Raw genomic sequence first — 72,089 nt, 5'->3', positions numbered from 1 at the left:
ACTGGGACTGGGACTGGGACTGGGACTGGGACTGGGACTGGGACTGGGACTGGGACTGGTACGGGACTGGGACTGAGATAGCGAGAGGATCTGGAACGGCGAGCTGATCGGGGACAGTAAAAGGGTCTGGTGCAGCGAGAGGATATTTTTTGTATGTTTGAATGCAGGTTTGAGAAAATCTTCTAAAGACAACACCTCCACGGTGTTGCGCAGGATTCGCAAGGTTCCAATTTGTGCCTACTAAAGCTTACCTGCTCCCATTTTCCTGAACTCCTTTCGGAACTACCGTTAGATTTTACTTCAGGAGGGAGGACGTTGATGTTGTTGGTTTAGGTTAACAGAACACCCCCTGTCATACCATACTGCCGCACTCGTCAGCTAGAACCTGCTCATTTAGCCCTTTATCTGAACTTAGCTAAGCTATGTCAGGCCCTGTCGTTGCAACCGTTCTGGTCGTCGCAATTGTCGACGCAGCGAGGGGATCTAGGATAGCAGGAGGATCTGGAACAGCTAGTTGATCTGGGACAACGAAAGGAACTGGGACAGCGAGAGAATCTGAGACAACGAAAGGAACTAGGACAGTGAGAAGATCTTGGATAGAGAGACAAATTTGGGACTGCGAAAGGTTCTGGAAAGCGAAAGGATTTGGAACAGCGAGAGGATCTGGGACAGTGGAAGGATCTGGGACAGCGAGAAGAACTGGGACTGCGAGAAAATTTATTTATTTATTTTATTTATTTATTACAATTTATTACTATTTATCTGAACAATGTTCTTAATAAATGGTGATAATCAGCTCATAACAGGTCAGTAGAGCGAAGGGCACGCTGTGAAGTACGGAAATTTATGTGAGACAAAAGCGTCGGCGAGTCAATGTCACCATTCATCAGTTTCGCAACAAAAATAGCCTGATGCAGTTTACGACGGCGCTCGAGCGTATCGATACCCAGTAGACGGAAATTCACGTAACTCGGCAACTCGAGAAGCTCACGTAGCGCAATTCGGACTCATCTTTTCTAGATACGTTCAATCCACAATACAGCAACAGGAACTGGGACAGTCAGAGGTCCTGGGATAGCGAGAGAATTTGGGACGGCGAAAAATTCTGGACCAGCAAGAGGATCTGAGATACCAGTAGGATCTGAGACAGCAAGAGGATTTGGGTTAGCAAAAGGACCTGGGTCAGCGAGAGGGTTTGGAACAGCAAGAATCTGAGATAGTGAAAGGTTCTGGAACAGCGAGAGAATCTGAGACAGTGGAAAGATCTGGAACAGCGAGTGGATCTGGGACAACGAGAAGATCTGCGACAGCAAGAGGATCTGGAACAATGGAAGAATCTGGGTTTGCGAGAAGATCTGAGACAACGAACGGATGTGGAAGAGCGAGTGAGTCTGGGACAGCGAGAAGATGTGGAACTGTGAGAGGGTCTGGGACAGCGAGAAGAACTAGTACAGCGGGAGAACTGGAACTGCGAGAGAATTTGATACAACAACAGAAACTGGGACAGTCAAATGTTTTCGGATAGCGTAAGAATTCGGGACAGCGAAAGAATCTAGAACAGCAAGAGGATCTGGGAGAGCAATAGAATCTGAGACAGCGAGAGGATCTGGGACAACGAGAGGATCTGGAACAGCGAAAATCTGAGACAGGGAAAGGTTCTGGGACAGCGATATGAGCTGGGACAGCAGGAGGATTTGGGACAGTGAGAGGATCAGGGCAGGCAGAGGGTCTGGAACAGCTAGAATTGGGGACAGCGGAAGGTTTTGGGACAGCATGAGGAGCTAGGACAGCAGGAGGATTTGAGACAGTGAGAGGATCAGGGCAGTGAGGCGGTCTGGGATATCGAGTGGATCTGGCACAGCGAGAGAAACTGGGACAACGAGAAGAGTAGGGATAGCGAGAGAATTTGGTCCAGCAAGAGGTACTGGGACAGCGAGGAAATTTAATATAACAAGAGGAACTGGGACAGTGTGAGGATGTGGGACAGCGTAAAAATCTGGGGCAGCAAGAGGATGTGGGATAGCAAGGGGTGTGGGACAACAAGATAATGTGGGATAACGAGAAGTACTGGGACAGCGTGAGGAACCGGGTCAGTGAACAGAAATACGGACGGTGACTGAAATTGGGACAGTGACATCAGCTTTAATTGCCAAAACTGATGTATTTTTTATAACGGTAGCTTTTTAAAATCAACGATGGGGATTGTAGAAGAAAGTAATGAAACACCTGTGAAGGGGAATGAGCGAAAAACTAGGTAAGGGAGGGTCATTATAGCAACGCCTAAGAAGTTGTGTATCACTCCTTATTATCTAGCCCAAAAGATTTGCAAATCGAACCAAGCTATAATTGGAGCCAATTATAACCGGATTCGGTTGGTTTCGTAGTTCGTAAGTTTTGACCAAGGGGGGAGATCCACGGGTAAAATTGAAGGCAATTATAATCTTATTCGAGCTCACAGAAGCAAAATGCTTTTTTTTATGAAAATAAAACATTCTTGGGTTAGAACCGACCTTGAACCGTCATTAATAATTATTCTTTCAGCCTTATCTCAAGAACTAATGATAATGTTATCATGAAATTTTTACCAATTAAAGAGGTGTAAAGGAAAAGTTCCACATTTTCATAAAAAAAATTCCTATCGACAAATTTCCCTTGGAGTTTTCTAGAAAATCAGAAAATCTTATATTCTTTTCAATTTTTTCGTTTCCGTTCATAAGTTTCCTAGCTTTGCCCATGCATAAAATTTCAAAGATTTAGGCCCCTTGGGCCTCTTTGGCTCTAATCTGTATGATAATTTTGAATAATACCCAAATTCTGCGCATGATAAGTTATTGCAGATATTTTTGATATTATTGGGGTGAGAACAAACGACAGAGGAGAAATGAAAATCTGGTCAAGATAACAAAATACTAATCTGTAAAAGGATCAATCAGTGCCAGAACAAACTAAATGGTAACATGAAACAATTTATTCGGAGAGCTGCTACTTCGTAGCTTAAATTATTTTCCCCAGATCGGCTAGCTCTGATATTCCGATACCAGCTGCATACAGTCATGCAGAAAACAATGGTAAAACAGATGGGTAGGCGGCCAACCTTAAGTTTCAGAGCAACGCGCAAAATATTCGATCATAAAACCACCACCCAGGAAAAATCCACTCCAAGAACACTGCAAGCATAATAGAAAAGGGCACCCGGCATTGCTGCTGTCGACACAAGAATCACATTCACTTCGTCGTTGTCGTCGTCGTCGTCGGTTTCCTGCACATAATGGTGGCCCTCTGGTGGCATTCCGGCACACATCAAGATTATACTGATTTGTTTCACCGGCCATAAAATAAAATCACTCGACTTCTGAAGCATTCTCGGAAAAACAGGAATGAGTTATGAAGCAAAACGGAAGCGGCTGTTGAGTGTTTTTCAGAGTCGAGCCACTCGGAAGATTCAGCAAACAATGGCGTCATAAAAATCCTACCGGTAACTCTTATGCTCTCGGTGGTGGTAGCTCGGTTGGTTTGGGTGGATGTTGTGAAAGTTGTGTTTGTACGTGTGTGCATGTATGTGACCATGGATGCTGTCGTTGCCAGTCAAAAGGTGACGAAAGACATTGATTGGCATACTTTCAGAATCACTAGACAATTTCCGTGTTTCATGTTTGCTTCCTTTACTGACATCCGGTTCTCACGAACGAGGGATCAGCCTATTCGGCCGTGCTTGTTTGCAACATGAAAGGCATGTGACATTTGGCAAAATGCTATTCTCGATGGCAGCAGCGTTCTTCTGTTTGCAACATTTGCGATAGATATGAACAGTTTGATAGAATTAGTGACAGAGCAAATCGTTGTCAGCATTTGCCATCGAATTTCAATTTAACTAAATATAAGTTGTATGACTATCATTTTCAATATGTTGTCAATTACTGTCACATCAATGAAGGATCCTTTTTCGTGGTAATGATGTCATTTATCTTATCTATTCCTATCTGCTGGGCTTAGATAATTAGCTCATCTTCTCCAATGGGTAAAATATTCACATATATTATAATCTAGTTTCTACTGCCATCGTCTTGTTCGACGATGGCTGGGTTAGCAATGGCAGGAATAAAATTTAGCTTCACATTACACACATACCTCTTCCGACCTCTCAATCCGTCCGTCCGTCCGTTGGTAAACAACCGCCATCCTGGCACAACTGTGAAGCACATGAGGAACCTAGTCAGCTACTTATTGAATCCACCGGCTGTGCCTGTCGCAAGGCTACGGCTGAGAGTCAAGTTCTAAAGTTTAATCAAAAACTTGTTGATATGCAATTAGTTTCCATACGGGATGCAGTCGTAAAATCATTGCAGAACGCTGTCTCTTCTGAATAGCGGTATGTATGAACTGCATCACGCCACTTGCGCTTAGCACTCCGCTGAACATCCCGGTGAACGGCGAAGCAATCAAGGTCGGTGTAAACTGGAGAAGCAACGATATTCAAATGAAGCAATTCTGTAAGCCTATAGGTACTGAGATATTTCCGCGTGAAGGTGATGAAGTTTATTCTATACTCAACCGGTGGTTGGCAGAATCCTTTCAGTATTAAATGACATTTTGCAGATGTATAAGTTATCTAACTAAGCAATTAAAGAAAAAAAATTAAAGGAATATTACAAAAAGTGTTGCAACCGGCAAAATCAAACATCTCAATTCAATCAAGCGAACCTTAGCTACCGGAAGAAACACCTCAGGTAAGTATACTGTTTATGTTCCCGTACGACAGTATTGTACAGAAAATACGACCGTTTTGGTAGAGCGGCTTGCACAAATAAGTGCTCCCCATAAATCCAAAATATTATTACAATGGATGAAATTTGACAATGGTTACTAATATTGCTATGTACGTACATGTACGTACGATGCGGGCTAACCCATCCTTGCAAATTCCATCCCTTTCCGGTGCTCACCAGACAGCGTCAGGCGGCGCACGGGGCGTCGGTACGTCAAAGTCGCAAAATTATGTTCGGCAGCAGCACCTGTGCCAAAGAAGACAGCACCATAGTGTTGGTGCTGGTGTCATGTTCCACATGGACAATTTTGCTGAAGAAAAAAAAACACACTCAACTTCATGGAGCTTAAACATGCTTGGTATGTTGCTGCAGGATGGCATAGCGATGCTGGCACACTTGAAATAAAGTAGGGTAGTTCAAGTGAAACATACGTTGGCGTAAATTCCGACTCCGTTCCAGCGAATAGGTTTTACTGCGACATTCGCCGAAAATATTGCATGTAAAGCTTCGAGCTTAACGATTAGTAACGTTAAGAATTGCCAGCAGAGAATTGTTCCGTTGGATGATCAGCAATCATATGGTAGTTTAAGCCTGTGAGTTAGAAAAATTTCTCTAATTTAGAAGACGTTTTTCTGAGGGAAATTTTTAAGGAATTTCTTTTCAACGAATACCACTAGCATAACATCTAGCAAGCAGGCAAGCAGAATTCCGTTGTCTGACAAATTCCGACCCACTACTTGTCCCATTTTCAGTACACACTTCAAAAAAAGCACATCCTTACGTTGTTGGTGCGTGGGCAGGCAGGCATCCGGCAACGTTCAGTTGCGTACATACGGCGGAAAATTTATTGCAATTGTCCCGCGAACAAGGCACCGACCGACACCTGCCGACACCAGACCAGAACGCTGCGCTGCCTCGGATTTCGCAAACGACGCCCAAGTCAGCACACAGCGCGTATTCGCATTCGTTCGGAGTAATTTATCGCGCATTCTCCCACGCTCTAAGACCAGCCGGTCCCGGACCGTGCGGAATTTCGTTAGCTTCGCGAAGATAGGTCCTCAAATTGTTCCGTCAGACTATTTAAAGTCGGAACAATTCGGCTGGTTTTATTAGGGCTAGCGTCTGCTTGGGCTAGGCACTAGGCAGTCGCTAGGCAGCTAAAGTGACATATAGCAGCAACCACCGTAGAGACTCGCGATGGCGGAACATTTGTTTTGAGCATTAGTTATGAGTTATTACGCAGGGATATGATAGGCCGGCAGATTTATCACTAGTAGTTTCTTGTGATCCGAACAGAGCAAGAAGGGCAGACTAAAAGACTAACTATCGCAACTGAATTTCTGTAACTGACATTGCCAGTGTAATACATTTTGTATTTAGTGCTACTTTACTGCTCAAATTTAAAAAAACAGAGTAGATTTACAGTATTTTTATTAACTGAACCATTTCGCCAAATTAAAAACATTTTTTAAACTTTTAAAAACGATATGATTTATTTAAATCTTTCAAACAGTACAAATTAGTTTGAAGAAATTAAATAGTTACGAACAACAGACGGTGCAGAAACTATTTTGCATACCTAGAGGTTCTGTATAAATGGTAGGACGCCTGGTACTGAGAGCTTAGAACAACCATTCGACCCCTCTTTGTTAAAATCAATGGAGCCGCCTCGTTCGTTACGTTCACTGCCCCGTCACAACGTCCGTTTATAGCAGTGCTGGCCAAACTGCGGCCCACTAGTCACATGATGTCTATTGAGATAGTCCGTATGTTTCATGGGCTGATGGGAGAAGCTGTGGGGGAAATTTCTGGATAAATTTTTTAATGACCTAAGGAACGTCCATGTTAGTCGAGATGCCTCGTGCATATTGTGCAGCCGAACATTTTTTGGTATGAATATTATGATGAGTTTGAGGAAATGATAGTTGAGATCGTTTAAGGACATTCTGTTACGAGCAGTAATGGTCAGAAGTTAATACGACCCGTAGCTTTCATTTTCGCCACGGCTGCAGTGATAAAGTAAGCGACCCCTTGAGTCCACAAATTAGGAGCTGATCAAATCGTGGATTGTTTTTAAAGCGGACACGCACAAACAAGACACATCACTTATGGTTCTTACAAAACATTAAAAGTACCTTTTACGCTAACCGCAAAGAAGTCAATTTATAAGTTTTTGAAGATACAAAATAGATAGTAGGTACAGTTTCATATTCTCATGATGTTTTTTCTAATTCGGCGATTAGCAAAATATCATATTCTATAAAAAACCCGATTTAATCCACCTATTGGTGAAAGGAACCTTTTTTATACCATCTCATTTGTCATTTGAGTGAGAATTCGACACGCCTTCGGAACATAACTCAACTTTTTGATAACACTACGGTAGTTATCATCAGTACATATGCATGTCTATGCAATATACTGATAAATTTGTATAACATTTCAACGCAATCAAAAAATGTCTTTCTTTTATTTGTAATTTGTTATTTTGAGTTAATAACGGGGACACATTCTGGGGTTTCGTTTAAGCTAGAAACTGGCCGTTTTCAGATAAATAAAGTTGACCATGAGAAAAACATGGTATTCTCAGATCAAATCCACACTGTTTGAATGATTGCCCCTGAAACTCAATTAGAGTCGGCCAATAACACTTAGCACTAATGATCGAACACTTTTTATACGTGCCACTTTGATTTGGTGCATAATTACACTTGACAAATCTACAACTGCGAGTATTGCAGTTTAGTGATTCGTATTTTGATTTTTTCTGTTGTACGTATAAATTATTACAGTCATGTGGGCGTTACACCCCCTTCCTGTCAGCAATCTCTGGTCATCAGCTCCCCCTTTTGTCCCACCGTCACTTATGGGAGACCTCACCCTGTTATGAACCCCTCCCCCCCCTTTGTGAACTTCTTTAGTTCTGATTACCTTATGTCAAGGAGCATGTGTGCAAAGTTTTGTTAACTCCCTCTTTTTTGTTAACTCCCCAGTGTTGATTTGCTTATGTCAAGGAACATTTGTGCCAAGTTTGATGAAGAACCATTCAGGCATTTCGAAGTTATGGCCTCCCTCCTTGTTATGAATCCCCACCCCCCTCTTCTTGTTAACCCTTCAGTGCTGATTCTCTTATGTCAAGGAACATGTATGCCAAGTTTGGTGAAGAACCGTTCCGGCATTTAGGAGTTATGGCCTCCCCCCCTGTTACGAACTGCCCCCTTCCTCTTAACAACCCACCAGTTCTGATTCCCTTATATCAAGGAATATGTGTGCCAAGCTTGGTGAAGATCGGTTAAGACGTTCTGGAGTTATGGTGGAACAAACAAGCTCACGTTCACTTTTATATATATAGATTTAGAAAATTTGTGCCACTGTTTAAATTCCAATTCCTGTCACTGTCCCATTTCCAAATCCTGTAATTATCCTAGTTCCAGTACCTGTCGCTGGCCCAATTCCTGTTCCAGTCCCATTTCCTATTACTGTCTCAGTTCCTGTTATTGTTTCAGTTCCTGTCACTGTTTCAGTTCCAGTTCCATGCATTGTCCCAATTCCAAATCCTGTAATCGTCCTAGTTCGAGTTCCTGTCACTAACCCAGTTTCTGTTACTTTCACTAGTTCCTATCACTATCTCAGTTCCTGTTACTGTCTCAGTTCTTGTCAATGTCCCAGTACCAATTTTTGCCACTGTCTCCATTTCAAGTTCTTGTAATTGTTCCCGTTCTAAATTCTGTAATTGTCTTCCAATCACTATCTCCCAGTCCCAGTCCCAGTCCCAGTCCCAGTCCCAGTCCCAGTCCCAGTCCCAGTCCCAGTCCCAGTCCCAGTCCCAGTCCCAGTCCCAGTCCCAGTCCCAGTCCCAGTCCCAGTCCCAGTCCCAGTCCCAGTCCCAGTCCCAGTCCCAGTCCCAGTCCCAGTCCCAGTCCCAGTCCCAGTCCCAGTCCCAGTCCCAGTCCCAGTCCCAGTCCCAGTCCCAGTACTGTAAAACTGCCTGATGTAATATCGGAGAATCTGTCACTTGTCTGTTACTTTTATTTTAGTTCCGTTTTGTTTTCGGTTTTTGTTGTTTAAGGTTTATTTCTGAAATTGTTGTAGCGATATCTCTACATTTTCCAGATTCTTACTTTTCTACTGTAAATACAGTTCTGGATATAGTATAGTTCCTAGTGGGCTGTATTTGATTTTTCAAAGTATTTTTAAATTTAATTCAAGGTTTTATTGAATTTTCTCGGTGATGGAATAAACTCGGTTGTACTTTTGTGCGTTACGCATTTCAGCCTACTATGTTCATTTCAGCCATCTTCGGATACCTATCGGAAGCAGAATTACAAATTTTATAAAAATTGTCACTACGTGCAAAATATTTTAAATTCAGGTAGGTTGCTTTACCGCTTAGTTGGTTTCGAGGTACGATGCTGATTTAGCAAGTCAATCGACGGGGTCTGTACACGGTGTAGTGGTTAGCGCCTCTCACACCAAGGTCTCGGGTTCAAATCCCAGCCCCGCAGAAGTCACAAATGAACCAAGCTGTCGAAATTAGTCGACGTATGTTTGAATTTCGGCTTGGCGGTGCTGCTAGATAGAGTCAGTAGGATTGTTGCACTAGCCCCGTAACTGTAATCTAATAGCCGGCTGTGAAGTCTGTCGATAAAGAAGGGTCAAGTCTTTGAAAGGACGTTTAAGCTCAAGGCCTTGCTTTGCTTGCCTTACTAGGACCACACAACTGAGTCTCGTAACGTGACTGTCATCTTAGCTTTAGGGCCGAGACAACAAATGTCTTAATTCAGACGCCCGCTACGTATCAGACGTTGTCGTGAGCCGCTTCTAACCTGGAGTATAACCGTGCACTTGGTTGAGGAATCGTCAAGCCTCCATTCCGGATGCTATTACGTGGGGGTAGGGATAGGAGTTACTGGATAAGAGGCCAAGCATCGCTATGGGGTCTGTGTTACCAATCAGATCAATTGCTTTAATTACCCCTGCATTACGTTAATCAACACCGCCTTTCTTCCAGATTGTGTAACGTCGTCTGTCTTCAATAACTAAAGAACTCATGCTTTATGGGGACCCGAGCTACTACGCATTAAATTTTCATTCTTCGATGAATCCTACAGAAACGTACAGTGTCCACGCATCATATTTTCCTGGATCTCAAGGCAGCATACGATATAGTCAAGCGCGTATGTGTTGAGAACATTTTCCACTGCGACCAGCTATTTGATAAATTGTGGTAGGTCCCTACTTATTGTATGCTTCATCTGGGTCTCGTATCACTAAAGTATGAGTTTTTTCGATTTGCTGATTAATGGGATTGTCTCAATAAGGTATCATGTAATGAAGAAAGTTACCTTCTTGGGAGAATTCATCCACACATCAATGGGTTGTATTTGGCTCGTGTTTTCCTGCAATGAAACATTGGTACGCAGTTACAAAGTTCCTATATGTTCCGCATTTTCGATTATGAATAAAATTTATAAATTTATTAGTTATAAATTTGAAAATATAGAAAAGTATTGAACAACTGAAATAAAAATAAAGCATTTTCAGAACTGCCGATATCAATAGTATTGTGAATCACAACTCAAAAAAACGTCCTCTATAGTTACACACCATTTCCCTCTGCCACACATGATTCAATTGAAGCCGGATATGATATAACGTCGTTGGTTTCAGATTTTATGCACTGTCACACGTTCGATTAACGTGCTAAATTGTGTTTAATTTAATAAAAAATTAGAAAAAATGGATCCATTAACGCTGAAACATTTTGTTGTCACAGGTTTTTTTCCGACTATGTTTACCGGAACTCAAACCGCAGCATCGTTTGCTATTTTTCCACTTCCCTTATACACCTACCTACCACAACCACAAAAAAAAGCTTATCATTCTATCACGCTTGAAATCCCAAATTCTAAAACATTCGCTAAGCTTCCTAATTCTGGCCTGGACACAGTGTTCCAAGCATAAATCCGGATGAAACAAACATGTTTGTTTATTTGCCCGATCGTTTTGTTTCAACCGCTAGCTCTATAGGTATAGGCACAGGGTATTCTACTCGCATGGGCTCAGAAATATTGAAGCCAGGCGTGCACATTTGCACAATAGTTTCAACTGTTAGTTTCGGATTTTTTTCGCACTTTTGTCAACAGCATCTGTCTAGTTTTCTGGTGGAAGGATGGGAGCGATAAAAAAGTAAGCAGCACAAAAAAAAAGTTTCATGCAGACACAGATATTGATACATAGGCTTCAACAACAGCAGTAGCGCTCTAGTCGAGTGGCGGCCTAGCTTTGGCCTTCACCATCCGCATAACCTCACAATGCCGATGCGCCGTTGATGCTGCATGGGCCAGGCTTCAGGGAACGATTTTCGGTTCGGTAAAAGTTTTCTGACGGTCCGTTACGAACGGTGGTATTTTTTTTAATGGGCGAAGCACACAAAATGAAACCTGAGTGTCATTGTCAGGCCAGTTTTTATAGTAGATGCAAACCGTGGGTCTCTCAGAATGATTTGATTTCCATGAAATTCGCTTCTGTACGGGGTTTCGCTGGACCGTACAAGGCAATGCGGAACATTTTGTGGCGGGTGAATTTTGACTGTGTGAAAACAATTGACAGTGGTAAAATTTTTAATCATTTCTAATGGATTGGGCGAATTGGGAGACGGCGAGTTTAATCCTGTGGCTTTTCTAGCATTCACTCTGCGAAAAATCAACCGTTCAATCAACTTATTACAAAAGTTATTCATTCATGATATTTTATTTGCAAATGTGTGGCACCTAAAACAAACTTCAGGTAACTTTTCCCGTATAAATTTACATCCAACCAATCATTTTATAAATTGCATGCACATTAGGAGTCATGAATAAATTTCCTCTTTCATTCGCAATCGTTAATGCGCTTCAACCGCCGCCCGCTGTTGCCGCTCGCTGCTGTGAGGCAGTTTTCTTTCAAGCTGTAGCCGGTTCCCGTTGCCCTCATCAGCACCAATAGGGTGGATGGAAAGTGGTTTCCACCGGAAGCGAGCACAAAGAAAGGTCGGACAATAAAAAAAAGCACACTTACCTGTGCTCGGCAGTTTTAACGAAGTAGGTGCTTGAAGCAGGGAAAAAGAGTAACACTACTTACTAGCAACTGCCTTTTTATCCCACCCGAGCAGAGGCCGCTTCGGGCAGGCCGGCCTGGGGGTGGCACAGCTGAAGTGGGAGCATCTTTTGATGCTGCGCTTTCTTTTGTCGGGGCAATGGTAGTAGCAGCTCCACTAGTACCTACTACTCCAGTGAAGAACAATGGTGCTATTCTTTTTTCTTGTTGTTGGTCCCGTGGCTGAAGGGTAGTGTGAATATTTGAATATTCCTTCCGTTGATCCGATCCCTGAGCGGAAGAAAAATCAAAAAGGAATTTGTAAACTGAAACGCTTCTTGCCGGAGTCAGTAGTTCTTTGCTTGTGCAATAAAAATTTCATACCTCATTGAGTTTTTATGGCCTCCGCTTGTGAAATGGAAACAAAAGGGATGATGGTAGTGACAGTTAGATGGTAGACAACTGTTTCAAATGTTTCAACGTTTCGCTTGATGGCTGATTACCGAAAATAAGCTCTTCATAAGTGAAGAGCGAAATTGCTATTTAATCTCCTGCCAAAATGAGCTCGATGATGAAAGTGATTACAGAAACGGAAATGAAGGGCGAACGCTCTTTCCCCGTAACCCGCTAGCTTTTTGCGTACTAATATTGATTTGCTTCCCTTTTGGACACTTTGGATAGCACGAGTACAGGCAATCAACATCTCCCCATGAGCCGAGTGACAGAATCCGAAACGCCGAAACCTGAAGGATTCAACCGCAAAATTAATTTACATTTAAAACAACATCGCGCTCTGCTCCGGACGCTATGCAGTCACACCCCATCGAGAAGCGACACTCGGAATTAATTGAATTCAGGAAATTTTTTTTTATCTTTTTCCGCAACCGAACAGTTAAGCGGTCTTCCCAAAGGCTGGTTCAACAATTTTGACCTGACAGCTGCTCAGCTATAGTAAATTTAGCAAAAGTCTGCTTTTTCTTTATAACTGCTCTACGACTGTGAAACTTTAATTAATGTTATGTAAACTTCAGTCCATCAGCATGAAACTGGATTCAAAACAATAACTACACAAACCCTATTCAAGAAAGCACTATCAGCTTAAAATTAAGATGAAACTGCTAAGATGTTCGAAGCGCAAAGTTTCTAAGTTTACCGAAGCCTACGTACGCTTATTATCGCTTAATTTTAAGTTCGACCAAGTGACAGTGAGTGAGGACCTTATACGCCCTGATGGTTGAGCCGGTAGAAGACCGCGTTTGTGTGTTTTTTCGGAAACTATTGATACCAGTGTTTGATTTCCACTGCACAGTGTTTTGTTAGCATCCAATGAAACAATGTACAATCATATTTACTATTTATTAAACTTTAAACATTCCCAACATCCTACCTCATACAATATCAACCCATGCAACGCCTCGAAGTGAGTCACGTATGTCCCGGAGATGCACACGAAACACACCACACGATCCAATGTAGCTTTCATCAGTCGCCTCAGTTTGTCCGGAAAACTGTGTTCGAACATTATCTGTCAGCGCTGGTGTCAATCGACTGAATCTTATGCTGCTATGAAGATCAGATATTTGCTTGGAGATCAGGTGCTACGACATTACTATTTTTCATTGGCATTCCTAGATTCCTAGATCCGTTCCACCCACTTGTGCAACTTCGCAATTGAGGTGTTCATCGAAAAGCTATTTCCACCTGTCGATCATCTAGCACTCCTTTGTGCTCAGATTCCTTCTCTCGACCCAACACATGTCAGGTTTCGGTACGTATCCGTTACCGCATATCCTTAGCTCGGCAAAGATGTTCTAACTCTTCACGATCTATGTCCTGCTCCCCGCGTTTTTTACTCCTAAGAATCGTGGTCAACTGGTTCCTTACTCGTCAGTATTTGACCAAGTTTTTCCTACGGGCAATGCTCAGACAATTTTTCCAAGCCATTTGTCTTTTCCACTGCTTATTGGTATTCCCCATCGAACCAATCATTTTGTATACTCCGGGGTCCTATCACCTAGTGCCGCTGTAGCGGTCTCGCTGATGGTCGACCGTATTCTGCCCCAACCGTCTTCAAGGGTTAAAGCACGAAATTTCTTGGAAGAAGTCAGTATTCGCGCGTAGCTCTTGGTAGATTGAGGGTTAACCCCAGGTTACTTTGTGGATATTTTCGGGTGGGAAAAAGGTGCTTCGAATCACCAGGCCTTCTTAGTTGTTGGTTGTTATCGTTCAAGACGGCTGCTCAATAAATTTCTTCCTTACCGGGGCGTTTATATCCCCATTGACAATCGGGACATCCGTGGCGAACAGCTGTCGTACGTAGATTCCGCGCGTGGAACGCTTATTTTCTTCCCGAAGGTTTACCTTCGGACAGGTAAAGCACGTTTAAGTAGCTGTAATTGAAGCAACGGGCTTTTATCGTCAATAGACACATACTTTCCTTTATTGTCTTCCAATCTATCTAATCTTCCGATCTTGCATTCAACCAGATACTACAAAGCCCATTTCAATTGGTTGGTAGTACCATCGCTCAAGTAAAACTGGGTCTTTCTGCCGTGGATCTTCTAAATCTTCTCTCTTTTGCAACAGATTTCCTGCAGATGCCGAGTTTGCGGGTTTCAAGTTGTTCGAACAGCACCCGGTCACCACCTTCGAAGTTCAGCAATCTGCAGTTCCAAGTACCGAGTTTCCATTCGTCGTCCTGGTTTCGGCGTCTAGGTCGATGTCAAATATTCCGTTCCGCATTTATTTGAATTTCGAAAGTAGTTTGTTTCAGGTAGGTAGGCCTTACTATGGTCACGCTGCCGAGTCTCGTGATGGGGTCGTCATGTTAGATTTAGTGGCGAGACTCCACGTTTCTTAATTCAGTCACCCGCTCGGGTTCAGACGCTGTCGTAAGCCGCTCCCAATCTGGAGTACAGCCGCTCACTTGATTGAGCAGCTGACATGGGAATAAAAACTTAAAGCTGTCAAAAGGCTATTCCTTGTTGCTGCACCCAGCGTTCGGATGAGTGCCTTCTTCCCTGTGAGGCTACGACCTTAGTTTCCATCGGAGTTGCTTACTCGAACTCCGCCAAGGTTGCTCGTATTCTGACCTCTACCACGAGGAGATAGGGATAGGAGTTGCTGTCTAAGAGGCTTAGAACCACTGTGGGTTTTTATTGCTATTTTATACGCATTATTCAGTCATTCATCACTTTCTGAGCAGAGTTTAACGACTCGTGATTCGTGAGCCGTGGGTAGTGGATAGCCGTGAATAGTAAGCCGTAAGTAGTGAGCTGTGAGTAGTTAGCTATGGGCAGTGGCCCGTAAGCGGTGGTTAATGAGTAGTGACTAGTAAGTCGTGAGTGTTGAATCGTGAGTAGTGAATCCGGAGTGGTCAGTCGTGAGTTCTGAGTCTTGAATAGTGAGTCTTGAGTAGTTAGTAGTGATTAGTGAGTAGTGACTAGCGAGTTGTGAAGAATGAGTCTTGAATGGTGAGCCGTGAGTAGTGTGTAGTGAGTGGGAAGTAGTGAGTAGTGAGTAGCGATTAATGAGTAGTGATTAGTGAGTGTGAATCGTGATTCGTGAATTATAAGTCGTGAGCTATGAGTTGTGAGTAGTGAGTTTTGAGTTGTGAGTGCCAGAACTAAGTATTTTGTTTTTTCCTTTTGTTGGGGGTATTGGACCACTTGAGTGAGTCGTGAGTCATCGGTAGTGAGTGGTGAGTAGTGAGGAGTGAAAAGTAAAAAGTACGAAGAGAAAAGTAAAAAGTAAAAAGTACGAATAAGTGAGAAATGTAAGGCCATTGCAAGTTATTTTCAAAATTTTCGTCACCTTTCTTTTGAAATTAGCCTTAAAATTTTTTACATAGCACTGTCTTACAGCAGGATAATTTCATAATTTCGATTCTGATTACCGCCACGAAAATATAGAAGATTTTAAACGCTAATAGCTCTGTCAGTTATGAACGGATTTTGAAGGGTTTGATACCTATGGATTCGTAGTGGATGTAACAACTATATGGTTTTTATTGTAACTTTCTTTCACTAAATAGTAAAACTCATCGAAAAGTTTTCCCCGTGATCGCCTTACTTCACGGATAGGAATGACAGTTAAATACACAATTTCTTTGCTGCGATTTCGATTACTTGCTTTTTAGAAAAAAGTGACTGAGTCTCTTCCTCTCAATAGATCTAAAATTCTTTACGACAATTAAACCTAGGCCAATTTGCCAATATCTGTGTTTGAGTAGCTTCGGTGTTCCATTTTCAAGCCCAATTGAGGTCCACTTAACATTCCATTTCAAATCCAATTTCAAACCCAATTGAGGTTCAACTTCAGGTCTAATTTCATGTCCAATTCTGAGCCTAATTTCAAATCAAATATCAAGTTTAGTTTCAAGTCCAATTGAATGTACCAATTAAATTACATTTTCAAGCTTCAAGTCAAATTAAGGTTCAATTTCAAGTCCAATTTAACGTCCCATTTCAAGTCCAGTTTCGTGTTTAATTTAATATCAATTTTATCTCCAATTTCAGGTTCAATGGCCAGTGTAATTTTAAATCCAATTGAGGTCCGGTTTCTAATCTAATATTAGGTCTAATTCCAAGCCCAATTTCAAACCAAATTCCAAGTTTTTTTTTATTTTTTTCTATTTTATTGCGGTTTTAACCATTTGATAATTTACTACGCTGAATTAAAAGTTTAATTTCTAGTCCAATTTAAATCGTGAAATCTATACCTATAAAAATGGATTTCTGTCGGTCTGTCTGTCCTTATGTTCCTTATAGAATCGAAAACTACTGAACCGATCGGCGTGAAAATTTGTATATAAGGTTTTTGGGCCCAGGGAAGGTTCTCTCGATGGCAAAATATCCCTCCACCCACTAAGAGGGGGGGCTCTCATACCAATCTATGCCTATAAAAATGGATTTCTATGTGTCCTATGTTCCTTATAGAATCGAGAACTACTGAACCGATCGGCATAAAAATTTGCATATAGGGGTGTTGCGGCACAAAGCCGCAATATGACCGCGTTGACCTTCACATCTAGCAGAACAACAATCAGTGTACTCGGTCGAAGATGAGACAAAGCGCTATTGTTGTTCTGGCTAGATGTAACAATAAGCTATGATCAAACGACGTACCTATAAATAGGATAATAAACGTGAGTTTTAAGTTCAGTCCGTTCGCAGCCACCGCCGCTGGCGGTGGTGTGCAAATCGCAACACGTGTTTATATATTGCATAACAATATCACAGTCCCGTTGGTAACCGGCCCCCTTACGACGATCACGGAACAAGGGGTTTTTGGGGCCAGGGAAGGTTCTTATGATGGTTAGAGACCCCTCCTCCACTAAGAGGGGGGGGGGGGGGGGGGGCTCCCATACAAATGAAACACAAATTTCTGCATAACTCGAAAACTAATTAATCAAATGGGACCATATTTGGCATGTGGGTGTTTTTGGAGGCATGAATTTTTTCTATGATGAATTGAGACCCCTTAGCTTTTTAGGAAAAATTTGCAGGATATAAGTAAAAATTTTTTTTGTATGAAATCAATCGTCTGTGGGATCCCAAGTAACAATTTGGGTTTTATTACACTCTTATGATGGCATTTAAGACCAAAACTGGTCTTGAAGACCGCCATAAGAGTACAATAAAACTCACATTGTTGCTTGGGATGTACAGCCTAAGGAACTCGGAAAATGAGTGTAAACGCTTCTAGCACGAAGCAGAAGTGGAAATTCAAACAATGTCATTTCCGAAAATCGGCAAAAAAATTTCTATTGATTTTTTCTTACTTTTCGTACGTTTTTGCATGGAACGAAAAACGTATGTATGAAAAACAAGAATAGATCTGGTTTTCACGATTAAACTTTAGGAAAAAATACTTAAAATGCATTTTTTTTGTTTGATTTAGAAAGTCCCTTTGTTTTTTTCGCCCCCCCCCCCCTTTCAGTTTCCCAACACCGGATAGACAAAAACTTAATAAAATATTTGTAATGGCTTATTTCAAATATTTTGTTCTCGGTAACGCGAAAGGCGAATCAACTCGTTTTTTTTTGCATTTTCATATGGTAACTTCTTCCCGCTTCCCCTACGGCTTCTTGAAGATAATCATTAAAAAAACATGAATTGCGGTACCATGGGTTGGCGCTCTAATTCCATGTCCAATTCTAAAGCTAAATTCAAATCAATTTTCAAGTTCAATTTCAAATCCTATATCGAGCCCAATTAAGATATAATTTCAAGTCCAATATTATGCCCCATTTTAAGTCCCGTTTCGTGTCTAATTTATTACCGATTAGCTGATTGCCCGATCGATCTTACTCGTGGCCCCTTTGTCACTCAGTAACTTGTACATCTGGTTTTGTAACGAAAACACTCATTATGCAAGTAACAAAACCTTTTTTTTATTTGAATATGTCTACTCCCTTTGTCAGTTCCTCTCACGTTGTCCCCCAATCACTTGTAAATCTGCCTTCTTCTCGGTAATCCCTATAAATCGACACAAAGCCTTTTTTACGTTTTTGTATCTCCTCCTTTTTAATGGCCTCTGTCTTCCCTCTTCCAGAAATAAAACAACTTGTACAACTGCTATCGTTCCAAATGCAAGAGAAACGCACACCTTTACCCATTTTGACCTTTCTCTCCCCTTGTAGAAGATCGTCTCCCTATTTTGTCAACCCCCCGGCATAAAAGAATCATGCCAAAAACATATGTTTGACAAACGCCGTTTGAGGAAGACCAGTCCAGAAGTTCAGGAGTTATAGCGGAATATACATTCATACTCACGTTCCTCGTCCCCCTACAAGTCGGTTCCTTCCCAGTCAGCTCCCCCTTCTGCAGCTAATTATGCATCGGTTTGCTCAATGAAAATCGCTATAATGGATACGAAACAAAGGTTTATTTACCATATATTCCTCCTAGGTGGAACCCCCCTCTTTTCTCAAAGCCAGTTGCACACCGCCCCTTGTACTTATTTAGATCTCTCCCTCCCTTGTTAGGGATTCCTCCCTTCTGTCAATCTCCCAGTGCGATTCCCTAATGTCAAGGAGCATTTGTGCCAAGTTTGATGAAGAATCGTTATGGCCTCCCCCCTGCTATGACTCCCCCTCCCTGTTATGACTTCCCCCACCTTTGTTATGACCTCCCCCCCCCTCTTTGTCAACACCCTGAGTTCTGATTCCTTTATGCCATGGAACACGTGTGCCAAGTTTGATGAAGAACCGTCCAGGTATTTCGCAGTTATGGCCTCCCCCCTTGTTACGACCTCCCTCCTCTTATCAGCCCCCCAGTGCTGATTCCCTTATATCAAGGGAAATGTGTGCAAAGTTTGGTGGAGATCGGTCAAGGCGTTCTGGGGTTATGGTGGAACATACAAACATACTCACGCTCACTTCTATATATATATAGAAGCAGAAGATAGAAGATAGATAGATAGATAGATTTTACCTCCGATTTAAGGTTCAATTTCAAATATAATTTCATGCTCATTTCCAATGTACATTCCAATTTAATGTCCTATTTCAATGCCAATTTCAAGTCCAATTTAATTAAAAGAGCAATTTTATGTCTAATTGAAGTCCGGTTTCAAGTCTCATGTAAGTCTAATTCTAAGCCCAATTTCAGACCAAAGTTCAAGTTCAATTTCAAAGCCAATTTAAATCCCATTTAATGTCCCATTTCAAGTTCAGTTTCAAGTCAAATTTAATCCCAACTTCAGCTCCAATTCGACGTGCGATTTAGAGTCTAATTTAAAGTTCAATTTGAAGCTTCATTTTGAAATCCATTTTGAAGCTCAATTTCCTATCAAATTTTAAGTAACATTTTAATTCAACTTTAAGTTCAAATTGAAGTCCGTTTTTCTAACTTCATATCCAATTTCATGTCTAATTTTAAGTCAAATTTCAATACCAATTTTAAGTTTTATTTTAAGTTCACTTTTATATCCGATATCAAGTTTAAATGGAAGTCAGTTATAATTTCAATATCGATTTAAACTTCAAGTCCAATTACATGCTAAGTTTTGAGTTAGATTTCAAGTGTAGTTTCAATCATAATTGAATCAATTCCGTAAAAAGATTCGCCTGCCTAAGTTTACCTTCTTGTTATGTCTACAAACGCCAGTGAATATAAATGAATAATTTTTGATTCAATTAAATTTGTTTCCTACAGTTCCTACATTTCCTACATTACGTTTACTACAGTTGCTAAGAAGAGTATTGCAAACTGCTAGGGGAATCTATCTTTTAATCTCTTCCCTTTCCAAATCCTCTCCTGAAAAAACTATGAAAAAAGGATTCCTTAATTAGAATATCCATGAATATGCAATGATCCGCGGGCTCGAAAGTTAGACAATATATCGGTAAATTTCCTAGTGCGTGTGTGATGTGGAACCACTATGCGTATAGCGGCAGATCATTTGAAATTGTTGGCTATTGGCCAGTATGATTGAATCTATTTTTATCTAGCTCCAAAAATAACTGCCATTGTGAATAGCATTTAAATTGTATAGCAGTTCAGACAAACCGTCTGGAACTGTCTTTTCACTGACATTGACATTATCGATTTGATGATGTATCACATCAAAAAGTCATTGAGTTATTTTGGTTTATAATAAAACCGGTTGTGTAAAGCAATTGTTCTTGCAAGGATTGATTAGTATCTTTCTTAATTTGCCATGGTTTTCACTTTCACTGTAGATATAAGTCTAAATTATTTCTAACTACAACACTGAGTGGCGAAAAAAGATTATTAAGGTTCCACCTTAATACTCTAGCGACCTAATTGTTACAAACCAGAATAATGAACTTCATGTTCCTTCGGCGATGGTTCCATTGTTCCAGTTTCAATTTCTTGCCGTCATATTCCATTCCAACCCGCGTGTTATCACAGCAAATAACGTGTTGCATTGCGGGGATCCGTTCGTGGGGCAGTATTATTGAATCCCGGGGAAAGCAAGGAGCCGGACGAGTCAGATTGCTGGCTGGATTAACTACGAGCTACGTGACATTTTCGATAACGGATTTCCACCGTGCTCGTGTTCTAGTAAGGTCCACTACGAACCGGAACGGTAGCTGCCTGTGTGGGGCCCTTCCTGATGGTTCCCCTGCCAGAGCGGAAACAACGGTGTGTAATCACAACAATTGGTCTGTTGCTCACGTAGGACCGCCAAAATACGCCAGTGATTGTAATTCACTGTGAGATTGGTGGTGCTAGTCATCTGATGAACTGCCCAAGTAGTGGAAATATTTCTTCAATTTTTTTGAATCAGTAAAGTAAAAAAGTTCGAAAACAAGTGTTAATAAATTCAATTATTATTTATTCTACGAATAGCAATGAATAATTTTGCAACTTTTCGCCATGTATTTTAATTTTTAATACCAACCTACCTACCCGTTAAAAGTTTTTCACACTCACCGTGTATGTGCAGCTGTTGCGATTGTTACAAATTTTACACTGCCGCACATTTCGGAAACTGTTGCGACAAATTGCATCAATCCATTCATTTTATTCTTTTCCATTGTTTTCAGGTCGCTGCGGTCACGGCAGTCCTTGCGAGCAGCTGTGCTACGAACTGCACGATGGCATGTACGAATGTGACTGTACGGAGGGATTTGAACTGAACAAAAATGGCTACAGTTGTCAGGGTAAGTTTTGCCGTTTGCAGAGTTTTGTTACAATTTATTATTAAGTTGCTGTCGGGTTTCTTGTGGTTAGAGTTGCTCTTGACAGTTCGAACCAAGCCATTCATTACGAACCAATTCGCCGATTGTAACTTTAAACAACAGAAGCCACTACTAAGGCAGTCAGTGCAAAAATGGAGCAGCCCTCAACAGTAGCAACAAGAGGTGAAAAGGATCAAAGGGCCTTTTGAGAGAATACACATGCCCATAGCGTCAATATTTCTACTGACGAATGGAGGAAGCTTCACAGCAGGCCCAAATGGGGTTGCAAATGGAAATGTATAACCCCTTTGTAGGGGTTGTCTGAATGAGAAGAATGAGAGATGAAAATATGCGCTTTTCACGCTATTCAGGTCTGCGGGTGATGATTACAACCGCAACAGTTCAGATAAAAAGAAATGGGAAAACATACGAATTGGGGTTTTCAGTTCAATGGGATACATTGTGGGGCTTGGTTCTTTAGTTTAGTTTTAGTTGAAAAGAAAACTTTTTATGTTGTGAAAAATGATGTGACACATGATAGAAAATATGCAAGATGGGATGACTTTTTTCCTGACATTGCCGTCACGAGGTTTTTTGCTACTGCTAATACTCAAATAAAGACGTAAAATTCCGTTGACAACCGAATAGACGGCAGTTCAATTGTGGGGTTAAGCGTTTGCGAAAACTTACCCCAAGCTACGACAATGCCGATAAGGGATCGATCGATGAATAAGCTTTGGTGAGGCGAAAAATGAACACCTACTGGTGCCAAATACCCTCCTTCCTAGTTTGTGTCCTCACCCGAGGTAGATTTCAAATGCACTGAGTACGGTACGGTTACGAAGAATAGATTTATGACATTCAGCAGAGTTGAGCTGGACCGCTGGGAAACGCGATTCAAGTTCACTGTATTGTAGGGTGATAGTGCAACTTGGCATTTCGAATGAAACTCGAAAAAGTCTCAGCGGAAAATTATAAATTATAATAAAAGTTAAAGAACATTAGAAATGAAATTCGACCGAAAAAGAAGATAGAATTTCGATCGGAAATTGGTGCGGAAAGTCGCTAAAAAAATTAATATTTGGGGACTTGGTCGATGAACGTATAAACCAGAAAAAATGCAGTATCCCCAATCCTACATATGTACATACACTTTCAAAGGGAGATTTTTCCCAACAGGCCCATTTTCACCCACTAACTGAAACGGATTACATAGCGAGTCAATATCAGCTGAAATTCTACTACACTTTTGCTAGAGTACTGCTAGGCTAAGCCGTGCTCTAGCACGGATTGGAGAATACATGCATACATGCATGAAGATGCCGGATTGCAAGGAATCATACCTAATGATAAATGTTTCGCGATTTGTTCGTTCGTTCGTTCCTGTTCATGTGGCTGGTGCACTACAGTGGCTTCGTTTGGCCGGTGGGCTGTGGGATATGGTAGGGTGTTGTGGTTTGGGGATGTGTGACCATTTGTTTTCGAATTTTTGTTTATATAAACTGGTGTGACTGCGCAAAAAAAATCATGGTTCGCTACGGCCACTCCCCGTGGAACATAGGGGAGGTTTTTCTATCATAGTTGTCCTTTTCGTTTGCAACACGTGCAACAAGCGTGCACATGAAACAATTATTATTTGAATAACTCTACAAATGCAAATCACTTCAGGAGTATTGTGAAGAAGAGATTTAATGTATGTGCAGTATTTTAGACTGCCAATTCAAGTGAAAAAATTTCGCAGGAGTTCCAATCCCTCCTGTTCATATGAAATCCGTCTGAATTCAAAATTGCTCATCTTATCCTTCACGAGGAAAATATTTTTTATACTTACTAACTTACTTCTAGCAGCCTAGAGCCGGTATGATTTTTGGTGTACAAAGAATTCCTTACCACTGATACTGGGTCAAGGGCTACTCTTCGCCAATTCGTTGACCGTTTTGACATATGCAAGTCGATTTCGACCTAGTCGAGCCATCTAGCACTTTGGGCCGCTCTATTCCTGGTTCCTGGAGTTCTTGACGAGATCAAATTTCATTGCACAGTCGTCCGGTTTCTTTGCGACGCGACCGGCCCACCATAGTCTCCCAACTTTTGCCATACACCATGGGATTCCCTTCAAGTAGTATTTGCAGCTCGAGGTGCCACTCTCCGCTTTCCGTTTGTACTCCGTCAAAAATACCAACACCTTTCATTCAAATACGGCAAGTGTACGTACGTCTTCTACCGGTTTGATTAGCGTTTTGTACATCATCAGATTTGTGCGATGGCGTATGCTCCTTGATCGAGACGTCTTGCGGAGGAAAAAGTTGGCTCGACTTCTAGCTTGAATGCGTCGTTGAATTTCCTTATTTCTATTATAATAGAAATAAGGAAATTCAACGACGCATTCAAGCTAGAGGTATATTATAGGTGTTTTATAGGTATAGATTAATTCCTCTTCAGATGCCAAACAACTATAAAAACTTAAAAAAAATCGTAATGGGTTTATTGTATATCTTTATTGGATTTCGAATTTGGAAAAAATTGCGTGTCGCCTATGTTTCCAAAATCGAAACTTTGCCAAAATCGAGCAATCATTTAACGCTTGAAAAGTCCGCCAAGAGCTATCCGTGCAAGTAAGTTTTTGGAAACCTGCGGTAAGACGTAGTCCTACGGTAGTAAAAATATTGTTCGAAACATTCTATAACAGCAATCATGAACGCACTATTTTTGTAAGGGAAATGAAATAATAAAACTTACCTTACGAATGCCACGATTTCTGCGAAAACGAAAACGAAACGTTCCGGGCGGTGATGTCGTTTCTGGTGGCGGTGGCTGCAGTGGAAATATTTATGGCCGGATAACCAATAAACAATCAACAAAACCACTAAAAATTTTCTTATCTTACACTTCACTTCACTGGAATCAATCTTGAACAAATTTTCTCCCTTCACTTCAGCACTTATTTAATTTTAAACCCGAACAACAATAAATCGCACTACACGCGTTCGAAATGAAACTTTGACTGAGTTTCAATTCACGACTACGAAGAAAAAAAGAAGAGGGAAGTGTTTTGCTTCCTATTCCAACCTATGCGAAAAAAACGTCGCCTCAACGAACGGGCTAAAGCTGGCAACTTCATGCAATTTTTCAATTTTTTATCTCGCGTGCTTCGCATTACACACACCCCAATAGAAAATTTTGACAGATGCTGTTTTACGCATCTATCGACGAAATAGGATGCCGAAGAAATCAACCTATTAATCAACCGACTTCGTCGGATCGCGTTGGGTGGTTGTCTCCATCACCCGACGCATTGGTATATTTAATCAGTTACCGTCGGGTAACGATTAAATCAGATGATGATCGGTTTACTCTGTACAGAATGATGTTTTGACAGCTAAGTCTGATTGATTTTTGAACAAGGCCAGTTTACTTCTAATTTACTTGTTCTTTATTTGAATAGCTAGGTAAGTATCCTTTACATAAAAAGACAGCTGCATTGAATTTGTAACTTATTATCGCTATTTTAGTTGGAATTTCGCACTGAAAATTATCGTGCGACTATTTTTTCCTATCGGATTGTGGAGCCACACAACGGAGATGGAGGTTAGGTCCAGTAACAAGCTGCTCTTGACTCGGTTTATATCTTCCTTAAAGGAACTCCGTCCGGATCTGCGTCGCCGTCAATGAGGCATGGAATCGAAAAGGTACTGCGACAAGTTCATCTCCTTTGTCACGATGGAAACGGATTGGTTCTGCGGAGGAAATTGATCGATTGGCTTCATGAAGGATGAGCAGGTTAGTGAAATTAAACTATAGGAGTCAATATAAGTGTTCGTGTATGTTCCGCAGAAGAGAGAAATTTCTTCAATGAACAGCTTTTTTCGATTCCAATTAATTACCTTCTGATCGTTACAGGTTCTCATCGCGCCGACGTCGCTCGTGCTATTTCAAGCAGTCTTCTTCGTTCAACTCGGTCTTGGGCCGCTGGTCGCCAATTCTCAGAAGTCGAAAGTCTCTTTTAAACTGGTCGAGCGATCCCGCACGGTGGGCATCTCTGTTCCTGAGGCAGGAGGAGTTGTTGAAGAGGGCCACTTTCAGGGCATTATTAGGAGCATTTTTATTAGAATTAGGTTTGGTTCTATAGACTTCAATATAATGCTCAAATTGATCCACCTATTTTGTCTGTATTGATAAATTTTATGTCCCGAATAATCGACCTATTTCGTATGGTTCCATAGGTTACAAAATTTTCTCTATCGATTAATCCACCTATTTCGTATGATTTACGTATTTCGTCATCTGATTCCTCCACCGATTTGATCGGCTTTGTTAGGCAAGTTAACTACATACACCAATTAATCCACCTATTTCGTCGGTATATTGACAAATTTTATCTCCCGATTAATCAACCTATTTCGTTTGGTTCCATCAGACACCTTTATTTCATCACCCGACTAAACAGCCAATTTAGTTGGTTTTAGTCGATCGATTAAACATACCGACGAATCGGTAGATCGCCCTGTTAAACTCCCATAAGCGTCGTTGCAACAATCGGCCGATTCGTCGGGTCCAAAATCGGGCGATTCAGCCGACGCGAACCTACTAAATCGGGGGAAAAGTAGGGGGGAATTTTTATCGGGACGTGCGGGTCGAGCGCGTGTCATGTGTGTTGGTTCGTATAGATTTGTTCGAGCTTCGTTTCGAGCTCAAACCAGATGAATTTTTAAGAGAGCGGGTCCGACACGGAAAAATCGAGCAAAGTCCGTCGGGCGGATTTCGATCTGGGTATTGTCGGCGGTGAGCAGAGATCCCAAATGTATGAACTCATCAATCAATTCCAGTTCATCGCCGTCAGTAGTCACTGTCCGTGGGAAGGGAACGTTGTTTTCTCTAGGGCCTCTTCCTACCATATATTTGGTTTTAGACGCACTGATTTGAAACTCAGTCCTCGTAGCCTCCGTGTTTAGTTTGTCGTCTGCGAGGGCTAGGAGTTGGCTACTCTTGCTAAAGATCGTTTCCCTTGTTTCGAGCCTCGCATGCTGGATCGCTCCTTCAATAGCGATGTTGAATAACATATAGGAAAGTTCATCCCCTTACCGCAACTGTTTCTGCGTGATTAGAAAGGGCTCGAGGGTGCGTCGGAAACACACAAGTCGCAAAGCTTTCGTTCCAGGATGGCTTTTAGTGGCCGCATCAGTTTGTCCGAAAAACCGTTCGCGCTCGATTGCATCGTATGCTGCCTTGAAATCCACGAAATTATTATGCTTCGGCATGTTGTACTCCTGACATTTCTGGAGGTTTTTCCGGAGAGTAAAAATTTGAGCCGTAGTAGCACGGTCATAATGGCCGTAGTAGCATAATAACCATAATGGCCACCTGACACTGTCCTGCTAATTCTCTTTTTGACGTAGGACTACGTCTTACGGCAAGTTTTGAGATAGGGTGTCATTCCAAAAAATCGAAAAATGCGAGCGTCACGAAAAATGAAAGGTTTTGAGCGCTAATAGCTCAGCGGTTTTCCGATCGATTTTCAATATTCTTACACCAATCGATAGGAAAATCTTGTAAGAATTGACCCAAATGAAGAAAAGTATGGATTCGTGATGTTGAACTATTGAAAAATTGAAAATAATGAACCTATGTTTTACCAGAATTCTCGCTTCGTGATTGGTTGGAAGATTCTTTACGATGATCTAAACCTATACCAATTTAATATCTGTGCTTGGGAAGTAAGCCAAAACAAGTGACCAAGTCTCCTCATTTCAACAAGATTTCTTAACACCGCGGTTCAAACTAGACCATTTTGATGTACTTACTTGGGAAGAACGCCAGAGAGAGTAACAAAGCCCCCTCGTGCCAACAGATTTCTTACGAACGCGATTAAACCTAGTCCAATTTGATGTCTGTGTTAGGGAAGTGTGCCAGAAAAAAACGACATAAGTCCGTTTTCCCAACAGATCGCAAATTCTTTACTGCGAGACGATTAAACCTCGGCGAATTTGATATCTGTGTTGGAAAAATGTGCTACAGCTGTAGTGTTCGGTTATAATATGACTCTGTATGAATACGCATGCTTGCTGTTTCATTAGAAGTGTAGTGAAAAGATGTGCTGTTGATAAAATAGGATTGAATTGGTAAAATCCCTTCAACGTGGGAAACCATGGATAATAAAAACAATATTTAATTTCAGTATGGTAGCAGGAAAGCAATAGTTTGTGTTCTTGATTTTGTTAAATTATTTTCAAATGCACAATCTTTTGAGAATTGAACGTATGCAATGTTACTACTTTGATAAATGTTACATACAACGCATGTAGCATGTATATATGTTGCATATAGCATGTATACATGAAGAATCGAATGATTACAAGTATGAATACATACTACTATCACTACAAAGAGACTTACGTAGTCCTGCGTCACCTATATATGCGGTCGTGTCTTGTACACAACCCCTCTGATTTTTTTTTGTAGATAGCACAAACTACACCTTCTAACCGCTCGTCCGGTAATTTCTTCTCCTCCCAAAACCTTGAAATTATCCCGTAAAGTGCCGTTACGAATGACCATATTTGAGGAGCTGTGCCAGGAGTTGGTCCTTGTCGGTGGCTCATTATTTTTCAGCCGACCGACAACTAGCCGGATCTCTTAGAGATCGGGAGCCGGCACGCAGTTAACGTTTGTAGGCATTCCTAGGTTAACTTTCTATCCGTCTCCTATCTGTTATTGATACGTCCATCGAAAAACTGCTTCCACCTGTCGACCACCTCCCAAGTAACAATTCCAAGTTTTATTACTTTCGTATAGTGGTTTTCAGGACCAATTTCATAGAATCACTAATAAAACTATGAACTCCACCAGAACTTTCTGATGACCGCTATAAAACTGCCTTCATAACCGCTATTAGAATCAGGTCATAAGCTCAAGTGGTCGTGTCACGCTGGTCACGCTGTGCTGAAAGCAGCAATAAAACCGGTCAAGCTTTAGCTGCTTGACAGCCATCGCCATAATTTAATAAAGCTTTTCGCTTTTCGCCTCTGGTGAAAGCTAAATAAGTTCGCCAGCATTATCAACTTGAAAATACATACGTGAGCAACAAAGTTATCCAGCTTTCTACGAGCCATAATGTCGGACGAGTTCGTAATATTTGAACAGCATTTTTGACATTACAGTAATACATCGCACGTCTTGTTTCCGCACGTTCACGGTAAAACTAAAGGAATTTGTGGAATGAAAACATGCGATGTATTACTTAAGTGTCAAAAATGCCGTTCAAATATTACGAACACGTCTGCCATTATGGCTCGTAAAAAACTGGATAGTTTTGCGATTTAGCGATTTGGTTTAGGTATAGCGACCATAATAAAATATCCGATAGAATACTACAAAAACAGAATATTTTATAAATTTTACGCAATTTCGTTGGTTTGCAGCATGCGCGCATTTAATTTGATAGGTAAATAAAATCAACGCGCCACTAAAATTTGACAATTTTCGAAAACTGGTTGTTTTAACAAAATAAATATATTCAGTTTGTCAATCTCAATTTCTAGCAAAATCATTTTAGTTGCGTCCTGTGGCTGGAAAACCGATTGATAATAACTTTCATTCTACAAAACACTTTGCTTTGATGTATTTTTGTTTGCGAACTAAAACAAAATACTAGAATATGGCAATATGGCCTCGCATAAAAAAATGATTTTGGTGTTGAACTGCGGTATTCTTCATAATAGCAGCAAAAAACTGTTTGGTCAGTGTGCTACCGATTTAATAGCTCTATAAAACTAACAGATTTACTGCGGTTTGACAAGCAACCGCGATAAGATCAATTTTGATTGGTGCGCCATTTTGTATTGCTTCGCTACACTTATGCCAAGTTTATAGGAGACGTGGGGCAGCCAACAAGTTTTAACGTGGTAATATAAACAACCACAATAAATTTGCTTTATTAACAGTTTTATTCTGGTTTTCTAGCTAGCTATAACTGTGTTTGGACTCGTATCCTCTTGGTATTGCACAGTACCACAATAAAACCAGAGGTAATGATTAATACCGCATTAAAACCTTTATAAAATTCAAGTAAAACCAAGTGGCTTTAGAATTGTTACTTGGGTAGTTTTGAGTGCACATAGACTCCTACTAGGTAATGATCCAAGTTGAAATTCGCACCCCGTAGGAAGCGTATTTGTTATTTGTCATTTTTGAAATAAATGGGCATAGTGTGGTCTTAATGAATATAATAAATAATAATACAGAAACCTAAGTACAATCACATCAAACACAAAAAAATGCAGAAAATATTCGTAGACTGTGTTGAACTGGACTGACTTGTATCTTGTTGGGTTAAACAGACCGTAGCTAACTCTCCTTGACTCGAAATGGAGGTAGTTCCTCGTTCGTAAAGTTTGAGCTTGAGCGAGTTTGAGCTGTTCCAGTAAAGTAGGGTATTCAATATGTCCGTTCAATAGTTTAGCGACGAACAAAATTTGGTCTTGCGCCTTTTTTCGAGCACTTCGAGTACCAACAATTCTTGGGTAAATAGACCTATATGACAATGAGAGATTCTCTTCGCGTCTCCTCTCTTCCGCTTCTCACGGCTACATAAATGCATTGAAAAGAAAACTTTCAAAATATTTAGCTAGCTAGTGACTCCGGCAACCGATTGATGCACAACTGATGCGTTAAAATGCATTAGTATCGCCGTAAAAAACGGAAGAGAGGGAATACGAAAAGAATCTCTCATTCTAGGTCTATTTAAAAAATTATCCGAGAATTGGTATCGTGCATCATATGCAGGCAGATCCGACTGGTTGCGCCATGGCAGCATGCGAAGATCACAACGTAACTTTTTGTGTACCACTTCAATCCTTGTAATCTAGTTAGCTTGTAATGAGCACTAGGCTACTCAAGTAGCAATTTGGGTTTTATTACCCTCTTATCGCATTTAAGACCAAAATTGGCTGAAACCCGCCATAAGAGTACAATAAAACTTACATTATTACTTGGGTACTGAGTAAGACTTCAGCTACAGATGGTAACGCTATAGAGCGTTCAGTGATGTTGTGAATAATAAGTAAAGCAAAGGTCCTAAATTGCTTCCTTGAGGTACTCTCGATGCATCGCTGACCGTTATCGTTCTTGTCGGTGTGGGACCTCATCACCGGTCTATAAATTCGTCAGGTCTAGTTTTATGTAGACAGTGCACGTTTATGTATTTTAAGAAGCGGTTTTCTATCCTCAACATGTACGCGATCTTACATTATGCACTTTGGCGGGTTTTGGTGGGTGCGTTACAAAGGCTATTGTACCGAGTCTCGTGATGGGACTGCCATCTTGGGTAAAGTGGCGAGACAATACTTTTCTTATTTCAGCCGCCCGCTCCGAATCAGACGCTATCATGAGCTGCTCCCAACCTAGATTACAATCGCGTACTTGGTTGAGGAATCGTCAAGCCACCAAGAGCCGCCCCTGACATGAGAACAGACGCGTAAGGCTGACAAGGCCTCGATATTACATGCAGCATTCGCATCAGTGCCTTTTAGTTCTAGGTGGGGAGTTCTCCGGGTAAGTTTAAATTTGTCTTTGCAGGTAAATTCGCTCTCAAGTTGATGATTTGACAAGACATCAGTAGTTGTGAAAATAAAGAAAAGGTTTTTATCACTAGGGCAACTTTGAATGGCAATGTTGAGAAAATCATAGCTCCAAAAGCTCAATGAGATATCAAGCACGTGATATTTCAATCTTGATCACAAGCGCCAAACTCACATATGAATTTCTTTCGCTATTATACGCGATGTCTTTGTTGCTATGCGATGTGAACCAAATTCTGCTGAGTATTTTACTTAACGGGAAACTAGCAGTCCGTCAGTTCTGTTTTTAAAAATACTGCATTTTTCTTGCCAATCTGAACATAGCGAATATACTTTCATTTCATTCAACTGCTTTTGAGATTCACATTGGCTAATTTCACCTTAATTCACATTGGCTAATTTCACCTTAATTCTTCTACAGCTGGCGTTTCATACAACGAACCAGAGAGCGAAAGAGAATGTGCCGTCAGAGAAAACATCAGCAGCAAAAAATGCCACACACATTCATGAATTAAGATGGCGGAATTTTCTCACGCTTACTCGCAGCTACGCATCGCACGAGAGAATGCATATAATGTTCAACAACGAATTTGTATGTATATGTACATAGGTTCGGGTAGCAGTTGAAGCAAAGCAGAAAGTGATCAAACGGGAAGAAATATGGGTGAGTTTTGTGCTTCTTGCTATGAAAACAGAAAAACTCACCCATCTGATATGGAAAAATGGTGGAAAAAGATTGCAGATGCGGTAGATAATGTCACTGTGCAGAAAATAATGGAAAGTATTTAGTGAAAAGTTCGAAAGCTTACACGAAATAACAAAAAATAATTTCGAATTTTGTACTTTATTATCAGATTTAAATTGATTCTTTTCGGTGAATTATAATTCACCGAAAAGAGTCGATTTAAATCTGATAAGGAAATTGCACGGTGATCAAAAGAGACCAAATTTTGTACTTTATTTAGTTAAGGAGAATTTGAAACTTTTGTACGACCAAATTCTAAACGGAACATACTTTAAGTGCCAGAAAAATGGTAAACCAATTTTAGTTTAATACAGAACTAGTACAGAATATTTCTATCAAATTTATACCTATGACAAATTCAAAAGATTACTACGGAAATTCACTGGAATATAATTACTTATTAGTCGAGATGATTTAGCACAGAAACTAACTGTGTCTTGTCAGAAATCTGAGACAGAACTCGTAGCAATGTCAGACTGTTTTGCCTCTGAAAATGAATCAAAACAGGTGACAGCGTTGTGCTCACCACCCAGCAATAAACGGATTGGTTTGTGGGGCAACCAGAGTGTGAACAATTTGTGGTCAGATAATTAGGCAGAATGAATATTTAAACACCGGTCACTGGCAGACGTGTACTTCATAATTACGGTGTTGATTAGTTTTGATAGTGAATGTACCTATATTTTCATAAACAGGAGAAAAATGGCTGCCATTAATTGATGCGCGTACTTTCGAACCTAATGAATCATATAGAGCTTCCATACGCGTGAATTATTATGCACAGTCATGGCAGTTGGTGTTATACACGACAGTTCGATTACGAGAGCAATCGTTAATCAATGACGTTTGAGAGGCTAATTTGATGCTGGAAATAAAATAAATACGAGATACGAATTTAATTGCTATAAAAAAGCGGCAAAAGTTAAATATCTCATATGAATGTAGCACGATAACAATAATTCTTTTTTGCTGTAAATAAAATTGAAACAACATTTTCACAAGAATACACGAGGCGGTATTTGTTTTAAATATTATTCAACTAGTATTTAAATCTATAATACTTTCTGCAGAGCAATTTGGCACATACAACTTCCACTGCGACGCTGTGGAATTTGCTGAAACGATCTGACCGATAACCATGTTTCGAAACCCCGACACAAATCACATCAATCGATACACTCGCGTAAACCCCAAACTACTCATCAGCAGTACATCCTCGTTCCACCGGCTAACCTCCGAAACCTCGATTTGTGTCGGAGAAGTCTATCATGCTCCTTACCTGACCGTAAACAGGATATTTCCGCTTCTATCCCGAGCGTACATATTGATGCACAAGGTTCAGTTCCCCGTAAAGTCGACCTCTCGGGACGGCCGGAGCATACTTGGTCTTCCCTGTCTCTGGCTGTTTGCGGTCACTCTCGAACGACGAGCAGTTCAATCTACAAATGTATTCATGAAATCATTGCCACCAGCCGCAACTATCGCTGCCTGCCCGTTCCTAGATGAGAAGGAAGGATTTGTCCTATACGGATCTAGACATACGTACAGAGCATCCGTTACATGCTGCGGACCCCACCGCCCCCACACCGTCACCGTAGGGCAGCATAACCGCCGCGTACCGTCAACCAGCCAGAAGTGGATGGTACAAGTTCTGCCAGAAACATTCACATGGGCGATAAACCGCTTGTAATCCGCTCTGGCTGTAAGTGCTCGTCGTTTTGCCACCCAACCCGACTGACATTCATTGTTTACGTCCCAGGATTAAATTAAGACGAATGAATCTATGAATTACGGGTGGCACCACCAACATTCTGTGCGGTTGTACATCATGACATCCTGTATGCTAGTAAATATGGTCAAAGCACTGAATCCGACCGAAAGTCAAAAGTGAGAATACAAGAAAATTGGAATTAGTTACACCGTTGTGCACAGCAAGAGTAACCCAGGTGGCCATCGCACACTGGGGATTTAGCCTGCAAAACAAAAAAAAATTGTTGTGAACGAGTTCGGCAAAGTTGTTTCCACTGTGTTTCGTGATTTAACTAAAAAGTTACAATTTACAACAAACGTGTACCGTGGAAGGCGCGCAGAAAGCTCAGACAAGCTCAAAGACGGATTAAGTGGACTTATTAAGGGTGCCCTGGTTTTGGCAGTTGTTCGTGCCTTGTATAATGGAAGCTGCGAAATCAGAAATTTATAATAAATTTAGTATCAGGGAATTAGTAAATTGATTGCAAAACGTGTTTTCTATGCTAAATAAATTGAAACCGGAAAGGTAGAATGTCAAGGAAATACTGCCAATATTTTAGGTAGTGGAAATTCCACCTGATTCTTCCTGATTAAAGATTTAGCAAACAGAAAATGTTGAGAAAAGTAAAAAGAAACATTCAGTGAAAACAATATAGCAAACGGCGTACGTTCATTTTAAGCTTCCATTTCTCATCGCAACTTCAGTGTTTGTGTGTTGAGTGCCCTCAGCGAGCGAGCTATCAAACGGAGGAATCCCTAGTGTGTGGTCGAAAATACTTTCCCACCCTTCAAAGTGCATCCGCGGAGACAATGTGTGCTGCGGCTGATATCTTTGAGCAAATGGGCACCGTTCAGAAGCAGAATAGTTGTATCCTTCCCTGTTTTCCTGCTGCGGAGGATCGTAAAATAAATTCCATTATATGCACGAGATTACTGTCTGCGGTTGTCCAGCGTAATAGGTTTGCAATATCAAATTGTTTTGAGTACCTAATTCTCGTTGAAATGGGGCCACTACTGATGCGAGCTCCTCAAATGTTGAAACTTTCGTACTGGATTGGTTAAAAATGAAAACTGCACCTTTAATACCTCCAAACAGCGCACGCCTCATTCGCCAAGTGGTCCGACAGTTTAAAAAAAAACCAGATTTAATCCATCTATTGGTGAAAGGAACCTTTGTTATACCACCTCATTTGTCATTTGAGATAGAATTCGACAAACCTTCGGAACATAATTCAACTTTTTGATAACACTATGGTAGTTATCAACAATACATATGCATGCGGATGTAATATACTGATGACTTACTTACTTACTTTAACAGCCGAGAGCCGGGGTGGCTCTTACCGTATCAAGAATTTCTGTCCAATGCACAGTCGTCCACCATCCTTGCGACGTGGCCGGCCCACCGTAGTCTCCCAACTTTCGCCAGGTGTACGATGGGAATCTCTCCAAGCAGTGCCTGTAGCCCGTGATTCATATACCTCCGTCAATCTCCGCTTTCCGTTTGTACTCCGCCAAAAATAGTCCGCAGCACCTTTCGTTCAAATACGGCTAGTGCACGTATATCTTCCGTAAGCAAAGTTACTGTCTCAAGTCCGTAGAGGAGTATCGGTCTGGTTAGCGTTTTGTACATCGTCAGCTTTGTGCGGTGGCGCATACTCCCAGATCGAAGCATCTTGCGGAGGAAAAAGTAGGCTCGATTTTCAGCTTGAATGCGTCCTTGAATCTCCTTACTCGTATTATTGTCGGCGGTGACCAGAGATCCCAAATATACGAACTCATCAACCACTTCCAGTTCATCACCATCAATAGTCACTGTCCGTGGGAGGCAAACGTTGCTTTATCTGGAGCCTGTTCCTGCCATATAGTTGGTTTTCGACGCATTAATTTGTAACCCTATCCTCCTAGCCTCCGTTTTTAATCTGGCGCAGATTGCCTCCGCCGTCCCAAGGTTACTAATAATGATTTCAAGGTCGTCTGCGAAAGCTAGGAGTTGGCTACTCTTGTTGAAGATCGTTCCTCTTGTTTCGATGCCCACTCGCTGGATCACACGTTCAGTAGCGAAATTGAATAACATACAGGACAGTCCATCCCCTTGCCACAACCCTCTACGCGATTCGAAAGGAATCGAGAGTGTCCCGAAACGCGCACGTAGCACATCACTCGCTCCAGGGGAGCTTTGAACAGCCGCGACAGTTTGTCCGGAAAACCGTACTCGTGCATTATCTGCCATAGCTGTTCTCGTTCAACTGTATCGTATGCTGCCCTGAAAACCACGAAAATATGATGCGTGGGCACGTTGTACTCTCGACATTTCTGGATGATTTGCAGGAATATACTGATGAATTTATGTAATATTTGAAAGCAATCGAAAATTGTATTCTTTTTATTTGTAATTTGTTTTTTTTTTAGTTAATAGCGAGGTCGCATTCTGGGGTTTGGTTTAAGTTAGAAACTGGCCGTTTTCCTGGATGTATTCGGGACGTTCTCAGTTGTAATCCAGGAACATTCCTGGACGTGTTCTGATGTGGCGGATGATATCTTGAACATTTTATACGACTACCAATGGTCTAGTTTTGCAATTTCGAGTATTTGGAGGTGTCGCATGACGGGTTTGTTAGGATTCAAGGTGCTTATACACTCAAGTACTTTTTTTACACGGTTTGTTTTTTCGATTATTAAGAACGGGACAACTTAGAGACCATTCATTTATTTCTCAATACACTTGGGAGCGGCCCAACATTTGTAGTTTGTAAATGGTCCCTCAGTTGGACCATTCTTGAGTAATCGAAAAAAATAAACCGTGTAAAAAAAACTTGAGTGTATGTTCATGTTTCATATATTCCGGAACCTGTTCCGGACATATCTTCGGAACCGTACATCCGATGCAAATTCTGTTCAATAGAATTCTTCTAGGCAACAAAACTTTCCGTTTGGTAGTTATTGCAGTCAAATCGATCCAGGCATTTCCAAAAAGGAAATGTTTATTGTTATATTTTCACCACTGAAACTGTTATGCGTTTATTTGTAACTTGCGACTGACATAGTTTGATATTGTTTTCAAAATTTGGGGAACAAAAATAACGTACTGTTTGAAATATTGAAGGAATGAGCAATTTAAAGATGATTCCCAGGCTTATCTCAAAAGAGGTGAAAAATCACATGGGACTGTTATGCGTTTAAGGGCAGTAATGGTAGTTATCACCATCAACACATATGCATGTGTATGTAATATACTGATAAATTTGCAGAATATTTGAAAGCAATCAAAAAATCGTTGGACAGTATTGATATTTAAGAAGGGACCCTCACCGGAAAGCCGAAAAACTTATTTCTTTTGCATTTTCTGGAGCCTTTTACCTTTTGCATTTTCTGGAGCCTTTTACCTTCAGAAATGTTGAGCCCAAAGTATATTTCATTGCGTAGTCTCGTTGAGAATTTACAGTAAAACTGTGAGATCACTTGAATGGAAGTGCAGTGCTGTACAATAGTTTAAACGCGCTATCCTCGAAACCTTATGTTTTCAGAGAAGGCGCGTGTATCTTAATATCTAGAGGACCGATTTGGCTGAACATTTTTTGACTTGTAAAAATGAATTATCTAAATTGTGACGTTAGTGCTGCACAGAATGAGGGACCCCGACTATTTGTGCAGAATTCTGAGGATCTACTTTCAGAATCGAGTGCTAGTGTACGACACGTCAGTTGGCCAAAAGTCCATCAGGATCATGGCGGGCATCCCTCTAGGTTCCATCCTCGGTCCAACGCTTTGGAATGGAATGTACAACTACGTATTGACATTAAAGCTACCTAAAAGTGTCAAGATTGTCGGCTTTGCAGACGACGTAGTACTAACGGTGACAGGTAAATCGATGCTGGCGACTGAAGTCATAGACATGATAGCACACTGGATGTAGCGAGTGAAACTCCAGCTGGCTCACCACAAAACGTAAGTGCTAGTGGTTAGTAACCGTAAAGCAGTACAGCAGGCACAAATCACCATCGGAGATCATGTCATAGTCTCGCAAAGGAGGCTGAAATACCTGGGAGTGATGTGTGACGACCGACTAAACTTCAATAACCACATTGATTACGCTTGCGAGAAGGCGGCGAAGGCCACTCATGCACTTGCTAAGATAATGCCGAACAACTCAGGACCAAAGAATAGTAGAAGACGCTTACTGGCCAGTGTATCCTCGTCGATACTTAGGTACGGTGGTCCAGCTTGGATTGCAGCATTAAATACTAAACGGAACCGAGCGAAGTTAAACGGTACGGTAACGGGACTCATGGCAATGCGGGTCGCAAGTGCATACAGGACTATCTCGTTGGAAGCCGGGATGATTTCCAACGACGTAATCCTGGAGGAGGACAGCGAGTGGTACAGGCGGAAGGAAACCACAGGCCTTAGGTAACTGGTGCGAGTGGAGTCAATGGTCAAGTGGCAGTCACAGTGGGACACGACCGTGAACGGTAGATGGACCCACAGACCAATACCGAATCTCTCGACGTGGGTAAAAAGAAAGCTTGGAGAAGTCAACTTTTATCTGACGCAGCTTCTGTCTATATCGGTTCGGACATGCAAAGTCACCCCTCTGTCCGGAGAGTAAAAACGTGGATGAAACGCCAGAACACGTAGTTTTCGACTGTCCTAGATACGAGGCAGCGCGAAGAGAGATGCCCACTCTTTACGTGGAGAATATTGTCACCGAAATGTGTCTAGAAGAGGCCATTTGGAGTCCCGTTAGCGGAGCAGTGACGCAAATTCTGTTGGAGCTGCAACGTAATTATAGAAACGAGCAGCGATCCGGCATCAGCGAGATGGACACAGTGTAAGCAGCTGAAGAAGTCGATTCACGTATCGTACTCGGGAGATATTACATCGCCGGGGAAATCTCTGATTAGGATACAGGTGACTCAAATTAATCTGAACGGTACAACATAGGAAGGAAAGATAAAAGAAATCCTGCGAGGGTGGCCGTGAAGGGACGGAAGTTAACACGGTCGCCATCCCTACATCGGTTCTCGTCTCGACAAGTGCAAGGAAAGTGGACGGTGAAGGAGCATGAGTTGCATCACGGATGGCAGAATCCTGAGAGGGTGGCTGTGAAGGAGTGGATGTTATGACGATCTCCATCTCCGGATCGGTTCACGTCTCGACAGGTGCACGGAGCAGTGTACAGACACAGCCTCCCCCCGAAGTAATACTTAACGGTAGTTCCGGGGGGTTAAGGTCAGACGCCCGTGAGGTTTTTAGTGGGTTAGAGTCCCACACTGTGCCACATACATCATTAGTATGCCTGGCATAGAGCGTTTCATCACGTAAACACACACACACACACACACACACACACACACACACACACACACACACACACACACACACACACACACACACACACACACACACACACACACACACACACACACACACACACACACACACACACACACACACACACACACACACACACACACACACACACACACACACACACACACACACACACACACACACACACACACACACACACACACACACACACACACACACACACACACACACACACACACACACACACACACACACACACACACACACACACACACACACACACACACACACACACACACACACACACACACACACACACACACACACACACACACACACACACACACACACACACACACACACACACACACACACACACACACACACACACACACACACACACACACACACACACACACACACACACACACACACACACACACACACACACACACACACACACACACACATGAGAGTGCGCTTTGATTAGATGGTTTCGAATATTCAACTGTAGTGACATATCATATCAGGTACGGGATTTATACAGAATGATGTATTCGAAAAACTATGTTGTAGCGTTATTTAAGAAATATTAAAAATTTTCAAAATGCTATCTTTCTCGATCGCACCAACGGTGTTTGATGCTTGCGCTGCTTCGGCCTTAAACTGTACTAGATTAGTATTGATTGAGTATTCTATTCCAATTCCATTTCTAACTATTTCAATGTCTAGTAACGGACTGAACTGAACAACTGAAATTTCAAACAAATTATTTTACTGCTTTTTTAAACGTTAAAATGTGATTGAGGACTGTATTCAGAAGAACCTGAATTTCGTGCAGCTTATTTCGAACGAGTTGTTTCGCCCGCGTGATTTTGCTGGTAGAATGAAGAATGTCATCCACTTTCGTTCGACAAATCGATATATCGGCATGGAGAACAAGGCTGCTTAGCGGTGCATTTCGGATAGATTTTGAACATTTTTACAGTAGTTTGGTAACCTTTTTATCATTTTAAAATGGTTCAAAGTTCAAAAGTGCACCAACATCTGCTGAACAATTGAACGATACAATCTTCACTTTTTGTCAACCGCACTTCTTGTTTTAAAGGCCAGCATGTTTCGACCCCAATACACAGTGGTCCAAACAGCGAAATACGTGATCGTGTGATATTGCGCCAAAACGTGAAGTTTTTCGCATATAGTGTCTTTAGGAACATTTATTGGTATAATAAGCCCCTTCTTGTGAGAGAAATCTTTGGGTGATTAATTCCCTTAAAAGTGAGATACGAAATTTATTTTCTCGTACATTCGAGATACAGGTTTAGTAATTTCAGCAAAGTTGTAGTAAATATCAATACAAATAACTTTGTCAAAGACACCATACTTGTATCTCTTCATGGAAATTGTCTATGCAGCGTTATTCGTGGACAAAACCTTCAAAACAGTTTTTAAACCCTGGCTTATTCTGGTCAACTTTTATGTGTTCATAGTGTTCTAGAAAGTTGTTTATCTTGCTAAAATCAACGTTTTTGTAGAACATTATTATACGCGATTTTCTGCAGTTTCGGAGATTTTGAGCATTTTTGATGAAAAATAGTACTAATTTGAGCTTAAATATTTCCCAAGGTGGCAAATGGTGGCAGACCAAACAACTCCTACTTAAAAGTACAACAAAAAACCTTTAAAAGCAAGTATCAATTGTCTGTATCCGTTTGTATCCTCAAAAGTTATAGTTGTTTTTAAAACCCATCTCAGTCATGTTTATAGAACAATTAAAATGTACTTTGGATGCAATAAACGCCATTTTGTTTACGTTGACAATCTCTTTCTAACAAGCTGAGTTACCAGCAATTTTTTCGCCTATTTTCAAGTCGAAAATGAATGTAGACTTAAAATTATTGGCCGCAATTAATAAGAGCCAGACTTCCAAATAACTAACTTAAGTCTATTTTGTTCAATACCTTCGATTGGTGTCTTTTCAAAAGATCACACTCATAATGGGCTGGTACCGAATGGCCGAAATACAAATGACTGAAATCCAAATGGCCGAATTTCAACAACAGTCATAGAAGGCCGAATTTTCTCGGAATGACTAAATAACTATTTAATTAGAAAACACGAATTAACAAGCAGTTAACAATTAACTTTACTCGAACCAAAAATAAAATAAGCAACACATCTTTTTGTTGCACTTTTAAGTACGAGTTGTTTAATCTGCCACCATTTGCCACCTTGGGAAATATTTAAGCTCAAAAAAGTACTATTTTTCATCAAAAAAGCTCAAAATCTCCGAAACTTCAGAAAATCACGTATAACAATGTTCTACAAAAACATTGATTTTAGCTAGATAAACAACTTTCTAGAACACTATGAACACGTAAAATTTGACCAGAATAAGTCAGGGTTTAGAAACTGTTTTAAAGGGTTTGTCCACGAATAACGCTTCATAGATAATTTCCATGAAGAGATACAAGTATGGTGTCTTTGACAAAGTTGTTTGCATTATTATTTACTACAACTTTGCCGAAAGTACCAAACCTGTATCTTGAATGTACGAGAAAATAAATTTCGTATCTCACTTTTAAGGGAATTAATCACCCAAAGATTTCTCTCACAAGAAGGGGCTTATTATACCAAGAAATGTTCCTAAAGACACTATATGCGAAAAACTTCACGTTTTGGCGCAATATCACACGATCACGTATTTCGCTGTTTGGACCACTGTGCAATAGTCAGAAATTAAAAAGGATTTCCTATGTATCGGATGATGGCTATTTACAACGATCTTCAATCCGTTATTTTCATTGAGATGTCAAGTGGTCAGCTTAAACATAATCCCAAACAATATTTTAATAACTATGTGTAAAGTTTTTATATATTTGCTTACTTGGTAGAATCTATATGTACCTAGGTATATCTTTAAGTCTGATAACGGGCGAAGCCTATGCATCATACATACATAAATCAAATCATATTCTATTGTCATCATCGCCTCGGTATACGACAGGTATTTAAAGTAGAAATAATACGTTAATCACAAGATTTTATTATTCTAAATCCATAAAGTTTAATTGAACCTTACTGCTAAATAGAATCAACGTTATCAGCTATATGTATTCTCAATTAGCATAAAATCACATTTTATTTCTTTTTTTTCATTTGAACTATTGATCTCGCGCGAATTGGATTACAATGCTATAAGGCTCATATGCATATCCATAGAGCCGGCGCGCACGAGTGTGTTTCATACAAAGTAGAGAAGTCACAGGTGAATCGTTTATATTTACAATCGTTTAAATCGCCGGGGCCCGTCCGTCCGTCCGTCCGGGGGCACCGACAGTGATTATTATACAATGAGTGTTCACGCTTGTCATCGCGTTCGTCAGTTCGAAAAACAATTCAAACTCCAATTGGGGAAGTTTTCCGTGCGATGCCTGCGCCACCCCATCATCGTCATCGTATAAAGTTGGCGAAACATTTTCCGCCTAATAATGGAAGGTGCTTCAAATATTTACAGGTTGAATTAGTCACTACTACAGAGAGGGAGGGCGCTGGGCCCACAAGGTGATGTATGGTGAGTCGAACCGGACGCTTTCCGGGTGAGCCGCTTTTTTTCCTGCGCATCATCCTCCTGTCAAGGCGAGGAAATGCACACACGAGACGAGATACGTTCGTCGTCCTTCCTGGACCGGGGGTTACACGAGGCCGGTCGGTCGGTCGGTTGGCGGCGAATGGGAGCGGCCTCATTTCAGCTGCACCACGTTGGTGAGCTTCAGTAGCTTCTTCGAACTGTACGGACAACTAGGCCACAGATGCGAGCAGCCCATAGGGGTAACCAGGCTATCACCGGCGTCCCGCAAAAGCTGACCCATGTGCGCTGCAAAGTGCCACTTGGTTGGACTGACCGCCATCGTCAGCGATAACGTGGTGGAACTGGTAGAGGGAGAGAGAGAGAGCAAAAAAGTTGCTGGTTAGTCTTTTGTACAAGCAGGTGTTATGTGGTGTACTTTGCATACATTCGGGCGATTTGAAAGTAGGAGTTAGTGAAATTTTGTAGTAGCTTTTGAGGTTCGAGAAGTTAGAGTTGTTTCCCAAAGTTCAAATTATCGATCTGCGCTGAAATGCAGTTGCGCTTATTTTAACGGAGCTTTTCAGTCAGCATTTATTTTATAAATGTATCGCACATTTGAGTCGGTTTAACAAGCACGATATGATAAGTTAATGTTTTGCAATTATAAATTCAAAAGTCAATATCTACAGTAAACAAGGATCGTTTCAAGTTATGAAGTTATCAGATTAGGATGCGAATCTGTCACGTGTTTGTCTTTTAGGCATTTTATTTTTTATGGTGCAAAAAATATGCAAAAACAACATAAACAACCGGTGAAAAACAACATCAAACATGACAAGAGTCAATTAAGTTTTATTGTTTTCCCGCAAACGCCGGTTCGAGTGTGAGTCACTTGCCTTAATGATTTCTATTTTTGATCGATTCCGGTTCGAAATAATGCAAATCATTTCACAACCTACCACCACCTATCACTTCGAGATTGTTCTTGTTGGTAATTTCAACTGTACCTTCTCGAACGATATGTTGTTGTTTTGATGGAAATTTCATCATTCCATCTGGTCCGAAACGTCCAGAATTGCGCACGGGGCGAATAAACTAGTTTGTCATACTTTTCGTTTTCGTCAATCGGTTTGCCCCGGGGGGCTGTTTCGCTTGCGCCATTCAGGGGGTCGAAAATGAATTTACGCCCAGGAGGGCCGTATATGTATGTATATGAACGGGAAACAAAGCAGAAGTATAAAAATAGTATTTCAGAGTCGATGATCGCAGGCACCGCACAGAGGATAAAATCTCGGCCAAAAATCAATGCCATAGAACTATATATTGTTAAGTTGTTCGAGTTGTTAAGTAGAACACGTCCAACGGACAGGTTTTACGCAAAGTGGATTTTAATTGGAAATTTAGGAGAATTCGATAATCAAAGCGAGATAGCAAAGCTGCTAACTGTTAGTGTACTGTACCGTACTCTGTTTATTCTAACAGTTTCTCTCAGTCGAGATTTGAGCATACGACAGCTGGCTTGTAAGATCATGGTGGTAACACGAGGCAAACTGGGAGGTTCGGGAAGCCAAGAACTGATTTTTTTCTTTGAGCTTACCAAAATAACTGCACCCGAACTCGTCTGAATTCATATACAAAATCTGTTGGGATTTCGAAACAGTTCCTTCGTTAATCTACCCAACTTTTTTTAAAATCTCTAAAAAAGTCCCTAATAAAACTGCTATGCTGATTATATTAATAAATTATAATAATTATTAAATTGAAATCAAAGCAAAATAAATAATTAATAATTTTGTCCAAATTTTCTTATCGTTAACACCCACTGTTCGCCGGCCGCTTCGACGGGGACCAGTTTTTTCGGATGACCTACACGTGCCGCTCACGGGGATCGATCGGCTGTGGGTGTACTATCAAAGTACAAACCGCCGGCAGGGCATTCTTAGAACGGATAATCAAAATCAGCAATAGTCGTTCCAGTTTGTTTTAGTTGCCGTTGCGTTATTTTCCATTTTGTGACAACTTTTGTTACTAAGCAAGAAGTGACCGGGAGGAAATAGCCATCGAATCTGCACTTGGGATCAAAAAATTGTGGAAAAGTTTTAGACATATTCTTAATGATGGACGGGCTTCCATTTATAGATCATTTCACGCGTAGTGGTTGGGAAAAGTTTTAACGTGTGATTACGTAACTTTTTCGGATTTGAACCAAATTTGGGTTAATTGCGCATTTTAAGTCAAAAAGCAAAAATTACAAGTTTGTTGTCGTTTGGACCTGCCCTTAATTATTGTGAGACCGCCCCTCACAATAATTAACCCGTATTTGTCAAATCCCCTTATTGTTTTTTATTTTATCTCTAGAAATATTCCACTAAGAAACAAATAGTTTTTCAAAGAAAATTGGTGGCCAAATCCAAGATGGTCGTCGATTTTTTTTCACTTCGTTTATAAACCCTATCTCGCTTCTTTACAAAACCATGTCGTTTGTATAGAGCACTACCTGATTCCCATAAGAAGGCAAAATACGAGCCAAATTATATATCCCCATTAAAACCGCGAGCCGCAATGTCTTCTGGATATTACTGCTGATGTAAAATATACGATACCATATACCAACTATCATTTATCATTTTATCTTTTTGCTCTGCTACATGTCTGCTCTACAGTTTGTAGTTTGTTTCATGGCAAATTTTAGAAATATCACAATAATTATATGAAAATTATGAACCTTGCTACAAATAACTGGTTGTTTTATTCAGTTAATGCCATTGCACACCCAATTTTATGGATGTTTCTTGTAGCATTTTTCCTCAGCTTTCCAATGGTGGTCTCAAAATGAAAGTAGGTTGGGGGGCTCATGGTGAAAACGGCGATTTTTGATAAAGTCCTATATGGTGACCAAAATCAAGATGGCCGCCAATTTTTTTGACTCCATTTGAAAGCCCTATTCTTCTTCTTTACAGAACCGGGCTATTTGTTCGTTGTTTCATGGCATATTTATGAAATATAACATGATATTGATTTCAAGGTTTACTCAAAATTCGACTTTTTTTTAACCTGTTAGACCCCTTGGCGACCGAGGGGTCCAACATTTCGAGGTACCAAAAGTGTAATTCTTATTTTTTAACCATTTTCAACCAATTAAGCGCAAAAGTTCCAATAATTAAAGATCTCTTGTCAGTACAGTGGGACTTAGATTTTGGCAACAAAAGTATCCGTTTTTGGCAACACAAATTATTTTACTTCCAAAAATATGCTTAAATATCACTCAGTTTCTGTATACATACTTTAAATGACGAAAAAATATTGCCCTAAGTATGTTCATGAAGAAAAGTTTGTGGTTATAGAATGTTTCGAACAATAATATTTTTATTGCCGTAGGACTACGTCTTACAGCAGGTCGTCAAAAACTTACTTGCACCGCACATAAAACGGTTGCAATCGTCGATTAATAACATTTAGTCAATTTCTAACGCATTGACATTCAGTTTTTTCATATCAAAATAGGGTCTCGATTTAGGCACGGTTTCGATTTTGGCAACATAGGCGACACGCATTTGTTGCCAAATTCGAAATCCTGCTGTAGTAGATTCAAGTATGAAATTTAACAACCTCCTTTGAAGACCATCCTTTGTTCCAAGACACATCAACGAAAACTCAACTTGTTATAATAATTTGACCTAGCTTTCATGCAATCACTAAAACTATACGGCATGCTCGTCCTACGCAGTAGGATCATTAATACGTTTACCGTGAACTGCACATTTACTATATGGAAAGTTTGCTGTGGCGTGCTCTGATGGAATTAAACGCTCAGCAATCTTCGCCGGGAAGCCCATCGTACCCATCTTCTTAAAAAGACGGACGAGATTGTAAGGTCCGACCTCTTTATACTTGCCAGCTTCACGTTGGGGCGTATCCCAGCAAGCTGACCCAAGACCCAAGACTCTTCTACCCAAGACAGGTAGAAATGATGAAACCATGCTTAAAGCCTTCAGACCACTTAGTCTGATATCAACGTTCATTCTCAATCATAAGTTGATGGAAAAAATCATGGACAATCTACGGAAACCGAACTTACTTGCGTAGTGACACTGATGGTAAAGTCTCTCAAATACCGCCGCACTATGTGCTTTTCTTGATATTGAAGGCACTTTTGATGGTACAGTGTTTTAGAGCAAGCAATTCCCCATTTTTAATGTAAAACCACGAGCAAAATATCTTTTTTTGAAGCAATAATTCTCTACGCAATGCAAAAATACTTTGGAATATCGGAAAAGTATTTTTACAGTATATAAAATGGTTTTTCTTCACAGTGTTGCCAACTTTTCAGTTTCCCGCATGATTAGTTACATTAATTAAGGGAATATTAGTCTATTAGCAAGATGAAAAACAGTTTACAAGGTTATGATCAAACAACTAACGTATATTTTACGTCTTTTTGAAGTAACATTTCCTCATCTAGTGCTATAAATCAAACGAAAAACTGAAAAGCTGGCAACACTGGTAGGAAAAACTTTGCTATATATTGTATAAATGCTTTCCCGATATGGCAAAGTAGTTTTACATTACGTAGAGAATCACTGCTCAAAAAAAAATTATTTCGCTTAGAGTTTTACATAAAAAATGGGGTATTGCTTGATTTAAAACGCTAAAAAATCTGCAAAACACGATGAAGTTGGAATTTTTAAGAGCAAATTGTCTTCATTGAAAGAAAAATGAAAATTTAGTTTTCAAATTAAGTTTAAAAATATTTGGCAGCACTGGTGCTTAAAAATACACTGAAGTCGCTACGTGGTTTACGCGGTTTTTTTACGCGACTATTTTTACGCGAATTTCGGAATTTACGCGTTTTTTTACGCGAATTTCGGAATTTACGCGGTTTTTTTTACACGATTTTCAGAATTTACGCGGTTTTTTTTTACGCGAATTTCGGATTTTACGCGGTTTTTTCACGGGATTTCCGGAATTTACGCGGATGTGCCCAAAACGTCCATTTTTTCGCGCAGTGTTGAAATCCACAAAGTTTTTTTTACGCAAAATTTTGTTTTTTTTTACGCGAATTTGGAATATACACGGTTTTTTTTTACGCGAATTTCGGAATTTACGCGTTTTTTTTTTCGCGAATTTCGGAATTCACGCGGTCTTTTTACGCGAATTTCGGAATTTGCGCGGTTTTTACCTTTGTTATACTATATAACAAAGGTTTTTTATGCGAATTTCGGAATTTTCGCGGTTTTGATTTACGCGGGACATATCCTTCGCGTAAAAAGCGACTTGAGTGTAATATGTTTTTCGAATTCCTTGGGTAATTTTCTTTAAAAATGTGAAAATGTGTCTTTCTAGACTCAATACTTCCGGAGATATAAGCAAAAGAAAATAAGAGGTTTTGACAAAAAAGGGTATTTTTCTTAAAAATGGAGGTGCTCCCATTAATCGAGGGAATGTCCGATCGGCACCAAATTTTCGATTTTGGCTTTCTGACCGAAAACGAACAATCTGGCGAAATTTGGTTCAAATTCGTTCAAATGGGTTTATACCGTCTTTAGACATTACCCTTCTTTATCGACAGACTTCGCAGCCGGCTGTTAGAGTACAGGAAAATTACGGGGCCAGTGCAACGATCCTATTGACTCTAACTAGCAAGCACCGCCTAGCCGAGATTCGAACATACGACGACTAGCTTGTTAGACCAGCATCTAATCAGCACTAAAAGAAGAAGATGGTCACATTATAATGAAAAAAGTGTTTGGTTTTTTGCACTATGAGAATTTTCGTTACAACAACAGATGTACAAGTGACTAAGAGGCAATGGGGCCCCGAGTAAGATCGGGTATTCAGCAAGCCTTAAATAATTACGAAGCACTCCTGGCTCACACCCGTTGTTGGTGCACAATAATCGTTTTTTATGTATCGCTTAGTGTAAACCGGGGGTACACCGTAAATAAAAGAGACAGAGCTATGTTTAACTCAACAGTTTTGTAAAGAATAATAGGCTATATAAGTGCCCATATATAAATTTTCCAAATTTAACTTGACCAAACTCGTGTTTTTAGTCTTTGACTTTGAAATGCGGTTAGGCATTAATATTAATATTTTTTGAAACGTTGGTTCTACAATTGATGGAGGGACGGTTGGGGAAAGTAATGAAAATTTTCGAGTGGAAAGGAGGGGGTGTGGGGGGGGGGGGGTAATAGGTAGCTACGCTTAACAAGTTGTCGTTGTGACTCCTACCTTTTGTCCAATGCTGGAAGGTGCATGGGTCAAACCAAGCTATTACCAGACTTATTTTTTATTTACTTTTTGATGGGGCTTTCAACCGTTGGTCTACAATCAGAGATTATAACCGGATTTGAACACACAATACCCGTCAGGGCGTGTGGCTCACTGGTACCCGTGTACCTTTGAACCATAGAGGCGCTGGACAAAAGGAGACTGCGCAACCCCCCTTATTAACGTAGCGCCGTATCTGGTTTTGGGTTATTTTAAGACACACAAATTGTGCCTCTTCCTCCGTCAACTGTAGAAACCACCGACCGAGAAGTTTTAATCTAGCTTGTTTTCACTAAATTTAACTTGGTTGATATGGTACAGCCAAATCAAGAAGAAGTAAGTAAAATCGAAGCACAAAGAGCAGGTCAGTCCTGGTTTCAGTTCCAGTTCGTCTTCTGTTCTAATCTAATTTAACTAAAAGGGTGTCTAATTTTATTTGGAGATCAAGTTATCGCCTATCGCCAGGATGCACTACTCTATGGAAATTCCGGGACCTCCTGTTACATTGGGGCCAACGTTGTTTTAGTGTTTGGGAGATGAGACGTGGTCTTCTAGCTTGCGATGTTACGCAAGTGTATTCGTCATTGCGAGTCGATTTCGATGCCTGCTCTTCAACACATTAGATGCCTATCTGTGATACTATCAGAATGTTCGAGGTTTGTGGACTAAAATCGCTTGGTTCTGTTTATTGTTATCTGGTTGTGAGTATGATGTGCTTGTCTTCACGGGAATGTGACATAGGGCTACGGTTTCTTTCGGTGTGATCGTAACGAGTTGACCATCAAATATTAACGGGGGTAGTGGAATGTTGATTGCAATTAATAACTCTCTTGAATGTGAATCCATTTCTCCGCCAAACTGTGATGAACTCGAACAAATCGCGGTCACTATGCAACTTGATGTCGTTCGATTTATATAGTTGCTCGCACAATTCAAGTACCGGCACACTTGTGAATTGTACAGTTTATTACAGATCGTTTCTCGTAGCCGGAGTCGGAGTAGCTTTATGATTGTACACTCGAAAGGCAATCTTTCTACCCAATTTTTAATTCCTATCTCATTCCTAACCACAAGTGTAACATATTTCAAGAAATAAATTGGTTTTCCAAAACAGACTTGAAAAAGTAATGTTCGTCGAGAAATGAAAACCCGCCACAATCAAGGTAACAAAAGAAAGCTGCTTTTCAAATTACGGCTTGAAGCACTATTTCAAATCTTATCGTGTCTTTTTCGAACAAATAAATCCTACACGGCGACTTGTTATTACGAGTTGACCCCTCATCCAATATTTACGAGCTTAGTAACAATAAACTGTTATAATTTTCGGATCGCCGGGATTGCATAAAAAAGCAAGACAAAACCGGCTTTTGAATTTCGGTCACCGCACAAAAAGGTCACTGGCAAAACAAAACAAAAATATTTTCGCAGCTCTGTGCCGGGTCGTAAACGCCGGAGTAGTACGCCGCAATAAGCAATAAGTGGGTCAAACCGAAAGCCACCAACAGGGTGCGGTTTCGAAGCGTATAGGTACTGACTGACCAGACCACTAACCCTTGCTGCTGTGCTGTGCATCCTAATTTTATTTTACGTCACAAAAATGACGTAAACTAAAGCTGACCTTCACTGCATAATTAAATAGTTGTTATGTGTCGGTGCATCAGCAAACAAAACACTAAGGAAATTTAAACAATAAATAAATCATGCGCCGTTAGACACCCGCTATAGCTCGAACAACAGCTGGCACTGTTGTTGGATGGACTACGATGGGGTCAATGTGATCCACGCCGTCGCGTCGTCGCCGTCGTCGTTTGCAGTGGTTTACTACTGCGGCGACTTAGCAAGTAGGCCTACAACGAATGGCTGCAGCTTGGCTGGTTGACTGGTGCACTGACTGTGTGCTGCTCAAGACGATTGCTTCAATGAGGTAATAAGCTGTGCATGATTTGCAACGGTTGAGTAACCGTTTTCGACTTTCGTTTTCTATACCCGTTCTCAGTGCAATTGTAACGCCGCCGCGAGCATAAGTGCGGCTTTCGGTAAATTGTTTGTTTTGCCGTAATTGAAATCGGTGGGGTTTATTCGAAGGTGAAAATACACTTATTACTGTTACGAGCTAGGTTTGCACGATAGTGAATAATTTTATTGGTTGGAGATTTCTAAATCCAAGGTTTGCAAGCATTATCCTTTCGATTTGCAGAAGTTGAATTTCAAAAAGACTTCCCAGACGATAGACGACGAACCTCCGTTATCGAGCAAAAACCTCCAACCTCGACTTTTATTGCACAATTCAACCAAATCGTGAGTGACGGATATAAATTTTGCACAAAGCAAAACAACAAGTCAAGCTCGACCGAGTCGACGAATCGGAAGACGTTCTCGAGCTGGAGCTAAAGCCGTTTTGCGCAATTCATCACCGGTTCCGTCGGTCCGGTCATCGGTGTGAACTTTGCTAACCCGAGCTGACGGGACAATCGGTAGCGGTGGAACGCGCTGCATCCATAATTAGTTTAATGGGCTTAACTTGTCCGAGTTTGGTCGGCTAGGTTCGACAGCACTATGGAGAATTGACTATTAATGGACGGCTTGTTAGCTGTCTGGCTAAGCCAAGCAGCCGACTGTATTATATAGCTACATCGAGTTCGAGTTGTAAGGAATGAATGGCAGCCGCCACTGCTGGGTGCATTGCGGTAAACCGAGATGTCGGGCATTTTGTTAGCTCCCAGTGGATCTCGAAACCAGATGGCAGTTGCATGGGAAGGTTTTGTTATGTAAAGAGTGGCAACGGGAAAGGGGGCAATAGAGCAGTGAGTTACCTAACTATGTAAAATCTGACCGCTAAGTCGGAGGTAACTGCCGTCGATCGGGAGTTAATCGGAGAGGTGAATAGCAGCTGTCAGATAGGAAGGAAAATAATGGAGAATGCGATTTTATTGGGCACATCGACAATTAATACTCTTTCTACTGTCTGAACTATGCAGCTGGGTAAGCTCACCAAATATGTGGAGGGCAGTATTTTTATTGGAGCTGTTCCGCGAGAATAAATAAATATGATTGTATAGGTAAGTCAATCACAGAACATAATGCCGCAAAAAAATATAGTAAGAGTTGAAGTAGAAAATAGTGGAATTGGCCTTTTCTGTTTACTGAGAGATTATTATACCGTGTACTGTTACATACATGTGGCGAATTATTTTGATCAACCCTAGAACCAATCCTCCATTCCCGATTATCGCTGTAGTTAGACAAAAGCGACATACATACATAGGATTTATTTCTAATTCCCGTCGTAGTAAGGAAAGCCACTCTAATTTTCATCATTTCTTAGGTGGATTTAATGAATACTCTAAAAGTTCTTGTGCTGATTTGACTCAAACACACTTACCTTCCGATCAGTGCACTTTGAATTCACTAAAAAGCGATTAGTAAAGCATTTTATTGAAATTACGCAACAGACTTTATTTCTTAAATTCGTCGTACCGTTTTAAAATCCGTCCATCAAAATTTTTCATCATCCGAACTAAAAATAACAATAATGTTTATGAATAATGTTTACGCGCTAGCGCGCATGTATTTGTGTAGGACGCCATGACAAATGTTATTCTGCAAAATTTCTGCTGGTCATGCATGTTTTCCCGGCTGCAGAATAACGACAATGCGTTGCGTGAGTTATTTTCATTTTTTGAATGACGGAAATTGAAACGATTAGTCGACATTTTCTTCTTCGTCGCACGAAAAAACGTAGGAAATTTGGCTGCTAGGAATTCTTTGATGAAAAAAACCATTTAAATAGATCTCAGCTCACTTTGATTGATCGCGTATGATAGTCAACAAATTAAAATATTAGGGAATAACTAATTTTGCATTGTGTGTCATAAAAATCGCTGATATTTTCAATAATTTCAGTTGGATAGGACGGGAATAGGCAATTACGACGAAGCAGCAACATACCCTACATACTGTTAACATTCGTGAGAACAAAAAAACTAACCCACAGATGCAGTGAGTTCTTTTTGTGTAGCATTTTTGTTTTTTCTGTGAAGCATTTTGCGAGAATTCGTGAATCGAACCGGAACGACAATCCCCGATCCGACTGGCAGTTAACACAGTAAAGACCAAATTATAGTGCTGTACAAAATACTCATTATCACCGTTTTTATCGTGTTACTGCAGGGTGTTAAACAAAAATTTTGATTCAGACCAAATTAGGTCATGATAGGATGAAATATTTTGAACGAATTAACCTTGCCAATTTTGAACTACGTACTAAAAATGGATGGAAGAGATGCGGAAAAAATTGGAAGTTCCTTCAAAAAGTGCTTCAAGCGGAGTTGAAGCACTACAACCTCCAAACCAGGAAAGTTTCCGTCATGAAGCATCACAACGCCACGATTCAGTGACCTGATTCCATTCAAGTTGATCTGATTCCATTCAAGTGATCTGATTAAACTGCGGTGGACAGAAGAAGAAAAAGTAATTACCTGAAAACCTGTGATAGTACCTGTAATCGCCTGGGAAATGGGATTCCTCCGATTTTCTCAACAAATCTTCCTCCTCTTTCGCTATGCACTCCAAGTCATATAACAACTTGAACCTACTCAATCATCACTAGAGCGCAACAGACTGTTGGCGCTAATGACATCCGAGGCACTTTTATTGCGGGTTTTATGATCAATTTTGCTCACTAGAACTGTTATAAATGCGTAATAAAACCAGCATTGCTACTTGGGTTGCGTACAGGATACTGCTCGATTATTCTATAACTAACTCCGTGTTTTTGTCTGGAGCTTTGTAATGAGGACAGGTATTTAATTAATTTTTTATAACGGCTGTTTTTTTACAATCGATGCAAGGAACTGTAGAAGAAAGTAATGAAACAAAATTGTTTATAGTCTCTCAGGAGAGACAGGGGAAAGAGTGAAAAATTAGATATGGAAGTGTCATTGAAGCAACGCTCTTTTAAGTTTGTATAACGTTCTTCTTTATCCACCCTGAGGGATTCGCTGATCGAACCCTACTATGAGGAAACCAATCCAAATATGGTTATAATTGGCTCCAATTATTGCTTGGACAGGGATGGAAATAAATCGCTTCTAGCGATCAAGATCATAGAAGCGATCAGATTCAGATTCATTGACATGACTACTTGTAAGCGACAAACACTTTGTCGTGAACCGTACAGATTATGACAAACTTCATGTCAGATCATGTTCATGGCATGATTGCGTTGAGAAATGTAACAGATACAGACGACTGGTTGTGTGCATCGTATGAATCACAATACAAACAACATGTGTGACCTTTTTTCTCGCAGTTAGGTAAGATGTAACACTGTGATCGACTGCTGAGACAGTTTAGAGAACAAAATCTTGTGATCAACGCTAAAGATTCACTGTTTGTCATGATCCGTAAGGACCGTGATTTGTGCGCGTGGTGACAACTCACAGATTTTATCAAAATCACTGATCTTTCATCCCTGAGTTAGGATCGATCTTTATGTTTTCTGACTTCTTGCCATTATACGAAATCAACGGTAGAGTTGTAAAACGCCAAGGATGTAACATTCGTTCAAAAGGTCATGAATCCCCCTAAATCCCCGCAACTTCGACCCATTGAAGAATTTAGTGCAATGACGAAGGCAGGAAATATGTCTCGGAAATCATTCAACAATTTGAGAAGGATAGGAAAAAAGCGTCGAAACTTCGAAGCGTCACAAAGAACGTTTGCAAAAATGTGCGTTAGCAAAATTTGAGAAATTCATAATCTAAGTTCATAGTCTCATTTCAATAAGTCGGCTTGGTTTGACTTTGATGGTTGGTTGCCAGTTTTTTAATCGTGCTTGAAGTTGCGAAAGGTATGTACTTGGTGCCAACTCGGTACTTGGAACTGCAGATCGCTAAATTTCACAGGAGGCGACGGGATGCTGCTCGAACATTTTACACCCCCGTAAACTCGGCATTGTAGCTCTGCAGGAAATCTGTCGCAGAGGAGAGAAGGTTTGGAAGATCCGCTGCGGAAAAGCCCAGTTTTACCAGAGTGGGCAGAATGCAGAATCGCGCGATATATTAGAAGGCGATCAACGAGAGAATGTCTCAGTTGAGGATAAAGAGCCGTTTCTCCAATTACAACATCATTAACGTGAACTGACCATACGAAGAAGGTAGACCCGCCGATGAGGAAGCGTTCTACGCAAGGCTGGAGGTAACCTACGATAGCTGTCGGACACGGGATATCAAGATCGTCATCGACGATATAAACGCCCAGGTCTATAGGGAAGAAATGCAAAGACCGGTGATAGAACCCCATAACCTGCAGACCGATACGAACGATAACGGCCAACGAAGTATAAACTTCGCAGTTTCTCATGCCCTTGAGATCCAAATCAGCCTCTCCCACGCTAAGATATCCACGAAGCCTGCAGGAGATCACTTGACCAACGTACAAAGAATCAGATTACCCACGTTCTCGAGGGACTCACGATGGTCGGTTCTTCTGTAACATCACGAACCCTGCGGAGTGCGGACTCTGACCTAGTAGCAGTAAATGTGTGCTCAAAGTCAAAACTGTCGATCGTATACCAGACACGTGAAAGCCGTCTTACCCGGTTGAGCATCAGACAGCTGGGTAACCCGCAATCTACCCAGAACTACGCGCGAATACTGGATGAGGCACTGTCATCTTCCGAGAAGTTAGGCGCTTAAAACCTTAAAGACAGTTGAGGCAGAATACGTTCAGCTGTCGAGGAGGTAGCGATCGCGTCTCCGAAGCCCTGGAGTATACCAAATGATTGGTTGGATGGGGAATGTCAACAAACGGTGGAGCAAGGAACCAATTGACCATGATCCTGGGGAGTAAAAAGCGCCAAAAGGAGGACAGAGATCGCGAAGAATTAGAACAGCTATTTCGAGCAACAAAACCTCTATTGAAGACTGCTTACCAGCAGAGTTTCGTAAACATTGTCGGGAAACGCTGGCAATGGCTCTACACTGGGATATTTCCATGATTTGGGAGAAGGAGAAGCTACCGAAGGAATTGATGAAAGAAGTGGTTCCATCTCAAAAAGGGTGATCAGTTCGACTTCTGCAACGATCGTGGAATAACGTTGGTAACCCAAGTAACGATTCTAAAGCCACTTGGTTTTAATTGAATTTTATAAAGGATTTATTGCAGTATTAATTATTACCTCTGGTTTTATAATGGTAATACGCAATACCAAGAGGATACGAGGAAAAACACACTTATAGTTAGCTATAAAACCATGGTAAAACTGTTAATAAAGCAAATTTATTGTGGTAAAACTAGTTAGCTGCACCACGTCTCTCATAAACTTACCATAAGTGCGGCGTATCAATACAATATGGCGTACCAATTAAAATTGATCTTATCATGGTTGTTTAATGAACCGCAATAAATCTGTTAGTATCACCATAACCAAGCAGATTTATTGCTGCCATTATGAAGAATATTAGAGTTCAACACCCAAATTATTTTTTATGTGAGGTCATATTGTCATATTCTAGCATTTTGTTTTAGCTCGCAAACAGAAATTCATCAAAGCATGATGTTTTGCAGAAAGAAAGTTTTTAACAACCGGTTTTCTCGTCACAGAAAGTAGCAAAAGTGATTTTGCTTGAAATTGAAATCGAATAACTGAATATATTTATTTTGTTAAAATAACCAGTTTTCGAACATTATAAAATTTCAATTCCGCATTGTTTTTATCCACTTAACATATCAATATGCACGATAAAATTTAATGCGCATATGCTGTACACTAACGTTGCACTAAGATTGGTTGAAATTTATTAAATGTTGTATATTTTATCAGATCAGAATGATCTGACAGTAAAACTTTATCTTTCCTGCTCACGGATGCATTTTTAAGTTGACAAAGCTGGCGACCTGATTAAGCTTTTTACGTGAGCGAAAAGTGAAAAGCTTTATTAACTTATGGCGGTGGCTGTCAAGCAGCGAAGGCTTAAGTCAGTTTTATTGCTGCTTTTAGCAGGGCGTGATACGACTACTTAAGCTTATAACCTGAAGAGTGGACCACTTGGTCAGAAGGCAGTTTTATAGTGATCATCAGAAAGTTCTGGTGGAGCTGATAGTTTTATTAGTGGTTTTATGAAATAGGTCACGAAAACCACTATAGGAACGTAATAAAACTTAGAATTGTTACTTGGGAAAGGCTGCCTATAAGGTACTTTACCAGATCTTATTACACCGGGTGTCACCGATAGCACAAGGTTTCCGTAGGAAATTCCCAGGGGGTTGCATGGGGACTCGTGCAATCTGGCAGATCTTGCAGAAATGTCAAGAGTACAATGTGCCCACGCATCACAACTTTATTGATTTCAAAGCAGCATATGATACAGTCGATCGAGATCGCGAACAGTTACGGCAGATAATGCACGAACACGGTTTTCCGTATAAATTGACGCGACTGGTCAGAGCTACTCGGGGACACTTTCAAGTTCACCAAGGCTTTGCAGATGACTTTGATATTCCACGAACTTTGTGACGGCGGGAGCAATCAACGCCAGACTGAAAGCGGAGTCTAGGAGGATTGGGTTAAAAATAAATGCGTCGAAGATCAAATACATGAAAGGAAGAGGCTCATAAGAGACAAACGCGTGCCTAGCACGGATGCTAATCGTCGGCGGCGACGAACTAGAAGTGATACAATAGTTTGTCACTTGACGACACTAGTAAGGAGATCAAGAGAAATCGAGTCTACAGTGCACTGCAGTGCCGGCTTACGAAGCTGACAATGTACAAAACCCCGGTTATACCGGGAGTTCTCTATGGACTTGAAGCCATGACGCTAGCCACGATATTTCGCGAACTACAAACTGAACGCGTATGAATCACGAGCTATAGGCATTGCTTGAAGAGATTCCTATCGTCCATCTGGCGAAAGTCGGTAGGCTACGGTGGGCTAGATACATTATCAGGATGCCGAGCGACAGTGCGACGAAAACAGTTTTCTGCAGCAACCCCACCGGCACCTGAAACAGAGGGGATCAACGGGCAAGATGGCGCGAAAAGTTCTAAAATGATTTGTGACATTTGAGACGACTGGGAAATTGGCGACGAGTGACCCCATACCGAGTTAAATAGAGATGACTCGAAACAGCAATGCGGCTTAGGAACAGCGACTTGAAACTTGATACATAACGGGCAACCCTGGCTCTATGCTGCTAACGATGACGACTCGGTGCAAACGTCACCAGAAATGTTGTAGATGCTGCTAGACACGTTACACGTGCTTGTGTGTATTGGAGTTTACCCTTCCTTCAAAGCTTGATCTATTTTACCCACTTATTCCTCACTGCCAGTACTATCCCATATTATAGCCGTCCCTGGTGAGGATTCATTCATTCCTCTGACCAGTACACTTTACTATAGGAGGGACTTTTGCACTGTCAAGATGCTTCAGTGTGTAAATTTAGAATTCAGCATGAAGGAAGGATGAATGAGGGGCCTGAGAATAAATCTATGCTAAAGTCACTTGACATCGAATGGCTTGATTCTACTAAGATTCGAACCCACGACCACTCGCTTGTCAAAGCAGAGTCGGTAACCTTGCAGTTACGGAGCCTTCCTCGCTACCAGTGTTAGAGCCAAAGCCAATCACCATAGTTCTTGTCGGGAAGACCTTGAAGCAATGAACCGATGAAAAAGTGATACGAGAAGAGTGGTAAGCCGGAGGAGTTGCCTTAAAACCCAGAACAAATGTTTTCAGTGGATCGAAGTGCGGTCTCCCACAATCCACCAAAGTGAGAGGCGATAGGGTGGTAAAAATGCTAATTTATTTTAACTACACGCCCCCATATGGTATAAGTAACTTGAAAACTAAAATCCAGTTGTTGAATGGTTCTGCTGGTGTTGCCACAGTAACAATTGTCCTCCTACGTTCGGTTTTTGCATCTTTCACATGAACACATGAACATCTAGCAGTCTCTGTCAGTCATTTTGTTTTTCCACTAACCACGTTGGCCATGTCATTTTTTATGTTTTGATCTGTATGTAGTTATATTTCGAAACGTATCATCTGAATTATTAAATCAAAACATGGTGTTTAAACTGAAAAAATAAAAAATTTGAAGACATTTGGTTCCACATAGTGATGGACAGAATACATAATTGACGCATATTTGTCCCATATGCTATTCTTGTAAAATTTTATCAACTTTATACAGAATAGGTGTAAGTATTTCAAAAGCTTTTCAGAGAGGAACAAATCATAACCGCGATTTAGATGTGATTTTCTCTTTTCCGTTTGTTTTGTCACATAGGACAATCCAGCGGTCGTTGCAGAAAAGCGAAAATATTCAGTGCAGGTGTTAGATATTGCAACAAAGATTTCACCATGCTTCTAAACCACCCGAACCAGTAAATTATATAGGAAACCCCTTCGGAAATTCCCGTACCGTTCGAGTGGATAGCTTCCTTCTCCCGTTTCTGTTGAAACAGAACCCACCAGCACACGGAATAACTTTGGAGATAATGACCAATTTGAAATCCTAATACGTGTTGCTTTTAACTTCGCCACCAACGGCGAAACCGTGTGACTTGTGATTGCTGCGTAGTACCACCGTAGTTTGTACGTTCGATGACATTCGACAGTCTAGTGTTGAAATTCAAGACTGAGGTAAATTGTGCAACCGTGTTCAGCAGCTCTCGAGCTGGTGCGCTTTTTACCCCATTTAACCTAGTTGTAGCATCATTTGGTATGTATCTTGAGTAGGCCGTTTGAGCTTTATTTATTACGGCAATTAGCGCTCCCCCAAGGCCAGTGGACGGAATCTGCAAAACATTGTCACTGACAGCCCAACAAGACGGATCCGATCGCAATTTTAAATTTCAATCAACAACTCATTTTCGGTGTTTTGTCCGTGAAATAAATTACTCTACAAATTTTGGATTAGTAAACAGGTGGCAGCAAAGACTTACCGTATCAGCGAGAGAAGGTCCCGCTCGCGCAAGTTCAGCGAATAGTTGGGCTTGGCGGCCATTTCGCACAACAACTTGGGCAGGCAAGCCTCACGCAGCGAGTTCTTCAGCCGTTCCTTGTGTGCGACCGAATCGAACTGGGCGGAATTCAGTGCACTGCCGGCTCCACCGAAGGGTCGCCGGACCGCGCCGATTTCACTTTCCGCGGCGCTGCTGATTTCTACGTGTGTACCGATTCGGGCCGTGTGTTTTGGTTGGTGCGTGAATGGATGGGTTGTAGGGGCGACCGGAAATGTAAAAATAATTAGTTAGTTATACAGTTAAATCGGTTCAGGTAATGTTGTTGTTTGATCACGAGCTTCGATAATTATGTGACGGCTACGGTTGTGTTCAAAGCTGGCTTAATGATGAATCCACAAACAGTTTACAGTATAATGGTTAACAAAATTACAAAAAAAAATATTTTTAACCAATTGTAGAATAGTTTTTTAAACATTTCTCTGCCCATTTTCTACTGTTGATCCTCTAGTTGAATCCTAAAAGTTCGCGAAGCGAACAGATGGGATCTGATAATATTCTAATTTTTCGTTTGCAAAAAAACGACCTACCAGAGGACACACCCCTTTGTTGAGAAGAAAACAAGAACTAAATATGGAACTGAATTAATTGTCACCAGAAATGGCAATGCGCCATCCGGTGGGATTAGCAAATAATAAACCAAATTTATTGCCCATTGTGGGACTGATAATCTATTCCACGCGTCGTGCTGCGCTGGGGCAAACAGCTAAACTGCAAGGTTATGTTTAAAAATAGTTTTGTTTATGCAGTCACTCTGTCAAAGATGATGCTGAAAAAGCACATAACGGGGGGCATCCGTAGCCTTGTGGCGCAATTCAACAAAACAAATAGGTTCACGCGTCGAAATAGGCTCTAAAGAACACCTCTGCCGAACGAATGACCGTGAATGATGTATTGAAATCGAGTGTCAAATATTACTGCCTCACGAAGAGTATTTCGTACGTGAAACAAGTGTGTCAAGATCAAATTGAATGTTGGTATCATCTGCTAGATATATCCAGCAGCGAACGTTTATCGATTGCGTTTCATCAAATCAAGATAAGCCTTAGACTCACATCTTAAATGTGAAGGGAATTATAATAAAATGATCAACGTTAAGCGATACCAAATTCTATGATAATCAACATAAAATTTTAAACGAATCATATTTTCTACTTAAGAACATTAAAACTGGGAGAATTGAAACCTAACCTAACAGAAAACTAGGTGGATTGCATCCGGTTTTTTCGCCCGAAAGCCGGTACCGGTTTCGAAGGACTTGTGTTGTTCGGTTCGTGTTTTTAAGGTAGCAAACAACATCAATTGATCCCTCTGCCAGCAGACGAAGACACGCGTCCGCTGCCATCGGTAAGTGCAGTTTTATTTCCAGCAATTTACATATATTTCTGCTGTAAGCCGGTTCGATGCGGATGATTGAATATTTGGAAGCTTTCGGCCTGCTGAAACCTGCTTGTTTTCTGGAGATTTGTTTTCCCGAACACCGAAAAAAAGTCCCATAAAAATCGGCATCTTTCAAGCGAGCTCGTAAAAACCAGGTGCGTGAGTTTGCATACGGCAGCGGTAAATCCAATCCAGCGGGACCGGATTTGATGAGCAGAAAAGCACTGCACTATCTTGACGAAATAACAATGTTGAATATCGGGACGCACAGCACTAGCGAAGAACATAAAATGTAGAAATGTTGTTTTTTAGAATCTCTCCAATCTTGTCTAGAAAAAATATCCTTCTTTTTATTATATTTGCTCCTGGTGACAGTTTTATCTTGATTTGTTGTTCAGTTTGATGGTTTATATTTGTGAAGAAAAAAATATTACCAAGGCTTATATATTAAGCCTTTGTGCTGAATCTTAAATGTGAAAATTCTATGGGTTTTCGTTGTTTGCTGTTTTAGTAGTCCATAGAATAGCTGTTCCCTAAGGAATGTTATTTATATTTGTGATCGACGGACGACTCAACGGTTGTTTCTGTTGTTTTCTACTTATTTTAATCAAGCATGTTTTTTTTTTGATTATTTTGAGAAGGAGAATGTAAAATTATCCTTTAACATGCAAACCATTTTCAGTTAATTTTGCATTGTCTCCTTGCATATAAGGGATATTTCTACCTCAATATCGGTTTTGAGCGCAGCTAAAATCTGTGGCATGATGACATGAGGTTTAGTCTTCAAATAATCCTACCAATACGTCGATAATTTGGACCGGTGACGAGTCCACTCAAAAGCACCATTTTTAGAGATGATGCAATTCCTGTATTTTGTGCGCAGTAGAGCCAACGTGTCGCGACAAGTGTGTGCGACTGCACCATACAGTGGAAACCAAAAGTATTTCATTCCATTATTCTCCATTTCTGAGTGTAGGTATGCCATTGACGGTATGGTCCATCGCTCATAAGAATTTTTATGTTTAAATATGGACCAAATTTAAAATTCCAATGGCACTGATATTAAACTAATGAATGTATAGAGGAGACTTACTTCAAAATGCCACCGAGCTTCATTTTTTTTTGTGTCAAAAGAAAGGTATTTTCATAAGAATTCAAATTACTTTTACGTACGCGTGTGTTTTTATCAGTTCTGTTCTGGGCAAATGAAGTGAAATGGGCACTACTTTTCTGAATTACAGATATAATATATTATAGATCAATATTTGTCATTTTCGAGTAGAATTCGATGGCTTGAACAATGCTTTAGGTAGTCAGACAAATAAAAAAGCTGTAAATTATAGTTCCATTCCATCTAAAATTATAGTAATGGTAACGTTAAGTTAAAAGAGACAAAAACTTTAAAGATAATTTGCAATGGCCTAACCGACACATACGATTTTCAGCACAGAATTGCATAACAGTATGGAGTGAATCGCGCTTAATTGGATTTTATCGTATAAACATACTTAAATAAATGAAATGTGTATAATTATTCCTCATCGTCGCCTCCAAAATAATACGGATATGCCAATTTTGCGCATCAAATACGACTAATTAGCATGCACATCTGCACGTAATGTTGATTTTATACTTTTATATACATACAAAAATGCAAACAAAGGGGTGGCTCGCATTCTTCCAAGGAGTCGTCTTCATTCAACTTGATCTTGGGCCACTCGTCGCCTTGCTAGGCATCTCAGAAGTCGCCTTCGACCCGGTCGAGTCTCAGGTACGTTCTCCTAGATACGTCGTAACGATAGTTTGATTGAACATATACGAGACCCCAAAGACAAGAATCGATAATTTGGGCGACCATTTGAACGATAATCGATAATTTGGACGAGATTCGATAATTTCGAGGAGAATCGGTCATTTGAAAGAGATTCGACTCATTGGAGGACAATCGACAATTCGGACGGAAAATGATAATTCGGACTAGAATCGACTATTGAGACCAGAATCAATAATTTGAATGAATATCGATCATTTGGATATGATTTGATAATTTAGCAGAGGTTGGAAAACTCGCAAAATGAATACATACACGGAAAGAAATCCGATCCCGCTAACATGAATAAAATCATGAAATTGAATTGCTGTCAAATCATGACTGAACTTCCATATCAGACAGCACAAAATCATGAATAATAGTTCATGATTTTGCGTCGTGTTGTACTGCAAGAAGTTCGTGATATCATGATTATTATTCATGGTGTATTTTCACAAAAAATAAGCTGGAAACCTGAAATCATGAGTCATTTTGCGCATTTTGGAGATTAGATTTCCGCCCGTGTACGCCGAGCATCAGCGAACGGTTTTATCATGAGAAAACAGTGACGCGAGTGGTTCAATTCGCCTACACTGATAATAAAACTTGGTTTATAGTACGAAAACGAGCGTTTGCTTTACGAATTCTTTCGTTGTTTTCTACCACGAAGTAGATTCGTAAAATCAATCCTGAATGTTTTGTACATAGTAACAAAGCTATATTCGTACGAATCATTGCATTTTACAAAATGGTTCGTAGATTTTACGAATGCACGAAAAGGCTGTCGATAAAAATAATACTAGATTTCACTATTTTCCGATCGGTGTCAGCATGCTACATTACCGACACCTATCGAAAAATATCGAAATCTTTATTATCTCTGAAAAAAAGCTGATTTTATCGGGAATCGAACTGAGCTCGTTTATCATACTTCTTTACGAACAGCCGACGACGCCGCAAACCGCAGAACCACAGCTACTGCATACCAAGAAGGTCATAATTGCACAAGTCTATTTTCTCTTCATACAATCTTCGCATCCCGTTTTCGTCGATAATGATGCCAGACAACAACCTTGCATCAAATGGGTCTTGATGCAAGACAGCTACGAATGTGCTCTCGTAAAAATTACGAACCATTCGTAATAACAACATTTGCGGTAGACAATAAACCTACGAAAATTTTTAAATGGTATGAAATTAATGCACCAGCTACGAATATAGTTTTACGAATGTTTTTTCAAAAACAATACGAAGTTATATTCTCAGTGTATAACAATCACATCACATACATTCACGCTACATAGCATCGCTAAATATACGAATATCGTGTGCAACGCAAAAGTGCGAAATAACTCCTTCTGCTGCTTGTAAAGCTTTAACTTTAAACTATTGCCCTTTCGTGGTAATATTATTTTGAATACTTTCCGGCGTCCCCGGGCATCCTATATCCGCTAAATCGAACACACTCAATTTTTGAACGAATTCTGATGTTCATAATGAGGTTCTGTTCGTGATAAAATCCAAAGCTGATGTGTGCATTATCGGCGAGGCAGGCGAATAGTGTAGGTATGTTCATGAGGGATGTTCATCGATTCAAATGATCACTTTTTCGCGAATTCTCCAACCACTGCAATTTAGTAATTTTGACGAGAATTGATAATTTAATCGGGAATCGGACATTTGGACGATTATCAACAATTGTGCGAAAATGGAGTATTTGGACGTGAATCGATAATAGGGTCGAAAATCACCATGCGGACAAGAAATGATAATTCAGATAAGAATCGATCATCTGGGCGAGAATCGAATATTAAGACTAGAATCGACAATTTGGACAAGATTCGATAATTTGGACGAGAATCGGCCATTGACTCAAGGACGAGAAGCGAAAATTTGGACGAGAAATGACAATTTGTACAAAATAATTTCGATAATTTGGACGAGAATCGACAATTCGGACGGGAAATGACAATTTGTACGAGATTCGACAATTTAGACAAGAATCGAATTTTCGGACCAGAATCGATAATTTGAACGAGAATCGATCTTTTGGACGAGATATGACAATTTAATAATTTAGCCGAAAATGGAATATTTGGACGTGAATTTGACGTTTAGGCGAGAATCAGACATTTGGACGACTATCGACAATTTGAGTGCGACTCGAGTATTTGGACGAGAATCGATAATTTGGACGAGAATCGACAATGTGGATAAGGATCGGTCAGTTGAGCGAATTTCGACAATTTAGTAATTTTGACGAGAAAAGATAATTTCGGCGATAAGGCCATTACAAATATTTAACAAAGTTTTTTTCCCTCCGGTGTTGGGCCACTGAAGGGGGGGGGGGGGGTCGAAAAAAAACAAAGAGAAGTTTTTAATCGACCAAAAAAAATATAGATTTTAGGCCTTTTTACATAATTTTAAACGTGAAAACCAAATCTATTCTTGCTTTTAATAAATACGTTCTTATTTTACACGCAAAACTCTACGAACAAAAAGATAAAAACGAAAGAAATTCTTTTGGTCGAGTTTTGGAAATTCCACTGTTTGAACTTCCATTTCTATTTCGTGCTAGAGACGTTAACTCAACTCGAACACTCATTTTTCGAGTTATTCAGGCTGTCGAGCCCACAAACAATTGATTTTATAAAAAAAATTTAACTCATATCCTACAAATTATTTTTTTGTCCCCCGACTTTTCAAGCCAATTTCCAGGGGTGGGGGGGGGGGGGGTGTCAAAAACTTTGAAAATGATTTGTATTGGCCTAATCGGACTTTTGGAAGAGTATCTAAAATTTGAGTGCGAATCGAGTATTTGGACGAGAATCGATGATTTGTACGAGTCTCGGCAATTGGGACGAGAATTGACAATTTAGGCGAGAATCGATAATTTCGACGAGAACCAGCCATTTGGAAGAGAATCGACAATTTGACCAAAAATTGACAATTTAGAGATTTGACAATTTGGACGTGAATCGAGCATTTAGACGAGAATCAATAATTTGGATGAGATTTCATAATTTGAACGAGATTCGACGTTTTGGGTAAGACAATTTAGACAAGACTCGATAGGCCAACCTCGTGTTTGAGTAGAGTTTTTTTTTATTTTTTATAATGGCAGGTTTTTGCAGTCGACGGAGCGAACGGATATGGTTTATGGATTATGAAATGGGGAGAGTTACCTGAAAGGAGCGTCAAATATAGCTCTGGATATCTAAAGCTTCTGCCTTGTTTATAGGAGACTAAACCACTGCGACCAGCATTTAGATCTATTGTGGCCTAGTGCCTCCATGAAGATCCAAGTCAATGATGACGATCGATGGTAATACCTGGAAATGCTTTATGTACATACTGCTAGGAGGTACGAACCTGAGGGCCTGTTCCCCAGGGCGGCTTAAACAGCGTCTATCTCGGAGCGATCGGCTGACTATGAAACGCTCTATCCCACAAGCTACACAAGCTAAGATTGCAGACCCATCAGCGGGGTGTTGGTATTGCGCGTACCGTATTTATCACGACAAACGATAATGGAAATACGCCAATATAAAGGGAGTTTTCTCCCCGGTGGAAAGAAATAATGAAACAAAGGTGTTGATAAGAGACAAGACGTGAAACGAAAAGAGAGGAAAATTAGGGAAGAGAGAGCCACTGCGGCAACGCTTATTAAGTTTGTATAACGTTCCTCGTTACTTAAATTGTTATTGTAGGATCCGCGAATGGAACCAAGCTACACTGAGAAGAAAGCATGTTTTACAGTACGAAAACGAACGTTTGTTTTACGAAAAATTCGTAAAATCGGTCCTAAATATTTTGTACATATAAACAGAGTTACATCCGTATGAATTATTGTATTTAAAAATAAATGCTTTGTGTGTTATATGATTGCATGAAAATGCTGACGATTAAAATAGTATAATACCGACACCTATTGGAAAATAGCAAAATCTCTTTTTTCTCTGACAAAATGCTAACAAGATTGGGAATCGAATTTATTATATCGTTTATTATATTTTCATCGGAAGTGCCGACGACACCGCAAACTACAGGAACGACGACGCCTGCACATTAAGCAGGTCATAATTGCTACAAGTATATTTTCTCTCACCTACAAGCTTCGCAGCCCGATCTAATCGATAACGAAGCCAGACAATAACCATGCATCAAATGCGTTTTGACGAAAAATTTGCTACGAATGTGTTCTCGCACGCGTGTGCACGATAAATGTAACTTCTTTGTAGGCATATCGTTTTCCTACTTTCTTGGTACAAATTGCCTCCGCTGTTAGAAACACTCCTAACGAATTATTTTCAATGTTTTGCGGGTAACTGAGAAGATTGTCAAGACTGCCATCGAAAAACTAAAATATTTGTTAGAGGCTGTACCTGACGGTATTCCAACTTGAATCCTGAGATAGTATTCTACTGCTCACTGCTGGACCTCATTCACTATTGTTCAATGCTTCAATCCAGCAGTTCTCTACCCAATGGAAAGATTTAGTTATGTTCCCTATACACAAGAAAGGTGATAAGCGCATGGATTTTTTTTCAAAACGTTCAGTCTCTACGAATCTCGTTGATTCTGTCTGCGCAATATGAAAGGGGGAATGCAAATTGACGCACTGTATACGGATCTGAAAGCAGCGTTTGATCGGGTGGATCACGGTATCCCCTTTGCAAGACGTGAGAAGCTGAGAGTTTTCGCACCGCTCTGCAAGTGGCTACAATTGTACCTAAAATACCGTAGACTCTTCACACTCAGATCGGGTCCCAGTTTTCCGACTCGTTCTATATTTGGATTTAACGAACCTACCGCTGCTTGTATTCGTACGTTTTCCTTGGTGGAACACTTGTTTGAATTCGGTGAATCCGCAAAAACTTTTTATAATAAGGTAGTTAACAGTAGAATTTTATAAATGACTGCAATTTGCTATATCTTGTTAACATTCAATTATTGTAATTATTATTTGACCATGAACATGTTTATTTGATACGTGATATGTAATGTGTTATTTGTTATTTGAATTTGTACATAATTAGAAGATGACGGGGTTTTTATGCCTACAAGAGGATGGCTTCTATTTGGCTTTTCCCCGTCCAAACCAATCTTCCATGGAGACCTAACAGGTCGGATGGATATGAACCAATAAATAAATAAATAAACAAATAAATAATATCTCTGGCGTACCATAGGGGAGCAACCTTGGACCACTGTTCTTTTCTCTTTTTAAAAAAGATCAAAAGATTGGTGCTCGATTAACATGGTTACCGTTAGCATCTCAAAGTGCTTCGCCATCTCCTTTTACTGTAAAAACTAACCTGTAGCGTTTAGCTACAATATGGCAGGACATGTGTTGCAACGCGTCTATCCTATTCGTGACCGCGCACTTTCCGTATACATTATAACGACATTATCGCCTGAGCCAATAAGCAATTTGGTTTTATTTTTGAAAACGGTTAGGAGCTCCGTGATCCGTACTGCTTTCGATCATTCGTCATCATATACTATTCATGTACTTGTAAGGCCTATTTTATGGAAGGACGGAATGCAAACTATGGACTATACGACCCTGTCCGATTTATGGCAAAACGGTTCAACGAAGTTTACGATTGGTTCGGTTTTAACTTGTGGGCTAAAAACTTTCAACGACGAATCTCTCCTAGATGATACGTTTGTAATTGTATTTTGTATGTATTTTCTGTTATATTTTTATTGCATTTTATTTTATATCATGCAGATCACCAAGAGTGATTTTTTTACAAATAAATAAATAAATAAATAAATTCTTAATATACAATATGTGCGTTAGAAAGTAAATCCACGAATATTTTTAAATGGTATGAATTTTTTTAAACCATCTACGAATATAGTTTGACGAATTTTTTCACTAAAAAAATTAGAACCTAACTTTTTCTTGCAGGCCCGGTCGATCGTACATATTGGTGAACATTTTAATCACGTGATCGAATCTTTAAACCAAGTGTAAAGCATCTTTGAATTGTTTGTAAAGCATAAATTCTTTAGTTAGGTGACAGCGGCGCTCCCAGTGGTCGGACAAGTAAACTTTTTGCAGCGTTTTGCTAATTTAACTTAAAGAAAACTTTTTCACGATTGAATTCCACTATTAATTCTATAACACTGCTTACCCTCAGGGCATCACACCCTTTAAGGATTATCAATTTTTTGGAAACGCAATTGAGCAAAACTTCAGTTTAAAATCGCTGTTGCAGACCGGAGAAACAAAATCCAAAATAGAGATTGGAGATTATTCGGAACAAATTTTAGATGCACATAAGAATGACAAAGTGCTTTTATTGAAAAGTTGTCAATCTTAAAAGAAAATATTTTGTTGGAACAAGTGACTGTGTCAAGGCCTTACGCTGATTCTTAAGCTGATCTAATATTTACTTTATTCAGCAAATTTCGTGATTCAAGTGATTCTCAATGTGAGATTTCGTATCAATCCCAATTAGCTTCGCGATAATTGGATACAATGCTCGTTTGGGTTCCAAACTGTATCGTGAGATAGCGAAAAAGTAACCGGAAAGTGATCAGACACAAAATCAGGATGAATGATTAACTCAGTTTATACGTGACTTTGGTCTGCTGAAATCAAATTCAGTATAGAATATTTAAACCAGGTTTGCATGCGAGTGTCAGTGAGGAGACTATGGTGCCTGGTGTGTTTACAGCAGAGATCAACTTCTCGTTCATGTCGATAATTGTTTTAAATTACATTTCAACCTGTTCGGAGCACGTTCGCGACACATAAAAATGATAATGGTTCATCCAAGAATAGTCTCAGTTCGTGATTTTCAACTAACTTATGCTCGAAGGGTGGCCAACTCAACAGACAATGAATGCATAAAAAGAACTAGTATTTCAATATGTAACTGTTCGGTAATCATAAATGATGCTTGAATGAAGCATCATTCGAGAAACCTACCTCGATGGCAAAAACAGATCACAATTGTTCACAATTTCATCGATTGCACTCGTTTATGGTACGACCAAGCACATCACTGCCCATCATCCCGTAGTACCGTTGAAGATCAGTACAGTAATGTTTTGATTTTATTACTGTCGAAAAATATTCCCATTTGGAATTTAAAGTTTTACTTATAGAATCTAATATTAAATTAACACCGATTTCCTTCTCAGAGTGTGAATATTAAATTTGACAAATTTCACTTCAGTCAGAGGAAGAAATAAATTTTTGAACGTAATAAAACCGAATCGACACTGTAGGCACCTCCGCAGGGGCCACTAAACTTTAGCACGGCAGTGATCCCACGCTAATACAAAGTTTCCCAACCGCATCTCGAGTCTCGAGCAACAAAGCGTGTATGTTTTTCAACCGCCGTTGACGATAAAAAACGACTGTTCGAGTGAGTGATGTAACTGTTCGTACCTATTGGAGAAAGCCAAAAACCTGTTCTAAATCATTCGGCGCTGACAAAGCTAAAGGTGATTCTTTCCTGTTTTCAGCAATAAACCGAAAACGGCCTGACCAATAGTCGTTTCGGTTGATCTGCTCCGAATTAACATAAATGGAAAAGTTGAAAATGCATGCAAGCATGACTTGCGAGAAAATAAAAAAAAAAAAATCTCGGCAGGGCATTCGAGTCAGCCTTCCTAAAGTTGAAGAAAACCTGATCCATGTTTCTGACCTTGTTTTGGCATAGCCCTGAAAGACACAGAAGGAATACTTGCAAAAAAGAGACTGGGAAGGACAAAAGACCGAAGGAATATTGTTAAACCTTTCATATTTGGTAGCACAGTGGAACAAAGATAAACAGCAAAAATGGCAAGTAGGTTCAAAACCTTGTTGCCAAGCTGCTGCAATTTAGGGTTTTACTCGTTTTTAAAGTCCAATGGAGACTTTTATCGGAAAATTACTAATTAACAAAAATAGATTTTAGACACCAAAAAGATTCTTTAGATTTTTCTTACCATTTTCATTGCTCGATCCATCCGTATCCACAGCGCTTTGGCTACTCCTCCAAAATCCCGCCGAGAAACCGGACAGCATAGATTTGTCTTTCTGATCTTTCCTGGCACCTCCGTAACCCAGTAAATCTCCGAATATTATCACACAGAACCCCATAATGAAAATAACTCTAAACCTCCAGGCGACATCCATTTTCCTTCAGCGTATTTCTTGTCGCGTTCTGAGTTTTTCCCTTCAATGTCACACACACCTTGTGCTGTGGTCGGCCTGTAGGAAATTGCAACCAGTATTTCCTTGATCTTTGCCGAGCAAATGCAAACGCAAACGTAACGAACTAATAAACACCAGCTCACGGATATCAAGCTTCAGAATTACTGATTCGTCGCTGCAGCAACCGTTCACGCAGCGAAACTGGATTGGTTTACCTTCTCACCTTAACTGCAGCTCACTTTGGGCTCCCACACATGCAACATGCATCTACAAGCCCCCCTTTCACTTGACGAATCGGATCGATCGTACGATCGAGGTGCGCTTGCGAAATCAAAGCACCGATCGATATATTCGATGATCGGATTTGAAACAAAACACAAACTTTGCGGCTCCCCACTGAAATGAAGACGCGTCGCATCAATTGCGTCAGATGATGATACTTAAAATTCAACGGATCGATGACCAATCATTTACATGACCCTCGCGAGTTCGATCACCGCACTAAGAACAGCTGTTGGCCACTGTCGTTGAAAATGGACTGAAGTCGGCGATGTTTGAACGTTCACTGAAGCTCTGAAGCTGGATTGTTGTTGATTAGTTATTTTGCGTTACCTGGATTGGATTGCTACGCGCGCGAGGTGAGCGACGCTATCCGTCAAAATGCTCTCACGGGCTTTGGCTGTAAAGCAGTACTGCAAAAACAGGGGTTCTCTCTGTTGTCGACCCGGCGATTCTTGCTCTGGCTACCGTGTGGAGCTGAACTGAGTATATTGGGTGGGTTTGTTTTTTTGTTCAACTGCAAGTTGCATGAGTGATCGTTTTGTTTTTACTGTGGCAATGGTTGCTATCCGTCAAAATGCCCCGTCTACATGGAGAGGAGGTTCACTAGCCCCGGTGCGTGGGTACCGATCGTACGGCTTGGCACTCTGTGACGTTGAATTTTGCTGGCGAATGAATGTTTAAAGAAG

At 40.5% G+C, this 72,089-nt stretch overlaps 1 protein-coding gene across 1 annotated transcript; it reads right to left on the bottom strand.

The window, feature by feature from the left end:
• Positions 1–42,641: 42,641 nt before the first annotated feature.
• On the bottom strand, positions 42,642–71,103 carry LOC128737993 (uncharacterized). The gene is made up of 3 exons (XM_053832785.1): positions 70,914–71,103; positions 59,693–59,912; positions 42,642–42,831 (listed from the first exon to the last, which is right to left on the bottom strand). Exons 1-3 carry the CDS (start codon positions 71,101–71,103, stop codon positions 42,642–42,644), a joined length of 600 nt encoding a protein of 199 aa, XP_053688760.1.
• Positions 71,104–72,089: the final 986 nt, after the last annotated feature.

This window comes from Sabethes cyaneus, chromosome 2, assembly GCF_943734655.1.
Source record: "Sabethes cyaneus chromosome 2, idSabCyanKW18_F2, whole genome shotgun sequence".
Taxonomy (NCBI): Eukaryota; Metazoa; Arthropoda; class Insecta; order Diptera; family Culicidae; genus Sabethes; species Sabethes cyaneus.
This window is presented reverse-complemented; position numbering and strand designations above follow the sequence as displayed.

What these genes read in the sequence shown, in the direction of transcription:
- LOC128737993 (XM_053832785.1), bottom strand. Translation starts at nt 71,103, where the DNA reads ATGGATGTCGCCTGGAGGTTTAGAGTTATTTTCATTATGGGGTTCTGT. An exon ending in TGGATCGAGCAATGAAAATG is followed by an intron (nt 59,913 to 70,913) that starts GTAAGAAAAATC and finishes GTACACACGTAG; the next exon opens with AAATCAGCAGCGCCGCGGAA. An exon ending in GACCTTCTCTCGCTGATACG is followed by an intron (nt 42,832 to 59,692) that starts GTAAGTCTTTGC and finishes TCCCTCTACCAG; the next exon opens with TTCCACCACGTTATCGCTGA.